This window comes from Pan paniscus, chromosome 6 (genome assembly GCF_029289425.2).
Source record: "Pan paniscus chromosome 6, NHGRI_mPanPan1-v2.0_pri, whole genome shotgun sequence".
NCBI classification, from domain to species: Eukaryota; Metazoa; Chordata; class Mammalia; order Primates; family Hominidae; genus Pan; species Pan paniscus.
In genome coordinates, this window is record NC_073255.2 from 61,908,354 (window position 1) to 61,980,442 (window position 72,089).

Sequence of the window (72,089 nt, forward strand, 5' to 3'; positions counted from 1 at the left end):
ATCCGGTGTGTCAGTTGAAGTTTGAGGCTTTGGGAGCTGGAGACCCAGGGAGGAGCTGATGATGCCATTCTATTTTGAGGGTCGTGGATCTGGAGACCTTGGGAGAGGCTGGTACTGCTGTTGTAGTTTGAAGGTTGTGGAACCGGAGACAGGGGAAGGAGCCGGTGCTGCTGCTGTTCATGTCTGAGGGTTGTAGAGCTGGAGACCCAGGGAGAAGTCCATACTACGGCTTTTTAAGTCTGAGGGTCGTGGAGCCTGAGACCTGGGGAGGGGCCAGTGCTGCTGTTCAAATGACTCCTTCCTGGGTCTCCAGCTCCATGACCTTCAAACTAGGGCAGCAGCAGCAGATCCTTCCGGGGTCTTCTAGCTCCATGACCTTCACACAAGAACAGCAGCACCGGCTCCACCCTGGGTCTCCAGATCCACGACCCTCAAACTAGAACAGCAGCACTGACTCCTCCCTGGGTCTCCAGCTCTACAACCCTCAGACTCGAGGAGCTGGAGACCTGGGGAAGAGCCAGGGCTGCTTTTCTACTTTGAGGGTTGTGGAGCTGGAGACCCAGGGTGCAGCAGCTGCTGCTATTATAGTTTGAGGGCCTTGGAGCCAGAAACTTTGTGAGGAGCCGGTGCTGCGTTTCAAATCTGAGAGTCATTGAGCTGGAGACTCAGGGAGGAACCGGTGTTGCTGTTCTATCCTGAGGGTAGTGAAGCTGGAGACCCAAGGAGGAGCCGATGCTGCTGTTCTAGTTTGAGGTTAGTGGAGCTGGAGGTCACAGGAAGAGCCGGTGCTGCTGTTTAAATCTGTGGGTCCTCGAGCTGGAGCCCTGTGGGGGAGCTGGTGTTGCTGTTGTTCAAGTCTGAGCATAATGGGGCTTTAGGTACAGGGAGGAGCCGCTGCTGTTCAAGTCTGAGGGTCACGTAGCTGGAGAGTGGGGAGGAGGTAGTCTTGGTGTCTAGTGTGAGGGTGGTGGAGCTGTAGACCTGGGGAGGAGCCGGTGCTGCTGTGTAGTTTGAGGGTCATGGAACTGCAGACCTAGGGAGGAGCCGGTGCTACCGCCATTTAAGTCAGAGGGTCATGGATCTGGAGCTTTGGGGAACAGCCTGTGCTGCTGTTTAACTGTGGGGAGGATCCGGTGTGTCAACTGAAGTTTGAGGGTTTGGGAGCTGGAGACCCAGGGAGGAGCCGGTGATGCCATTCTATTTTGAGGGTCATGGATCTGGAGACCTGGGGAGAGGCCGGTACTGTTGTTGTAGTTTGAGGGTCGTGGAACTGGAGACAGGGGGAGGAGCCGGTGCTGCTGCTGTTCGTGTCTGAGGGTTGTAGAGCTGGAGCCCCAGGGAGAAGTCCATACTATGGCTTTTTAAGTCTGAGGGTCATGGAGCCTGAGACCTGGGGAGGAGCTGGTGCTGGTGTATAGTTTGAGGGTCGTGGAACTGGAGACCTAGGGAGGAGCCGGTGCTACTGCCACTTAAGTCAGAGGTTCGTGGATCTGGAGCTTTGGGGAAGAGCCCGTGCTGCTATTTAGCTGTGGAGAGGATCTGGTGTGTCAATTGAAGTTTGAGGGTTTGGGAGCTGGAGATCCAGGAGGGAGCCTATGATGCCATTCTATTTTGAGGGTCATGTATGTGGAGACCTGGGGAGAGGCTGGTACTGCTGTTGTAGTTTGAGGGTTATGGAAGTGGAGACAAGGGTAGGAGGTGGTGCTGCTGCTGTTCATTTCTGAGGATTGTAGAGCTGGAGATCCACGGAGGAACCAGTGTTGCTGTTCTAGTCTGAGGGTAGTGAAGCTGGAGACCCAAGGAGGAGCTGGTACTATTGTTCATGTGTGAGGATTGTGGAGCTGGAGAACCAGAGAGGAGCCGGTGCTGCTGATCTAGTTTGAGGGCCGTGGAGCTGGAGATCCCGGGAAGAGCCAGTGCTGCCATTCAAATCTGTGGGTCTTGGAGTTAGAGTGCTGGGGTGACCCGGTTCTTTCATTCATGTCTTAGGGTCATGGAGCTGGAAACCCAGGGAGGCGGCGGTGCTGCTGTTCTAGTTTAAGGATAGTGAAGCTGGAGACCTGGACAGGAGCTGGTGCTACCACTGTTCAAATCTGAGGGTCATGGAGCTGGAGCCTTGGGGAGGTGCCGGTGCTGCCTCTCAAGTCTGTGAGTTGTTGAGCTGGAGATTCAGGGAGGAGCCAGTGTTGCTGTTGTTGTTGGAGGATTGTGGAGCTAGAGGCTGAAGAGGAGCTGGTGTTGCAGTTCAAGTTTGATGGTCATGGAGCTGGAGACCTGGGGAGGAGCTGGTGCTACCACCGTGTAAGTTGAGGGTTGTGGAGCTGGTGGCCCCGGGGAAGAGCCAGTGCTATAGTTGAAGTTTGAGGGAGCTGGAGACCCAGGGAGTAGCTGGTGCTGCTGTTCTAGTTTGAGGTTTGTGGAGCCGGAGCCTTGGTTGGGAGCCAGTGCCACCTCCCAAGTCTGAGAGTCATTGAGCTGGAGATCCACAGGGGAGCTGGTGCTGCTGTTGTAGTTTGAGGATCATGGAACTGGAGACCCAGGTGGAGCTGGTGCTGCAGTTGGAGTTTGAGGGTCAGGGAGCTGGAGATCTGGGGAGGAGCCAGTGCTGCTGTTTAAGTCTGAGGGTCGTGGAGCTAAACATGGAGCCAAAGTTGGGGAAGTAGAGAGAGTTACAGGATGACCCTGGAAACGGTGATGTAGCTGTAGCCCAAGCAAGCTAAGCTTGGGAACTTCTCAATGCTAGTGATGAGTGCATTCTTTTTCCTCTTATACAGTTTGGATTTCTTTTCTGTCTCATAAGACAGAAAGTTCCTGATTAATACCCTTAGGAATTGAAAAGCTTAAAAAAACTAAAGGATGTTGGTAATAATAATAATAGGAATTAAACCATGATTATCCTGGCTGACAGAGACAAAATCACACACACACAATAGATATCTTTCAATCAGTTAGTAAAATAAAAAATAAATGGAAAAATAGACCCAAGCAAAGCTATAAAAAGTTGTTTCATGGAGAAGCAATGGAGGACGGAGATTAATCTGAGAGTTGCTATTAATGGAGAAACTGAGAACTTACCATTTTTCCCGTGAGGTTTTGGTGTAGAATGATATTGTGTGAGTTCTGGCAGCTGAGTCACTTCACACAGCCCGGTGATGCAGTAGGTGTCACAGAATGACCCTCTCCCAGTTGGTCCTGCCTCTCTGCTACGATGAGTGCGGCCTCTGATCCCCAACAGCTGAATGTGTCTTTAAACCAGGCCCATGAGCACAAGGGTTTCCATGGTGAAGGTTCCTGGATGGAACACTGTGGATGTTCCTAATGTTCTTTCCTGATGTTCATCTGCCATCTTGCTATTTAATGCAATGTCTTCTAAATATTGAATAGAAAAAAAGCATTTGTACAGTATAGGCAAAGTATAAAGAATATCCACACACTGGACACACAGACAGGGAGGGGCACCCACAGCAAACTCCTTTTGCCTGGGAGCAGGTGTTGTCCTGGAGTCCTGTGTCGCCTGTTTCTTCCTCCGCCTTGGCCTACAGGCCCGATGTGATCTAACCTCTGCCTGACTCTCCGACTCCATCTCCCCTCCCACTCCTGTTCTTTCTAACAATTATGTTACAGCCTCAGTGAACGTGACAAGGACCCTGAACTTAGTAAAGACAGTGGCTTTACTAAGACAGAGGTTCATTCCTTTCACATGAAAGTCCAAGCCAGTCGGGTGATTCTTCTTTGTGCATTTTTCAGGGTCTTAGGCTACTTCCATCTTGCTGCTCTGACTTTCTTAGGGTGTAGCTTCCCCCACAGTGTCCATCCTATCTACTGCCAGTGAGCAGGGAGGGGAGAAGAGAATATGAGGACACAAAACTTCCTTCCTCTAAAGGCAGTTGCTGTGCACTGGCCTCATGTGCATTGGCCACTGCCTGGTCACGTGGCCACTACTTGCTGCAAAGGGTGCTGGGAAGTTTTCATCCTGGATGCCAGTGCCCACCTGGGTGACTTCTGAAGTTGAGGGGAGAGGGGACATGAAAGAGAGTCACTGGCTCTTCCCACTGTCATGCATATTGCTCCAGTCTAGGGCGACCCACTGCCTCAGCTTGCTCAGGACTGAGGGGGCTGGTGGGGCACAGACCTTTCAGTTTTATAACAGGGGCAGTTCCAGGCAAATCATCCCAGCTTGGCTGAGACTCAGAAGTTTCCTGGGACGTGGGATTTCTAGTGTTAAAACTGGGAAAGTTCTGGGCAAACCTGGACAAGTTGGTGCCTGCCATGGGGCCTTTGCATCTACTGTTACCCCTGTCTGGGATTCCCTTTCTGCAACTCTGTGCGGTGCTCACTCCTCTTCTGTTGAGGAAAGGCTGCTCTCTGGGTGCCCCCCGGGTGCCTGGTCTGCTGTACTCAGCACTACATGCTTTGTGAAAATCCCTCCATGCTCTTCATAGAATGAGATCTGTTCTTTCCACCCTTCCCTGACCACTTCAGTTTCAAAGTCTCTAAGGATTATTAATTTTTATTCTCTTCACCATTGAAAGATACATCTCTTTCCCTAAGGCTGTGGCTGTGTTCATGCATAGTCAGATAAATCTGATATTAATAATAACCTGAGCGAAAAACATGTATTAAATCCCAAGATTATGACGTAGGAAGCAGGGATTCTGAAGAGATATGTAAGCCTAATAAAGGCCAAAGGGTGTGGATTAAAAGGAAATGTGGGGTGGAGAAACATTTCATGAAATAGAACCCCACCTCTTGGGTGAGTTCATTGGTACAACGTTTCTAGAGGGCAATTTGGCAACTGGCCAATGAAAGTGGGTAACTTTTGGTCCCAAATTTCATTAATAGGCATTTATCCCTAGGAAATAGTCAGAAAAATATGCAAAGATGAATCTCTAAGGATTTTTATAAGAAGAAAGGAGTAGGAAGCATAAATGCCCGCTGGTGGTCCTGCACCCTGGAACCAGTGCTCCCCTCTCCTAGTGGGTGGACACACCCTACATTTTCCCAGGCTTCCTTGCAGCGAGTTGTGGCCAGGTGACCAGGTTCTGGCCAATGGGAGGTAATAAAATTGTTGGGTGGTATTTTTGGAGACCCCCTTCGGTAACTTCTGTCTTGATATGGTTTGGATGTTGGTCCCCTCCACATTTCATGTTGAAATGTGATCCCTGATGTTGGAGGTGGGGCGTGGTGGGAGGTGTTTTGGTGATGTGGGCAGATCCCTCTCACAATGGCTTGGTGCTGTCCCGATGGCAATGACTGAGTTCTTGCTCTGAGTTTATGGGAGATCTGGTTGTTTAAAGGGCCTGACACATCCTCCTCCTTCTCTTGCTCTTTCTCTCGCCATATGATGTATCTGCTTCCCTTTCACCTTCTGCCATGATTGGAAGCTTCCTGAGGCCTCCCCAGGAGCAGATGCTGGTGCCATGCCTGTACAGCCTGCAGAACTGTGAGCCAATTAAACCTCTTTTCTATAAATAACCCAGCCTCAGGAATTCCTTTATAGCAACGCAGATGGACTGACACATATCTTTAGTGTCATTTCTTAGTTGTTCCATCTTTTGACATGCTTCCTGGAATAAACATATGATGGTTGGAGCTATTCTTGTCATCTTGAACCTTGAGGATTAGGCTTCTACCCTGCAGATAGCAGAATGTCCTCTGGAAGGAAATGAAAGTCCCTAATGCCACCCCAGACTGACAACCTCCAGTTTTGTTTTTACTTTTTTATTTTTTGAGACAGAGTCTTGCCCTGTTGCCCAGGCTGGAGTGCAATGGCATGATCTCAGCTCATTGCAACTTCTGCTTCCTGGGTTCAAGTGATTCTCATGCCTCAGCCTCCCGAGTAGCTGGGATTACTGATGCGTGCCACCATATTCAGTTATTTTTTTTATTTTTAGTAGAGATAGGGTTTAACCACATTGAGCAGGCTAGTCTCAAACTCATGACCTCAAGTGAAACACTCGCCTTAGCCTCCCAAAGTGCTGGGATTACAGGCGTGAGCCACTGTGCCCGGCCCAGTCTTGGTTTTTATGATAAACTTCTGTCTTGGCTGAAGTTACATCACTGATAGGTGATATAACTGTAATTGAATAAAAAGTAGGAAATTCATGTAATACTTATATCTACATATGCACATACCAAAAATAATAGTGATCTGTTGTTATCTATATGTAAATATGGACACAAAATATTGTTTAGTGTAAACAAAGCTCTTTTTTTTTTTTTTTTGAGACAGAGTCTCACTCTGTTGCCCAGGCTGGAGTGCAATGGTGAGATCTCAGCTCACTTCAACCTCCGCCTCCTGGGTTCAAACAATTCTCCTGCCTCAGCCTTCCAAGTAGCTGAGATTACAGGTGCATGCACCACACCCAGCTAATTTTCATATTTTTAGTAGAGTTGGGGTTTCCCCATGTTGTCCAAGCTGGTCTCAAACTCCTGACCTTCAGTGATCCTCCTGTCTTGGACTGCCAAAGTGCTGTGATTACAGGCATGAGCCACTGCACCTGGCCCATAAAGCTTTATTCTATTTTAATGAAGCAAAAATGCATAAGTGTGTAAGTGTGATCATATGTGTGTGTATTGTCTAATAGGAGCACTACATAGCAAAATGCGAATGCTACTTATCTTTGGTGTTGGAATCACTTGTGATTTAAAATCTTGTTTTCTTCTATTTTTAAAAACTTTCAAAATGAGTTGTGACTTTGATTATTAGAAAAAAAATCTATAATAATTGAGAGGAAAGAAAACCCCACCTGCTGTTGAAACTGACTGGAGCTGGGAGAAATGAGAGATTCCTTTGAAAGTGTCACCTCCCTACCAGAAAAGTGGCCTTGCAGGACTGTCCTACAAGCCAGATGTGCCTCTTTCCCTTGGTCCCTGTACCTGGTGTGAGGTCACACAGACAGTGAGCATCCTTCACAGAGTCTGACCTGCCAAGGTCGGGGGGATTTGGGGGTCTAGTGACATTCAGAACCCGGGGGAGCCGAACAGGTGTGACTGTGCATTTGCAGGATGACCTCTCCCCTCAAAGAGCAAGAAATAAATCTAGTGCAATTTCCAAACATTTACAAGAGAGGATTTTTAAACTTTTCACTTCTTTATTCCAACTAGCACATTTGGAAGCATAAAATGCACAAAGAAGACCTGCTATTTACAATCGCTTTCACTAAGCCAGCGTTATATTAAAAAACGGCAGATAAAGCTCATGGCTTTGATGAAAGGGGCAGTCTTTTCATTGGCAACAATTAATACTGCTCCCCATTCTGGGGAGAATTTAAAGAAAATAATTTGGAAGGAGATATGGGTTGGCATGACACAAACAAATGATTTCAGATCACAAATGTAATCATTTGATCTTGCTTTACCAAACATTTCAGAACAATTTGGCATCACATTCTCTTCTGAGTCTGTGAAACTGAATTCTGGGAGAGTCTGAATTCCCAAGGCAGGACTGAGGATAGAAAAGATTTGATGGCAGAACCCTGGTACTGTGGTTATCACATGGGTTAAAGACGTAGGCTTGGTTAACCCACCGAACCTGCTTATGTATGAGGCTCACCTGAGAAGGTGATATTGACAAGCCCATCCTATGGGTCTGAGGGCTCTTCACCAGGAGTGGAGCAAGGAGGATGGCCCCAGTGTCCCCATCTCTGAACACATTTAGGGGGAGGGCTGTAGAGCCTGGACAGATCACCACTGGCTCCATGGGGAAATTTCAGCAGCACTCATTGCCTGTGTCTGTTCTGTGCCAGGTGCTGTGCTCAGGGCGGGGATTTGGGATTCATCGGGGCACAAAGCGACATGCCTCTCTCCTCATGGAGCCTAAGCGCTGGTGGACAATGCAGATGTCAACCGCAAATGATGAGGCACTTGCAGGTAGGGTTCAGCACCAAGAAGGAAATGAAGGGTGCGTGTCGCTGACTGTGACTCTGGTGGGGGCAACTTAAATAGGGCCATGGGGGAGGGCCTCTCTGAGGAGGTGACATTTGAGCTGAGGCCTCACCAGTCAGAAGGAAAAAGCTGTAAAGGGTCTGGGATAAACTCAACCTGCAGACTTTTAAAATAATATAAGGTGTTACAGCTCTTTCAGAATTTGTCTAGTATGTTTTCCGGTTTTCACTCCCAGGTAGGCTCGGGAAGAGGCATCTGTGCCCAGCTCATGGCCTGTTCTTTGCATTTGCAGTGGAGGGGTCCTCTTCTCCCACAGCTGTCCCCCTGGGGCCTGCTCCCAGGTGGGGTCTGGTTTTCACCAGAAAGCCCTCCATGAAAAACAAAAAAAAAAAACACAATTGAATTTGAATTAGTTGCCAACATTTACAGTTTAATTCTAAAAATATGTATTTTCAACTTCGTTGGAAAGTCACACTATCTGACCAGGCCGGGCTGCGATCTGGTGGATTTCAGCATTTCGGTTTCTGGTTAGGGAGGGTATTTGGGGTTTGCCCCTGCAGCATCTGTCCCAGTGTGGAGCGGGAGTGGGGGCCCAGGCTTAGTGGGGAGAACTGCAGTGGCCGAGGGTCTTGGCTGTCTCCAGACAGCCGGATGGACCCTGCCATCTCCTGCTCGGGGTGGGCTGGGGTTCTTTGCTGCCCTCCTCACAGCCCACAGCCTCCTGAATTCCACTGAGACCACCGCCATGTGAGGCTGGGAAGGGAAACCTGTCTTTGTAAGTGAAAGCAGTTGAAGCCGGGCTGGAATGTGTCAGAAACTAAAAGGCCCTATCACAAGCATGGCCAGGAAGACTGTCACCATTGTGGCATGCAAATGACAGAGATGTGTGGGACAACGTCTACCAAGAGACGAGCCAGGTGAGGGCAGGTTGTCGTGAAGGAAGGAGGGGTCCTCCCCACAGCAGCAGCGCCATCCTGCAGAGAAACGGCCCCTGGGGATGGATGCATTCCAAGGAGGCCCTGTGCTGTGCCTAGTGGGTGGCTCGAGGCCTGAATGCCAGGCACTCAGAGCGGTCAGTGTCCCCATGGGAGCAGGGGTGCTCTCAGCTAGGTGATTGGGGTCCTTGGATGGTCAGCCCCTGTGTGTACGCGAGGGGGTGGCCCTCTGCTATGTCCCTTCTGAAGGCAGCCATAAGGGCTGGGATCTGGTGGATTTTGGTATTTCAGTTTCTGGTTAGGGAGGGTATTTGGGGTTTGCCCCTCCAGCATCTGTCCCAGTGTGGAGTGGGGAGCAGCCATAAGGGAAGGAGGCCAAAGCGCTCAGCATCAGATAAGCCTGGATGCAGTTCCTACTTCCTGCCAGGCCAGTGCCTCTGAGCCTCAGTTTCCTCATCTGTATAGTGGGGTTAATCCCAACCATGTATACTGCCTGCCTGCCATGTGCCAGGCCCTTCTTACACATCTTTGATTGCTTGAGGGCAGGGACTTTATTATCCTCCTTTAGAGTTGAGAAAGAAGAGGCACAGAAAGCTTAAACCACTTACCTGGGGTCACACAGCTACTATTGCAGAGTAAAGTCTCCAGACTCAAATGGAGCACTAAGCCCCGCCCTGGGCACCAACAGGTGTTCCAGGAATGTCCGGTGCCATTTATCACCTTCATCACCTGCTGGGAGTGCTCATCCCATCATGCAAACCCCGTGAGCCTGAAGTGAAGGGACACGTGCAGGATCGAGTGTACTGGCGGGTAACGTCAGTAAAGTAATAACCACAGGATGATATTCATAACCCATATTAGTGCTACCAACAGCCACATCTGCCTGCTTCTCTGGGCCCAGGATTGTCTGCAAGCTCCCAGGAGCTGGTCCTGACTGGGTCAGAAGAAAGGTCTGAGGTTATGGAAGGAGCAGCTTGCCCAGCTTGTGGCCTGTTTTGTACATTGGGAGTCCCTGTCCCCCACAGCTGTCCCCCAGGGCCTGCTCCCAGGTGGGCTTGGGAGACCCCAGAGCTGCATGGCTTTAGGCCAGGGTTCTGCTGGGTGCTGTGTGTCTGTGGGAGTGATGCACCCCCCCCAAACCTCTCGCCCTGCCAGCTGCTGGACACACAGCAGCTACAGGGCATGAACTCTGAGACCAGGACCACTGCAGGTCCTGGGAGGCAGAAGTTGCAGTGAACCAAGATTGCACCACTGCACTCCAGCCTGGTGACAAAGTGAGATTCTGTCTCAAAAAAGAGAAACAGATATTTATATGAGACAGTCTGTAGAGGTTTGAAATGCAACATGATCCATCATGCAGATTTTCATAGAGAATTAATTGTTTCAGTTCAGTATGAAGGGAATTAAACTCCTCTCTTCACTAGAATTTTCCAAACTGTTAAGGGGACATATGTAATTGTCACCTGCATCACATGTAATCAGGGGCCCATATGAAGAAGTGAAACGTTCTTTTCTTACATGATTGCTTTTGGTGAATTGAGCAGTTTTGTATTCATCATTCAAAATGCACAGGCCAGGGGAATGCCCAATAGTTCCAGCTGCCTACCCTCCCACTCCAACTAACGCAAGCCGGCAAGCAATGGCTGTTGATAAAGACACAATGGTCATCATCACATTTCAGGGTTTGTGTGTGTGTGTGTGTGTGTGTGTGTGTGTGTGTGTGTGTGTGTATTTGTTTGTTTTGAGACGAAGTCTCACTCTGTTGCCCAGGCTGGAGCGCAGTGGCATGATCTCAGCTCACTGCAACCTCAGCCTCCCAGGTTCAAGCAATTATCATGCCTCAGTCTCCCCGAGTAGCTGGGATTACAGGCACCCGCCACCACACCCAGCTAATTTTTGTAATTTTAGTAGTGATGGGGTTTTGCTATGTTGGCCAGGCTGGTCTTCAACTCCTGGCCTCAAGTGATCTGCCCACCTCGGCCTCTCAAAGTGCTGGGATTGCAGGTGTGAGCCACCACATCCAGCCAACATTTCAGGGTTGTTTGTTTGTTTGTCTTTAAGACAGGGTCTCTCTCTGTTGCCCAGGCTGAATGCAGTGGTGTGATCATGGCCCACTGCAGCCTCAACCTCCCGGGCTCAAGCGATCCTCTTGCCTCGCTCTCCTGAGTAGCTGTGAATACAGGTGCATGCCACCATGCCCGGCTAGTTTTTGTATTTTTTGTAGAGATAGGGCCTTGCCATATTGCCCGGGCTGGTCTCAAACTCCTGGGCTCAAGCAATCCGCCCACCTCAGCCTCCCAAAGTGTTGGAATTACAGACATTTCAGTTTTTTAAAAAATAAAAAAAAATGACTAGATACAATCAGGATTTCAGTAGAAGTAGAAAATACGGGAATGTCAGAGAGCAAATAAGTGCAGAGAGAACAGGGGATGAGAAGAGGAATGTGGGAAGACGGGAAGCGCTGGGCGGAGATGAGGATAGGGACGGGCTGGGGATGAGGTCTGGAGTGCAGGCTACAGTCAGGAAACTGAAAGCTGCCCAAAGCATTAAGATTGCCCAAGCCAGAAGCACATGAAGCAGTTTTCAAGAGAATAAGGAGCAACAGATCATTAAACTCACTTACCAGGAGAGACAAGAGATGGTGGCAGTAATTTAATGAGAGAGGCCTTGACACTACAAAAAAATCTAAATTCATTCTTTGCCCAACTGTTCATAAGGGAACAGGGGGAAGCGGTTGCCTTCAGAAACCATAATACATTTTTCTTACTGAGGCAAAATTTACAGAGAGGAAGAGATGGGAAAAAGCAGCAACCGAGGTGATGGGAAATGGAGCTGATTTATTCTTGATGTTGGAGCGGCAGTTTCTCTAACACAGATAAACTTTAAAAACCAGCTCAGACCCGTCCCTTGAGCCCTCACTGGTCCCTCTCCACAGGTCCCAGCCCATTCAGAGTTTTCAAGGAAGCAGCTCCCAGGCTACTGTCACCTTCATGGGACCTGTGAGCCCCTCATCACCCAAGCTGGCAGAATCCCTCCAACTCATGGCTCCGTGAAACCTGAGTGCCTGCCTCCGCTGACCGATTCCCTGGGTGGATTTTCTTCTGGTGGTCAGAAAAATACATCAGTCTTTTCCAGATGTCTGGCATTACATTCTGTCATTTGGAATACAGTTGATTCTTGAACAATGTGGGAGTTAGGGGCACCAAATCCCATGCAGTCGAAAATCCACATGTAATTTTGACTCTGCAAAAACTTAACCACTGATAGCCTACTGTTGACCAGAAGCCTTACTGGTCAACATAAACAGTTCTTGTATGTTAAATGTATCATATGCTGTATTCCTATAATAAAGTCGGCTAGAGCAAAGAAAATGTTATTAAGAAAATCATACGGAAGGGAATATACATTTACTCTTCATTAAGTGGAAGTGGGTCATCATAAAGGTCTTCATCCTTGTCTTCTTCACATTGAGTAGGCTGAGGAGTAGGAGGAGGAAGAGAAGGGGTTGGTCTTACTGTCTCGGGGTGGCGGAGGCAGAAGAACATCTGCGTATATGTGGTCTCTGGTAGTTCTAACCTGTGTTGTTCAGGGTCCACTGTATTTGTTACCCACTGGGTTGAAATCAAGATAAATTAAACACAGGTAAGTCCCATCTCAAGAAGTCCAATACATAAAAATCTGCCCATAGAATACTCAAATGAAACAACTGAAAGAGACCCAAGTCTCTTTTGGATCCAATTTCCTCAACACTGAAGAGGAGAATGTGGCCCTCTGAGAGGCATTCAGTTGGACTCTGTGTAGTGAGATTGCTGTTTCTTTATTTAGGGTCTGGACAGAGGGTCTGGGCAGAGGTGCGTGTACCTGGTGAGGATTAATTGAAATGTACTCTTATGATCTGGACACGTTTCTTTTCTTCCTCTTCCTCCTCTCCTCCTCCTCCTCCTCCTTTTTTTTTTTAATAGAGATGAGGTCTCACTATGTTGCCCAGGCTGGTCTCAAACTCCTGACTTCAAGTAATCGACCCAACTCGGCCCCCCAAAGTGCTGGGATTACAGGTGTGAGCCACCGCTCCTGGCCTGGGCACTTTTCTTATGCATGCTGTCATTCAATATTTTTACTCCCAGTGGGATGTTGATTGAGGAAGAGCAAGGCATTTTTTGTTCTGTTTTGTTTTTGAGATGGAGTCTCGCTCTGTTGCCCAGGCTGGAGTGCAATGGCACGATCTCGGCTCACTGCAACCAACCTCATCTCACTTGTCCTCCCAAAGTTCTGCCATTACAGGCCTGAGACACCGTGCCCAGCCTGAGCAAGGCATTCTTTAAAGGTGAGCCACCCCACTGCGAGGCTGTTTGAGCCACTCCCTCAGGAACCACCCATTCCTGGTTCTTTCTCATGGGATTTGCTCCAGCCTCTGCTGCTCTGGCTTCCCCAGCTTCCCATTCCTGGCTCCCCTCCTACCCTCCTGCTTTGTCATGTCCCCTCCAGATCCCCCAAGGACCCTGGCTGGGCTGGCCCTCCCATCCCAGAGTCCCCTGTGGCCCCCACTGTCTTGGCTCAGGGAAGCCTCTTTTCCAGACAGGCCCATCCTGGCCACCACCCCACCCTCCATCCCCCAGATGGCACAAGTACAAGTCCATCACAGACCCCATCAGAGCCCAGATTTCTTTGGTGAAGATGTGACTTGGCACATATCAACCCACTCTCTTGAAATTGCATTTCTGGGCTGCATAATCCAGAGGCAGGGCACAGCTGGTATCCAGACCCCCTGTAATGATTTAGAGAAGGAAAAGAAATCTTGGCTGGGCATAGTGGCTCACACCTGTAATCCTAGCACTTTGGGAGGCTGAGGCAAGCGGATCACATGAGGTCAGAAGTTCAAGACCAGCCTGGCCAATATGGCAAAACCCTGTCTCTACTAAAGATACAAAAATTAGCCGGAAGTAGTGGCATGTGCCTGTAGTCCAAGCTACATGGGAGGCTGAGATGGGAGAATTGCTTGAACCCAGGAGGTGGAGGTTGCAGTGAGCTGAGATCACGCCATTGCACTCCAGCCTGGGTGACAGAGGGAGGGTCCATCAAAAAAAGAAAGAAAGAAAGAAAGAGAGAGAGAGAGGGAGAGAGGGAGAGAGGGAGAGAGAGGGAGAGAGGGAGAGAGGGAGAGGGAGAGAGAGAGGGAGAGAGAGAGGGAGAGAGAGAGGGAGAGAGAGAGGGAGAGAGAGAGGGAGAGAGAGGGAGAAAGGGTGGGGGGGGGAGAGAGAGAGAGAGAGAGAGAGAGAGAGAGAGATCTTAGAGCCCAGGAAGAGAACAAGAACAGGCCAGGCAGACAGTGACTATCGGTCTTCCCCAGTCATCTTTCCACCCTGCACCCTCCATGGTCTTTCTCCATCCAGCTCCACGCACAGTCACTCTACTGCGTAAAAACCCTCCAGCTCCTGAAATGGAAAAATACACTTCCAAAGTGTCGTGCTTCCATCACTAACTCCCCGAAAAACTCACCGTCCACACCCTGTGCATATTCGATGTTGGCTCTTATCTTTAATTTCCTCTCCCCATTTTATCTTGGATTATTTTGTTTTTTTTTTTTGTTTTGTTTTGTTTTGTTTTTTTCCTATTTTTTAAGAACTCAGTACTTTTACCATTGCCCTTTTGAAACTCTGGAGCAATACAAGCATTTAAGACTATAAATTTTCTTCTGAGTATAGCGCTAGCCGAGTCCCTCAGATGCTGGTGTAAACTATTCTTGTTGTTTTCTAGAAACCATCATTCTAGTTTTGGTTTCTGCTTTGATCTGGGAGTTATCTAGGAGAGAACCCCTTCCCCAGTAAAAGGCACTGTTCTCTGTGTCCCATTCAATGCATTTTGACAAATGTGTCTACTCAAGTAAACATCATCCCAATCAAGACACAGAGCATTCCTAGCAGGGCCATGTTTTATTTTATTTATTTATGTATTTATTGAGACAGAGTCTTACTCTGTCACCCAGGCTGGAGTGCAGTGGCATGTGATCTCAGCTTACTACCTTTGTTTCTTGGGCTCAGATGAGAGCTCCCATCTCAGCCTCCCGAGTAGCTGGGACCACAGGTGCACACCCCCACATCTGGCTAATTTTTTGTGTTTTTGGTAGAGATGGGGTTTCTCCATGTTGGCCAGGCTCATCTGGAACTCCTGAGCTCAAGTGATCCACCTGCATCGGCCTCCCAAAGTCCTGGGATTACAGGTATGAGCCACCACATATGGCCAGGGCTATTTCTTTACCATTTATTTTAATGTCATTTGTAATGATCAGAGTGTGGCCTATAATAATATTTATTTTTAAAACTTTGTAAAGGTTTCTTTTGTATTCAAAGAAACAAAAGAAATAATTTATTAAAAATTCTTAAGCATCAAATATCCTCACCCTTGTGTACATTTCCAGCTCTGTTTCTGTATCCCTTCCATGAATTTCCTCTTCACCGCACTCCTAACCTGGTCTATCCATCCTTAAACTATAGCTCTAATCATGCCCCAAACACTCCCCCTCTTTCAATAGACTGTTTTTAGCTGAAGGGTCCGAGGCCGCATGGTTTCCATCTCTGTGTCCCTGCAGCTAGACCAGTGCTTGATGTGGCAGAGGTGCTCCACCAACTTTCACTGACTACAGGTGAATTAAATACACCTGTGCCCTGGGGGGGACGCAGGCAGGAGGGCAGGTGGTTCAGAGAACCCTTCCAGTGGCTGCAGCCTCATCTCTACCTTGGCTCCATTCACAGCAAGATATTCCAGATTCTTCTTCAGACAGCCTGAATAATTAAGGGAAAACATTCTAACATTCACCTATTGGTTTCTCTGCCAAGCCCCAGTGTCTTGAAATAAGTAAATCATTTTAACCATCCCATCCTTGTGTCTCAGGGAAGGTGGTGATAGACAGGGAATCGATAGATTCAATCAGGGGAGTGAGAGGCATGTGGATAAAGGTCCCTGGCCAGGGCCTCTCTGCGGCCCTCAGGGCTGGAGACGCCTTAGAAATCCAATCAGGGCTCTTCACAGGGGACATCACCGCTGACCGTTGCTGCATTCTTACCCCTGAGCTGGCCGAGGGTCCCTGCCTAGAGATAGGGGGGCATGTGGGCTCAGGAAATAGAGACTCAAAGCCTCCACTTACCCCACACCTCAGCCTCTGAGGGATGCGGGGTCACCTGCTGGGAGGGAGGGGCAGAGGCCACAATGGGGGTGGCACATGGGTGGGACCTGGTCCTGCCTGGCTGAATGTTCCCCATGCTTTATCTTTTCCTCAGGCCACCTGGACTTTAAGAGCACTCACCTGACGCCCTCATGCCCCAGCTTTCGAGCCTGGCAGCACCCTTGACAGTGGCTGCCAGGCTCTGTGCCATCTGGCCCCTGCCTGCTCTCCTCTTTCACCTCCTCTGCCTTCCTGTTTCACTGGTTTCTCTCTGCTTTTTTTTTTTTTGAGACAGTCTCATTGTGTCACCCAGGATGGAGTGCAGTGGCGCGATCTCGGCTCACTGCAACCTCTGCCTCCCTGGTTCAAGCCATTCTCCTGCCTCAGCCTCCCTCCCGAGTAGCCCGGCTAATTTTTGTATTTTTAGTAAAGACGGAGTTTCACTATGTTGGCCAGGCTGGTCTTGAACTCCTTACCTCAAGTGATCCACCCGCCTCAGCCTCCCAAAGTGCTGGGATTACAGGCGTGAGCCACCAGGCCCGGCTTCTTCCATTAATTTTTCTTTTTTTTTTTTGAGACGAACTTTCACTCTGTTGCCCAGGCTGGAGTGCAGTGGCTCCACCTTGGCTCACTGTGATACAGTTCCGATGAGGGGAGGAACACCAGGGCTCTTGTCTCATGTCGAATTAGATAAGATGACACGGACACACATGGAGTGGTTTTAAGGAGTGGAGTTTAATAGGCAAGAAGGAAGGGAGAAGGAAGAAGCTCCCCTGTACAGAGACAGAGGAATGGGGGCTCCAAAGCCTAAAAAGGAGGTCCCCACCTGCCACGGATACCAGCCAGGTATATGTACAGAGGCTGGAGGAGGCGGTGTCTGATTTGCATAGGGCTCAGGGGATTGGTTTGACCAGGCATGTCATTCATGGTAGCCCATGAAAAAGCTGGCCCTCCCACCCTAGTCTTTTAATATGCAAATACAGGGCGCCATGATGGGATATGTGGGGATATGTGGGGGCGGCCATGTTGCCAGGAACAGGTCAGGAAAGGGCAAGAAGGCTCCGGAATCTCCATGTTTGGGTGTACCCAGTTTCTAATGGCTGGCATTTGCATATCAAAGGTTGCCAGCCTGGCTCTAAGAGCCCAGGCTTTATGAGAAACTTTTCCGGAGATGCTTTAAAAAATGAAAACTTCCCAAGGACCCCTTTTCCTTTCTATCTGCCTAAAATAATTTCTTAATAACGCCTACCACAAGTGCAACCTCCGATTCCCAGGTTCAAGCAAATCTCATGCCTCAGCCTCCCAAGTATCTGGGACTATGGGCGTGTGCCACCACACCCAGCTAATTTTTGTATTTTTTTAGTAGAGACAGGGTTTCACCATGTTGGCCAGGCTGGTCTCGAACTCTTGACCTCAAGTGATCCACCCACCTCGGCCTCCCAAAGTGCTGGGATTACAGGTGTGAGCCACTGCACCCAGTCCCATTCATTCTTTCCCTGCAGGGGCTGCCCATCCTTTCTAGATATGCACCCCCACCCTTAGAATAGAATCCAGGTGGAGTCTTTAAAAGAGAAACCAATACTGCCCTGGGCAACTTTACGTTAGGGAAGAATGTTTTGGATTTAAATCAAAGGTTAGTGTTTAGGGTCCCTTCTGCAGGTGGGCAGGGGCCCTAGAGACTAAGGGTGAAGACACTGCTTGGCCCCAGGGTCACCTTTGGGCATCAGGGTCACACAGTGCACACTCCTGCAGGTTTCTGATGCCCCTTGTCTTCCCTCCAAGCCGGTCACTCCCATTAAAAAAAAAAAGGTGCCTACAACCTTCTGGCGATTAGGCCAAATCTTAGAGTCAGCATAACCCTCCTCTTTCTCTTATTCCTCTATATCCCAACCATCTACCAAACCTGCTGGCTTTAGCTTCCGATGATGGCCACCATGTGATCGCCTGACCACACCACTCTGAATATGGAGGCCTGGGTGTCCATCATCCCTTCTTCACTGTGGCAAATCGCCTCCTTGCTGATCTCCCTACATCGACTCCCTGCATTGATCCTGCACCATCCATGCTCACAGGCAGCCAGAGGGATCCTTTTAAAATATTAAGGCAAAATACATCAAGTCCTCTGTGCCAAACCCCACCTCATCTATCTCAGAATATGACCCAGATGTCTTTGCCATGACCCACGAGGCTCTCCATAACCTCAGCTCCAGCTCTCCTCCTTGTTCCCTCCATGCTGACCCTCCTAGAACACACCCAGCACACTCCGCCACAGGGCCTTTGCACATGTGGGTCCGTCTGCCTGGAAACTTCCTCCCCCAGATGTGCACACGGAAGACTCATTTAATTCCTTCAGGCCTCTGCTCAAAGGGGGCGCATCTCAGAGAGGACTTCCACATCCCCCAGTCTAAAGCAAACCCTCCAGCCACTTGATATTTCAAGTATATGTGCACACAAACACACATATGTCTATGTGACTGTACTTGCGGGGGCAGGCTGTACTTGTTGTTCACTGCCCCTCCCACCCCGCCAGCTCCCCGAGAACAGCGCCTTGGTCTTTTTCATCCACAGTTGCAATGCTGGTGCCTAGAGCATGCCTGGCACGTAGAAGCTGCTCTGAAAAGAGCTGGAGTATGAATGAAAGGTGGACTCTTCTGAGAGTGCTCCCTCTGCGGAGAACTTGGGGAGACAGACAGAAGCTGCCTGGCCCAGGGCGTCTGATTCCTGGGGCTGGACTTCTTATCTGGTGTCCCTCCAGGAAGGTGTCCCTAAGAGAATAAGTTGTACTTTATCTTCTCAGTACAAAGGATCTTTTTGTAATTCTCTGGCATGGGAACCATTCCAGAAGCCCCAGAGTCACCAAGCTTGGCCGCACTGAACACACTTCCTAGAACGAGCCTCAAATGGTCGAGTCTGCCCGTCTCCAGACAACCAGTTCCTGGCTGTCCATCAGAACAGAGCCGGACAATCAGGGTGTGGGGCTTGGTACATCTGAGGGTTCATCTCGGGCCACCCCCGCTCCAGTGAGGAACCTGCAGGTCAAGGAGGGGACGTGACTGGCCACTGAGGGCATTGCAGGCAGAGCCAGCCAGGACCGGCTTTCTCCCAGGCTAGGGAGCTTTCCTGATGGAAGTTTCTGGAAGCCTTCGTCCAATTCCATTCTCTCACTCTTCTTGCAAGTCAGCAGGGCAGAGGCAGGGGCAGCAGAGCCCCACTTGGCAAATGAAGAAACTGAGGCACAGCCAAGGTCAGAGACTCGCCTTTCTTCAAATAGCTCATTACTGTGGGGCCCCCAGTTAGTGGTTACAGAGTGGGTCCCGAGCCATGGCCTGGGCTGGGTCCTGGCTCTGCCACTTTCAAGCTGAGCAAATTGCTCACCCCTGTGTGACTCCATTTTCCCACCTGCAGAACAGTTAATAAGCATAATTGACCCGTGGCTTTTACGAGCACAATGAAACCCAGGCATCACCAATGGGAGAAGCCCAGCCCTGGAGGCAGATGCCAGTTCCACCCCACCCGGCCCTCCACCCGCCAGCTCTCGGGCTCCCCTACCCCTCTGCAGATGGAGGGAGTGGCAGTGCCTCCCACACAGGGCAGTTGTGAGAATTCATGATGGTGTTTTGTTGATTCAATGTGTTTTCGATGCTTCTTGTTTCGTTTTGTAAATCAACTAGAGCAGTGCCTCCACACAGCAAGCGCAATGTAAGTATTTGTTAAATAAAAATATAGAGAATGCATGTAAGGTGCTTAGACCAGTGTCTGATGTGAGTGATGCTTGGTGAGTTTCAGCTGCTCTGACTTTTAGTGACAAGGACCAGAGCATGAGTCGTCCTGACCCTCCTGCTTCCCTCCCGTCCATGGTAGCCCCTAGGCCACATCTCAGGCTCTCGGGGTCGCCCAGACACCATTTCTCCTTGGAGGTCACCTTGCTCTCCCTGCTCCCATATCCCACTGCCTGCCTCCTCCAGACACTCTGTCTCCCACACATGCGCACACTCTCACGCCCTTACAAACACACTCTCACGCACACATACACACACATACATACATTCTCACACACAGGCTCACACACTCATACAGTCTCACACATACACACACAGACTCGTACACACACACACAGGCTCACACTCACATATACAGGCTCACACACACGCAGGTTCACATACATCTACACTCACACACATTCACACACACATACACACAGGCCCCAACACACCTACACTCACACATACACACATTCACACACACATGCATACATACATACACACACACAGGCTCATACACTCACATACACACATTCACACATGTACAGACTCACATAAACACACCGGCTCATACACTCACATACACACATTCACACATGTACAGACTCACATACACACACCCTCACTCTCACAGTCACAAACACATTCATAGGCGCACATATACACACACTGTCACCCTCTCACATGCACACGCGTCCCCTGAGGCATATGCTACCCACCGCATCCTCCCTGAAGCCCCCCCCCCAACCCGCTGCCCAGATGCCCAGCTTGGGGGCTGCCTGCACTCCCAGGACTCGGCTGACGCCCTGGCCCGGGGAAGCTGCTGGGACTCACCCCTCTGCTGAGACAAAACGGGCTGCACAGGCTCCTCATGGTCTCCCTGCCCCACCCACTCCTGGCTTTGTGCCCTGCCCAGCAGGCATAACCAACCCAGCCATCTGCTCAGGCCTCTGGTGCCTCCCCAAACCCAACCCAGAGACCCTGGAAGTGCTGTCACCCTGTAACCAGGCACTCAAGGTAGTGTAGAACTGCCCCCAGGCAGTTCTACCTGGTCTCAGTCAGAACCCGGAGAAAAGGCTAATGCCACAGACTCCACGGGGCAATGGCAAGAAATGGATGGACTGGTGCAGCAGCTAAAAGGGGACAAGCTCCCACAGTGCAGCCTGAGCCATGGAAGGAAAAGGGCCACAGTCACACCCATAATCATCCTTCTCTCTGCTGGAACCCCTGGTTGGCTGGAGTCACCTGAGGGGCATCGGGAGTGCCATGGAGGAGGAAGCTGCGGTCCACTCTGCTCTTGCACTGGCTCAGCGCAGACCATGGGCTCTTCTGAGACAGCACCAGGCCAGGCTCAGAGAGGGCCAGGACTCTGTTCCCACAAAGCACTGGGGCTGGTGGGGGACCCACCTGTCAACAGTCAATAGCACAGCACCAGGATGAAATAATCCTGGAGTGGGGGTGGCCCCAGCAGGAAGCCCTCAGCTCCCACTGGGAGTGTGTGTGGGGGGGTGGTCGGGGACTCAGGTGGGGTGGGGAGGTGGTGTTGGAGTCAGGCCTCCAAGCATAAGTAGGACATTGAAAAGAAAGGAGGGAGGAGGGGTGGGGTGGGAACAAAGCCAGAGCCAAGAACGTACTTAGTGGGAGCGAGAAGGCAGCTTTGGTGGATGGAGTGGACAGGGAAAAGTGAGAACCAGGTTAGAGAGGGGCTGGAACCCAGAGGGCAGAGGCCTGAGATGACCATGGCAGAGCGTGCACTGTGTCCCCTTGATTTAGGCATTGCCTGCCACCTGTCACATGGAGGGCAGCCTGGGATGGCACCGAACACTTTAAAGATCAATTTACTTTTTAAGTATATAAATTTATTTCAATAGCAAACTTTATATGCTTAAGTTTATTGGAAAAAATTAAGTAGAAGCCAAAGCAACATCGTCAATTGCAGGTAGGTACATACGATGGCCTACCAAAGACGCTAGGCCAAAGGCTGGCTCTTTCTTGGTTCCAGATGGAGATGAACAGTGTTGGAAAGGTGTTAAGAATATTGGCACCAAACTGGGACTCTTCTCCTTCAGACAATGGACTGGCTTTCTAACCACGTGTCTCCATGTTATGTCAGGAAGATCTGAGTCACCCAGTGTCACCTGTCATCATCCCCAGGGGAGCAGGTGCTGTTCGTGCCCTGCACATAGCCCTGGAACACTCCAGCAGGCACAGAGCCACTTCTAACTGCCAATATCTTCTTCTTTTTGCCTGCAGGCTTTTGTCCATGACCTCAGCAGGCCACTCTACCCACACCTGCGGCAGATGGGCGGTGCCAGGGGATTAACACTCACCTCCAACAACCCCCAAATAATAACTCATAGGAGTTGGTGTATAAATACCCACGCTCCCTTGCTCCTGGGATTCCTCTGTTGTGTGTGATTTCTCCATGGGACTGAACTCCAGCTGTCCTCTGCACCACCTGGCTGAATACTACGCCCTGAATTGGCCTCCTTCCTTTCCTGTTGCACTTCCTAAAGCTCTGCCAGAGCTTCCTAAGGTCACCTCTCAAATAAACTACTTGCTCTCAGATTCTTGTCTCAGAGTCTGCACGTGGGACAACCCAAACTAAGGCATCAACCATCAGTGATATTTGTCCCACCCACCCTCAAGGTCAGACCCCAAACCTGAGAGACTCAGTCCAAAGAGACCCAGAAGACAGCTTGGCTCTTATAACTAGATAAGAAATCAACCCAGGAGAAGCCTGTATGGCAATTTATAATGGGAGGGGCTGGATTTTTCTGTGAAATATTTTCATATGGCATTGATTACTGAGAGTGAAACTAGAATGAAATCAATCAGATCTGCAGTTGGAAAAGCTCACTCTGGCTCCTGTCGTAAAACGTGAATGTGGGCGGTGCCCTGGTCTGCACAGGGAGCTGGGTCGGGTACCACTGCAGTTGTCAGAGGTGACACTGGAGGAGATTGGCAGGGGTGGCCGCCCTTGCTTCAAAACATCCAGGTGGAGATGTCAAGATGTCTGTTGGATAAATGAGACCAGAACTCAGAGGAGCGGCAAGAACAACAGTGACCATCGCCCTGTAGACATAAATGAAGGAAAGGGTGTGGATTTTAAGAGTTGTGTATGTATGTTTCTTTTTTCTTTTTTTATTTATTTATTTTTTGAGACAGGGTCTCGCTCTGTCACCCAGCCTGGAGCACAGTGGCACAATCATGGCTCACTGCAGCCTTGACCTCCTGGGCTCAAGCGATCCTCCCACCTCAGCCTCCCAAGTGGCGGGAACCACACTTGCACGTGCACCCATACCCAGCTAACTTTTGGTTTTGTTTTGCTTTTGGCAGAGACAGGGTTTTGCCATGTTGCCCAGGCTCAAACTCCTGAGCTCAAGTGATCCACCAGCCTTGGCCTCCTCCCAAAGTGCTGAGATTACAGGTGTGAGCCACCAGGCTCAGCCATGTTTCTTAAAAAAAAAAAAAGTTTAATTTTAATAAAGTTTATTATTTCATTTCTATGGACATGGGAAAAAATGTTGAATTATGATAAAATACACAAACATAAAATTTACCATCTTAAACATTCATTTATAGACACTTGAGTTGCTTTCACCTGTTGGCTATTGTGAATAATGCTGCTATGAGCATGGGGGACAAATCTGTCTTCAAGTCCCTGTTTTCAGTTCTTCAGGGTATATACCTAGAAGTGGGATGGCTGGATCCTATGGTGATTCTATGTTCAATTTTTTGAGGAACTGCCATATTGTTTTCCACGGTGGCTGCACTCAAACGTTTTACATTCCCACCAACAGTGTATAAGAGTTCTAATTTCTCCATATCCTCACCAACACTGGTGATTTTCTGGGTTTTGACAGTAGCCATCGTAAAGGGTCTAAGTTGGTCTGGCCAAGGTTTTTGAACTACAGATGTCACAAGGGTACACAGCAAGAAAAGGACTTATGCAACATCATAATAAGCCAGGGAGGTGTTCTGGTCATACCTACATCATTATCAACCTCATGAACCTGGATCAGTTGGGGGTGCTCTTGGCTACAAGTAGCAATGTTATGAACGCATTTGCTGTCTTGTTAATAAGAACTCCCTGGGCTGGTCTTTTCTGCTCAGTCAGGCTCAGCTGATTGGTAACAGTGACATTGCCCTTCCTGGCCATACGTTGACTCTTCAATGCCATGCACATGTGCGCTCAGGACCACACACAGAGCAGCAGGAAGTGGGCATGAGGCAAGGCCTCCTCCTTCCAAGACTCTGGCCTTTTTAACAGGAAGAAAACGACTTCTCCAAAACCCAGCAAATACTGCCTGACATCTCACTGGCAAGAACCAGTCAAGTGCCCATGCATATGACTGGTGCAGGGTAAGTGGTGCTAGTTAAAGGAGAGTTGGCTGGGCCCCACCCACAGAGTTTCTGATGCAGTGGGACTGGGATGGGGCCCAAGATTTGGCATTTCTAACAAGTTCTCTGGTGATGCAGATGCTGCCAGTCCAGGGACGACATTTCGAGGACCACTGGCTTCAGTGATCTTGAGCTGGGTACATGACCACCCAAACCAATCAAAGGGAAAAAGCAGGTAGATGGTGGTAAAATACAAGACTTTCTGTCACAAACTCTGAGGAGCTCACTTGTAGCTTTTTTGCCCACTAGACTCTAGGCCCCCTGGGAGCAGGGGGTCATGAAAGTCACCTTTTTGGGCCTTGGGTTCTTGATACAGTTACTGTGACTTGGTGGCAACTTTAAACGGATTTTTCAAATGAGTGAATACAAGAACATGTCACCAAACATGTCCAAGGCTGCTGCACCCTCAGGTCACCTTGATCAAAACACCTTCCTGGAGCCCATGCAGGCAGCCTCCAAAACACAAAGCAGGCTGGGCACGGTGGCTCATACCTGTAATCCCAGCACTTTGGGAGGCCGAGGTGGGTGAATCATGAGCTCAGGAGTTTGAGACCAGCCTGGCCAACAGGGTGAAACCCCGTCTCTACTAAAAATAAAAAAAATTAGCTGGGCGTGGTGGCAGGCACCTGTAATCCCAGCTACTCAGGAGGCTGAGGCAGGAGAATCACTTGAACCCAGGAGGCGGAGATTGCAGTCAGCCGAGATCACACCACTGCACTCCAGCTCAGGCGACAAAGCAAGACTCAAACAAACAAACAAACAAACAAAAAACCCCAAAGCAGCCCCTTCTCTACCAGGACGGCAGCTCCCCTATAAAGCAGCTCAGGTGTCTTCCCTGTCGGCCTGTCCTCCTGGGGAGGCTGGCTCCCTGCTCTGCAGTGACACTGCAGGGTCAGAACTCAGCCTGTGGGTAACCCAAGAACAATGCCTGTTTGGGGGTCTTCACCGCTGACACAGAGAGCCTGTGGCCATCCATCCCAAATAGCGTCTGTTAATTGCCCACTGGGATGTGGTCCCTTGTTGAAGTCAAAGAAACAAGCCCTTAATTCACTAATTGTCTAAACAGACACCACCAGCTGAGAACTCCTATAGCCCGGCGTGTGATGCCTTATGACCCTGAGCGAATGCAGCTGCAAACAGGCAGTACCTGTTACATATTCCTTAGCCACAGGGGAAACTTCTGGAAAGTTGCTAGCATGGAATATGGTTAATGAAGAAGAAAACGCCTTATCCTTCTGTTCTACATTCACACTCACGTGTGATCTACGCAGTGGTCCTGAAAGGATCCAAGGCTGGGGGAGATCTGGGAGTCCATTTACCGATGAGGATCTGCTATTCAGAGCTGATGTCCCGTATGTGTGCAGTGAATATTCAATCAGCAGTAGCTGTGATACTCATAAATCACTCGCTCTGAGGTGAAGGGGAACCGATAGGATAAGCCAGGCTCACCGCAGAGGCCTCTGCTGCAACCCTGGTTGGCAGCCCAGCCCTTGTGGGTACCAGGACCTGCCAGAGCCACAGACGACCGGATATAAGCACAAATTGATGAGTCACCCAAGAGCCATCGCAGGGTGAGGACAGACCTGGGTGCCAAGTGGGCAGAGATTCCACCAAGTCCTGGCAGAGGACCAGGCTGTGATGGACAGGAGACACTTCTCAGGTCAGACTCACATGGCAAGGCAAGGTCTTGCTGGAAGGCAGGCAAGGAAATGCTCCAGCGGGAGCCCAGCAGGAACCGGCCCTGGGTGCTGATCAGGAACAAGCTGGCCCCAGACTCTCTCCAGGATTGCACAGGGCTCAGGGAGCTGCACCAAGGTGGAACAAGAGTAGAGGCTGGGGGCGGTGGCTCACACCTGTAATCCCAGTACTTTGGGAGGCTGAGGTGGGCAGATCACTTGAGGTCAGGAGTTCGAGACCAGCCTGGCCAACATGGGGAAACCCCGTCTCTACTAAAAATACAAAAATTAGCTGGGCATGGTGGTGTGTGCCTGTAATCCCAGCTACTTGGGAGGCTGAGGCAGGAGAATTGGTTGAACCAGGAAGTTGGAGGTTGCAGGGAGCCAAGATCACACCCCTGCACTCCACCCTGGGTGACAGAGCAAGACTCCATCTCAAAAATAAATAAATAAATAAAAGAGTCGAAGCCCTGGGTCCTCTTCTCCCCTGTGTTAGCCTTGCTATGTGCTCTTGGGGTGGTGCTTCACCCCTCTGGGACAGTGAGCTTCACGTACCTGACTCTGGGCCATGCAGGGGCCAGGCTGGGCCTCCTGACACCCACTGGACTCCCTGCTAGCAACCCCAGTTCCCAGCTCCCATCCCCCACCCTAACTTCCAGGGCAGACACAATGTGTGCACTGGGGAGTGGACACAGGGCTCTCTCCAGCTGGGTGGAAATGGGACCAGCCCCTCCTTCCTCACCCCCTCCCCAGACACTATCCACAGCCCGGATGGGCTTTCATCCACCTCAGCAGCCAGCCTCCCACCCTCTCCCCACCACCGCAACCAAAACTGCTTCTGTGGATGCCTACTGGCATGTTTTGAAGTTACCTACACATTTATTTCAGGGTCAACTAGTCCTGAGCACCTCTGGGGAAACCTTATATCACTCTCCTTTTCCCCCAGGACTCCCCAGGGAGCAGGAGTTCTCAGCCCTGGTGCAGGCTGGAGCCACCTAGGGAGCTTTGAAAACTACCCATGCCCACGAGGGACAGAATCGGGATGATGAAGATGTTCTAAAACCGGATTACGGTAACGGTTGCACAACCTGGGAAACTTAAAAATCATTCAATGGTACACTTAAAATGGGTGAATTTTATGGTATGTAAATTATATCTCAATAAACTTGTTTAAAAAAAAATACCCAGGCCTGGATCTATCACTGAACCATTAAATCAGAATCTTTGATTTGGAGCCTGGGCTGAGATTCCTGCTCTGGTGTCACCGTGGGGACATCTCTTTCCACTGCCACCATCACTCATTCACCCTGGGAGAAGAGGAGTGACCCCCCCCAGCTCATTGATGGGCATATCCATTTCCTAGAGCAGTTATAACAATAACCACCAACTGGGAGACTCAAAACAGCAGTAATTGACTCTCTCATAGTTCCGGAGGCCAGAAGTCCAAAATCAAGGTGCCAGCAGGGCCACACTCCTCCAAAGGCCCCAGGGAGGGTCTTTCCAGCTGCTGGTGGCTGCCAGAATCCCTGAGGTCCTTGGCTGGCAGCAGCATCACTCTGATCTCTGTCTCCTCCTTCACATGAACTTCTTCCCTGTATCTCTGTGTCCCCACTCTCTCTGTCTCTTTTTTTGTGTGTGTGAGACAGTCCCGTTCTGTCACCCAGGCTGGAGTGCAATGGCGCAATCTTGGCTCACTGCAACCTCTGCCTCCTGGATTCAAGTGATTCTTCTGCCTCAGCCTCCCTCGTAGCTGGGATTACAGGTGCATACCACCAAGCCCAGCTAATTTTTGTATTTTTAATAGAGGTGGGATTTCACCATGTTGGCCAGGCTGGTCTCAAACTCCGGACCTCAAGTGATCCACCCATCTTGGTCTCCCAAAGTGTTGGGTTTACAGGCATGAGCAACCACGCCTGGCCCCCACTTTCTCTTCTTAGAAGGATACCAATCATTGGATTAGGGTCCACCCTAATCTAAGTATAATCTCATCTTAACTATCTGCATCTGCAAGGTCCCCAATTCCACAGAAGGTCACATTCTGAGGTTCTGGATTGGCATGAAGTGGGGTGGGGGGACACTGCTCCACCCAGCACAGTGGAAATGCTAGCCGAGTCAACTGCATTAAAGCCGGTCATCCCATTACCTATATTACATACACACTTTCTTGGGTAGACTACCTTATTTATTTCCAGTTAAATGCAATTTTTATTGTCCAAATTTCCAACACTTCTCTTAGTTTCCTAACTGGAGTGCAGTGGTGCGATCTCAGCTCACTGCAACCTCCGACTCCCGGGTTCAAGCAATTCTTGTGCCTCAACTTCCCAAGTACCTGTGACCACAGGCGTGTGCCACCACGCCCAGCTAATTTTCTATTTTTAGTAGAGATGGGGTTTCGTCATGTTGGCCATGTTGTCTAAGCTGGTCTTGAACTCCTGACCCCAGACAATCTGCCCACCTCAGCCTCCCAAAGTGCTGGGATTATAGGCGTGAGCCACCACGCCCAGTCCTAACTCATTTTTTTTTATTGCAGCTTTAGCTCAAAAGCATCTTCACCTACATGCCCCTGCATGTGGACATCCAGTACCAAATATTCTCTTTTTAAAAATGTACAGGCTGCTGGGTATGGTGGCCCATGCCTATAATCCCAGTACTTTGGGAGGCCAAGGCAGAAGGACTGCTTGAGCCCAGGAGTTCGAGACCAGCCTGGGCAATGTAGTGAGACCTCATCTCTACAAAAAAATAAAAAAAACAGCCAGGTGTGTTGGCATGCACCTGTGGTCCCAGAAACTCAGGAGGCTGAGGTGAGAGGATCATTTGAGCCCAGAAGATCAGGCTGCAGTGAGCCATGATTGCACTATACTCCAGCCCAGGCAACAGAGCAAGACCTTATCTAAAAAAAAAAAAAGTACAGGCCAGTAATAAGGTAAAATGCATAACAAAGTCTACCTACCAGAGTGGAGTGGGAGGGAATCCACAGAGTCAGACCCTTGCCAGTGGGTTCACTCTCATTTAGCAGAGAGAAATCTCTGTTTGTCCTCTTCTCTCCAGGTTCCCTGCCTCGGCTCCTGCGTGAGCTTCCAAGGGCTGGTCTCAGGGGTGGGAATCAAAATGTTTAACCACAGGCCCTGACCCATCAGCCCAGATGCCTGCTGTAAACAACCAGAGCTTTTTCCAGGCACATGTTGACCTAGCTGGTCTCACACAGGGCAGCATCAGCACTTCCAAGAAGTTCTCCTGGGGCACTATGCTTGGAGACAGTTTCTGTGTGAGCCTGTGAACAGCCAGTGGTGCTTAAAATCATGGGCCTCTGGCCAGCCTATTCAACATTAATCGTAAGTGCTTAAGAAAGGTTGGTGTTAGATGCCAGACACTGTTCTAAGCTCTTGGTGTATAAGCTCATTAATAACTCACAACAGTCCTAGAAGGTGGAGAGAAGATTGCCATTGTCCCTATTTGGCAGGTGAGTTTAAGGGACAGAGGCCTTACCACAGTAACACACAGTTGGTACGTGGTAGCACTGGGATTGAAGCTGTGTGGATTTATCTCTAAAAAATGGGGTCCAATCCCTCCATTTTACTACCTCTTCTGTTTGAAAACATCACATACAGGACATTCATTCATTCGTTTAACCAATATCTATTGAATATCTACTCCATGCAAGACAATGTTCTGGGCACTGCAGCTACAACAGTAAACAAATGGACATGGCCCCTGCTCTTCTGCAGGTAGTGTGGGGTGGGGAGTGGGGAGGGGGACATAGACCGCAGTCACAGACAGAAAATAAAAACAGAATTTCAGATAGTGGTATGTCATAGGAAGACGCTAAAATGGGGAGGGAGGATAGAGTGATCGGGAAGCATTTTTAGGTGAAACAGACAGGGACAAACTCTCCCAGGGGGTGACATTATGCTGAAACCCAAGCAGTGAGAAAGAGTTTTTGGAGCACAATCTGGGGAGAGAGATGCCAGGGAGAGGCCACAGAAAGTGCAAAGGCCCTGAGGCAGGAAAAGGCTTGGGGAACAAGGTGAAAGATACCTTTGTGTCTCTGTGAGCAAGGGAGTGATTATGGAATTACTGTTCATTTCCTTTGGTGTGATAATAACAGGGAGGTCACCTGGGTCACTACGAAGGAAGAATATGGAATCCTTAGTACGGAATAAAATTTGTATATTAAAGTTATCCTCACCCAGGTAGACCAGGTTTCTGTAGGTCTCTAACATCATGTCCCTATGCAAATTCCACTGAGCAGAGTCCAAGTATTCCCAATCCTCCAGAGAGAATACTATGGCCACATCCCTGAATGTCAACAGTCACTGAAAAAAAAAAAACAAAAAAAAAAAAACAGAAAAACCCACACCATATTTACCAAGTTGCCATGGGTGAAGTTCTTAATTTGACTCCAGGTGAAATGAGAAGGTGAAGAGAAGAGATTCTAAATGTGGACAGATGGGAGGGATACAGAAAGAAAGCATGAAGTAGGATTAAGGATTAAGTTCAGAGGGATTTTTCATTGTTGTTTATATGAACGTTTTTGTGAATTGTGGAGCAACTACTGGATCTGCAAATGGAAAACAGGTTGTCGGGGAGATGTCTCTAGAAGTAATGGTTTTAAAAGACAGAAATTAAGCATATAGTATTTTACTCCCATTTACCTGCTTTAGGGTTTGGAAAAATTGGGAGTACCAACTCTGAAGAGATGGCAGGAGCACGAAACTCTCATCTCCTCTACCAGGTTCTGTGAGGGGAGATTCCAGAGTTGGGCCAGACCTAGGCAAGGCTCAGAAGACAGTGGATCTGAGCAGAGCTGGGCCAGGGAGCAAGCCCTAGGCTTCTGATCACTTTGCAGCTAGAGTATGTCCAATTCTATCTTTCCTAAGACTGCACAGGAGAAACTTGACCCCCAGAGTTTGTATACTTGAAACCTATATTAGCCACTTACCTATTTATAACATACGGTAACAAGCAATTTAACCAAAACCCTTAGGTTTTCTAGGACAATTTCATTAGAAGCTGAATATTTATTCTTAGCAAGATAAAATCAATAGAAGTAATAATAACAACAAGAATAACTCAGACAGATGTGGTGGCTCATACCTGTAATCCCAGTACTTTGGGAGGCTGAGGTGGGCTGATTGCTTAAGCCCAGGAGTTTCAGGCCAGCCTGGGCAACACGGTGGAAACCCCATCTCTACTAAAAAACACAAAAATTAGCCAGGCGTGGTGGTGCACACTTACAGTCCCAGCTTCTTGGGAGGCTGAGGCTAGAGGAGTGCTTGAGTCCAGGAGGTTGAGAATGCAGCGAGCAGCGATCATGCCACTGCACTCCAGCCTGGGTGACAGAGCAAGACTCTGTCTCAAAACAAAACCCCAAAAACATAACAACAATTCCAACAATTCTGCCCATGAATGGCTTTTCAGGCAGCAAAACTGGAACTAATAACGACACGAGAAGGTGGCCCAGATGAAGGCCAACTCCTCTGTACACCTCCTTTCTTTGTACTAAGTACATGATGCTAGTTTATCTGGTTGCTCTAGACTGAAAGTTTCCAGAAAATAGGTACCATGTCATGGCTGCTTCGTGTTTTTCTAATAGCCATATGAAATGGAAGCAACTGGTTTATCTATCAGTTTGCATCTACAAACCTCCTCCCCGTTCTTCACCCAAGTACCAGGAAGCTGCAGCAACTCCCATCTGGGTACCAACCAAGGAGATTTCTTCCGTGAGAGGAGGAACAAACCCTAGATAATGCATTCCTCTTCCTCTGAAATAAAAGCAGAATTAGACTCTGTGTTTACCCTGACCCCAGTCTGCATAGGACATCACCAAATGTCTCAAAGACACCCTGGTTCTGGTGAGAGGGTCCCCAGTGACCCTGGGTTGATGGCCCATGGTGATCCAGGCAGGAGAGACTTGGGCTGTCCCTGTGGGTTCAGAAGACAGAATGAAGTCACTCTGGTAGGGCTGTAGATCCTGGATCCAGATGTGGTATTACTTGTCCCTGATCAGCTAAGAGGAAGGGCAAGAATATCTTACTCCAGTATCACAGTGTGCAGCTAACTGTTGTGATCATGGCTCTAGAGATTCTGTGGCTCTGACCTCCCATGGTCAAGGTGCTTACACTTACAGATTCTACCACCAGACTCTTTTCACACCAGGAACCTCTCATGCAACTGCAGCAGGTCACTGGACAAAATCTGAACAACTCAAAGGACCCCACTCTGAAAAGGGGGCTTCACAAAGTCTATGTTGACCTCTCACGAGGCAGAAGATGTCTCCGCTGGGTTTTCTGTCCATCCTCAATTCAAAGTCTGGCCCTGTCTTGTGAATCCCAGGTGGAAGCCAGCTCTTATGTGCAGATTCTAGGTGGGGTCAACCTGGCTTTGTATTCGTGGATATAACAGCAAGCAGAGTAAAACCAGAGGAGACCACCCCCCATGGAGGCTGCTCTAACACATTCTATAGGACACACTGATCAAAAGGAAGAAGGTGAGGCAAAACATAAGCAGAGAGTCTGGGCCAGGCTAGAGGATTGCCACCCAGGAACATACATTCAGCTTGCCCTGAATACACATTTCAATTAGTAGCAATTACAACTGGATTTTTAAAATTTTTTTTTTGAAGACAGAATCTTGCTCTGTCGCCCAGGCTGGAGCGCAGTGGCACGATCTCGACTCACTGCAACCTCCGCCTCCTGAGTTCAAGTGATTCTGTCACCTCAGCGTCCTAAGAACCTGGGACTACAGGCATGTGCCACCACACCCGGCTAATTTCTGTATGTTTAGTAGAGATGGGGTTTCACCACGTTGGCCAAGCTGGTCTCGAACTCCTCACCTCAGATGATCTGCCCACCTCAGGCTCCTAAGGTGCTGGCATTATAGGTGATTCATGCCTGTAATCCAAGCACATGCATGAGCCACTGCACTTGGCCACAACTGGATTTTTAAAGACAAAAATGGGGGCAGGGAGTGGGTTCATATAAAGTTGTCAGAAATTCTCACTGATTTACAGAAATAACACTTATTAGTGACTGGCTATATAGTATGTGGGTTATTAGTGATTGGCTATATAGTGTGTGGGTATAGGTATTGTTAGTTTGTGGTAACAGCAAGAAGTTTTAAGAGATGAATATATAGCTCAAAGTGGGGAGTAAAACCTGTGATTGCCATCTCAATTTAATGTCTCTCTGGGCCTGATAATTAAAAGGACTTGCAGTTTTATGATAAAAGTTCTTTTCTTTTCTCAAATCCCAGGACCTAAATTCAGAATTTGGAGCTGCAGATTTAAGTTTTGCAGGGGTGGGAAACTAGCGGGTGCCCTCTGCAATTTGTGGGCATTGGGGCAAGAGGAGGAGGGGGAAGCTTGATATTCTCTGGCATACTCAATGCACATATGTGATCTGATTGGGATCCTGGGCTCCACTGCCTCCTAATCAGTTTCAGATCTGAAGATGCCAGAGTGCTGAAGGACAGAGGTGGTATGGCTGGTCGCTGCCCTGTGCAGTTATTTTGCTGCAAACTGGTCAAACTGCTCTAGAAGGGAATGCAGATCTCAAATACACAGGAAGAGTATTCTGCTAGCTGATTTTTAGGACAGCATGCACTTTGCCGCACAATTGTGGTTGTGGCTGGAAGCCCCCTCTACAGTGAAGCCTGGTGTGCATCTTATATGTTTTTATTACACCTGGCAATTCTGGACAGTGTTTAGAAAATATAATTAAAAATAAAAACATTTCTGACCCTAAAAGAATTCTTCAGAATGGTAGAACACAAATTTTGTGTGTGTGTGTGTGTGTGTGTGTGTGTGTGTGTTTTTAGATGGAGTCTCGCTCTTGTTGCCCAGGCTGCTGGAGTGCAGTGGTGCAATCTCGGCTCACTGCAACCTCTGCCTCCTGGGCTCAAGTTATTCTCCTGCCTCAGCCTCCCAGGTAGCTGGGATTACAGGCGCCTGCTACCATGCCCAGCTAATTTTTTTGTAATTTTAGTAGAGCCGGAGTTTCACCATGTTGGCCAGGCTGGTTTCAAACTCCTGACCTCAGGTGATCAGCTGAAAACTGTTTTATTACATCATTAAACCAGACCATGACATAAGTGACATAAAACCTGCTAAGAGATTACAAAGACAGAAAGAAGATAATCATAATTAGTCCTCAAGTAGAAGACCTGGCAGCACCATTTGTTCATCCTAAATTCACATGGCCAGTGAGGGCATCTTGGGTCACTCCCAGACAGTTGTGGCAAAGGACACATAACCCATCAAGTTTCCAGAGCAAAAACCTCAACCCAAGGACATTCTGATAAACTGTCAGTTCCCTTTACCTAGGGAAGATCAAAGGAGAGGGACAAAGATTATTTACCATGGAGTGTCAAGGAACAATTCCCTGATTTCCTCTCCTATGAAATGTTTACAAACAAAAGCCAAGTCTTTAAAAGAGTGCCATCCACACAAGACAGGGATGCCCTCTCTCACCACTCCTATTCAACATAGTGTTGGAAGTTCTGGCCAGGGCAATTAGGCAGGAGAAGGAAATAAAGGGCATTCAATTAGGAAAAGAGGAAGTCAAATTGTCCCTGTTTGCAGACGACATGATTGTATATCTAGAAAACTCCATCATCTCAGCCCAAAATCTCCTTAAGCTGATAAGCAACTTCAGCAAAGTCTCGGGATACAAAATCAATGTGCAAAAATCACAAGCATTCTTATACACCAATAACAGACAAGCAGAGAGCCAAATCATGAGTGAACTCCCATTCACAATTGCTTCAAAGAGAATAAAATACCTAGGAATCCAACTTACAAGGGATGTGAAGGACCTCTTCAAGGAGAACTACAAACCACTGCTCAAGGAAATAAAAGAGGATACAAACAAATGGAAGAACATTCCATGCTCATGGGTAGGAAGAATCAATATCGTGAAAATGGCCATACTACCCAAGGTAATTTATAGATTCAATGCCATCCTCATCAAGCTACCAATGACTTTCTTCACAGAATTAGAAAAAACTACTTTAAAGTTCATATGGAACAAAAAAAGAGCCTGCATTGCCAAGTCAATCCTAAGCCAAAAGAACAAAGCTGGAGGCATCACACTACCTGACTTCAAACTATACTACAAGGCTACAGTAACCAAAACAGCATGGTACTGGTACCAAAACAGAGATATAGACCAATGGAACAGAACAGAGCCCTCAGAAATAATGCCACATATCCACAACTATCTGATCTTTGACAAACCTGACAAAAACAAGCAATGGGGAAAGGATTCCCTATTTAATAAATGGTGCTGGGAAAACTGGCTAGCCATATGTAGAAAGCTGAAACTGGATCCCTTCCTTACACCTTATACAAAAATTAATTCAAGATGGATTAAAGACTTACATGTTAGACCTAAAACCATAAAAACCCTAGAAGAAAACCTAGGCAATACCATTCAGGACATAGGCATGGGCAAGGGCTTCATGTCTAAAACACCATAAGCAATGGCAACAAAAGCCAAAATTGACAAATGGGATCTAATTAAACTAAAGAGCTTCTGCACAGCAAAAGAAACCACCATCAGAGTCAACAGGCAACCTATAGAATGGGAGAAAATTTTTGCAACCTACTCATCTGACAAAGGGCTAATATCCAGAATCTACAATGAACTCAAGCAAATTTACAAGAAAAAAACAAACAACCCCATCAAAAAGTGGGCAAAGGATATGAACAGACACTTCTCAAGAGAAGACATTTATGCAGCCAAAAAACACATGAAAAAATGCTCATCATCACTGGCCATCAGAGAAATGCAAATAAAAACCACAATGAGGTACCATCTCGCATCAGTTAGAATAGTGATCATTAAAAAGTCAGGAAACAACAGGTGCTTGAGAGGATGTGGAGAAATAGGAACACTTTTACACTGTTGGTGGGACTGTAAACTAGTTCAACCATTGTGGAAGTCGGTGTGGTGATTCCTCAGGGATCTAGAAATAGAAATACCATTTGACCCAGCCATCCCATTACTGGGTATTACCCAAAGGATTATAAATCATGCTGCTATAAAGACACATGCACGCGTATGTTTATTGCAGCACTATTCACAATATTAAAGACTTGGAACCAACCCAAATGTCCAACAATGACAGACTGGATTAAGAAAATGTGGCACATATACACCATGGAATTCTATGCAGCCATAAAAAATGATGAGTTCATGTCCTTTGTAGGGACATGGATGAAGCTGGAAACCATCATTCTCAGCAAACTATCACAAGGACAAAAAACCAAACACTGCATGTTCTCACTCATAGGTGGGAATTGAACAATGAGAACACATGGACACAGAAAGGGGAACATCACACACTGGGGACTGTTGTGGGGTGGCGGAAGGGGGGAGGGATAGCATTAGGAGATATACCTAATGCTAAATGACGAGTTAATGGGTGCAGCACACCAACATGACACATGTATACTTATGTAACGAACCTGCACATTGTGCACATGTACCCTAAAACTTAAAGTATAATAAAAAAAAAGAGTGCCATCCAGTGCTCTGTGAAAAAAAGACTAACAATTAAAATACTGTGTCTAAAGTGTACAACAAGCCAGGCATGGTGGTTCACGCCTGTAATCCCAACACCTTGGGAGGCTGAGGCAGGCAGATCACTTGAGGTCAGGAGTTCGAGACCAGCCAGGCCAATGTGGGGAAACCCTGTCTCTACTAAAAATACAAAAAAAAAAAAAAATAGCTGGGCGGGGTGGCAGGAGCCTGTAATCTCAGCTACCCAGCTACTTGGGAGGCTGAGGCAGGAGAATCACTTGAAACCGGGTGGCGGAGGTTGCAGATTGAGTGGAGTTCACACCACTGCACTCCTGCCTGGGCAACAAGAGCAAAACTCCATCCAAAAAAAAAAAAAGTGTACAATAAAGGACTAGTTTTTACTGCGAGCCTGAATTAGGCTGGGGGAGCAGAGTGGTGGATTTAAAAAAAAATCAGAGTGGGCGATTTGAGACATGATGTGTCAAACACACATACAAACAACACACAAAATGCAGGGGAAAACCAGTCCCCCAGTAGAGTATTAAAATAATTAAAAAGCAGAGAATTTGATGGAAGTGGCTCTAATGCCCTTGGATCTTACAACATACAAACAAAATAAAATCGAACTAAATGCATTTCTTGTAAATTACTGCCTTAGGGAAAGCAAAATTCAGGCTTAACCAAACCTCCTGTCAATCTCCAGGAAATCTCCACCTGGAGAGTTGAAATAAGGCGACTACCTCAGTATCGTCAGTTTTGAATTTGGATTTGGTCGGCTTCCTCATGCACTTGATGAAAGCCTTTCCTCCCAGCCCCTCCAGTAGCCCTAAAAACACAAACCATGGCTGGGTTCTCTCCAATTCGTGAATCACTCTTTGCTCAACTAAGCTTTTTAACAGTTTTAATGGAGCCTATTTTTTTGTTGTTGTTTTTTGAGACGGAGTCCTGCTCTGTCACCCAGGCTGGAGTGTAATGGCGCAATCTTTGCTCACTGCCCTCAGCCTCCCGGGTTCAAGCGATTCTCCTGCCTCAGCCTCCTGAGTAGCTGGGACTACAGGCGCGTGCCACCACACCTGGCTAATTTTGTATTTTTAGTAGAGACGGGGTTTCTCCTTGTTGGTCAGCCTGATCTCGAACTCCCGACCTCAGGTGATCCGCCCACCTCGGCCTACCAAAGTGCTGGGATTACAGGCGTGAGCCACCATGCCCAATTATGGTTTTGTTTGTTTGTTTGTTTTTTGTTTTTTAACAGGAAAAAGGAGGGACTGAAACCCCACAGACCACAGCTCCTCCCACCCAGGAATGCGGCACCTGGAGTTGGGATTCTCCCCTGAAGATTCCCCAGAGGTCCCCGCACAACTTGGGGAAATGCGGGGCTGTGGGCGTGGAGCTGTCCCGGGAGGGCTGGAGCGAGCCAAAGTCACCGACCAGGGACCAGGCGAGACTGGACGCCCGGGCTCCCGGCGGCCGCCTTGCTACCATCTTGCACCTTAGCAGACTGAGGGCGGAGCTGCGCCGAAGAGGACTCGAATCCTGGTCCCTGCACCGACCAGGAGGAGGCCCGGGTTCCCCCTACAGCCGGTTCCGACCAGGTGCCTCCGGCACACTCACCCGTGGTTGTCTTCTGTGCTGTCCCGACATCTTCCCAAGGGACCTTCCAGTACCTGCAGGTCCCAGGTCCACGGAGGCAATGGCGGAGTCACGTGGAGCCTCGCGGAGAAAACCGGACGGAGCAACGGACACCAAACGCGGAGCTCCACGGGTCCGAAAACTAAAGACCCCGCCATACAGTGGAAGGCTGCCCTGTCCTCCTAGTGGACAGTTCCCACACAAGCGCCTCTGATTGGATAGGGCTCCGGGCGCGGCGCGCAGGGCCCTGATTGACAGAAGCTGTGTTCTGGCCTGGGACTGGAGGCCCGAAGGACCGGTATTTGGCTGGCTCCACTCTTTGCTCCAGGGCTTCCTTCCAGTGCTGGCACGTGGCTCCTCCAGGGGAACACGTACATTTAAGCAGAACTTGGTTGTGCCTTTCTGGGTTCCACTGTTGGCCTCCTGCACTTCCTGAGTTCTTCCTGACGTTTGTTTGGTCTTTTGAGGTGGCAGCCTGAGCTTTGAAAAGAGGCAATTCTTTAAGGCAGCAATTTCCATTAGAAAAAAAAATGTGAGCCATGTGTGTCTTTTAACTTTTCTAGTCACTGCTTAAAGGAAAAGGAAACAGGCTGGGCATAGTGGTTCACACTTGTAATCCCAGCACTTTGGGAGGCCAAGGCAGAAGGATCACCTGAGGTCAGGAGTTCGAGACCAGGGGCCATACAGTTATTAATAAAGTTTTCTTTGGTAGGAAATCTTAGAAACTCACTCTATATTTTAAGTTTCCAGCACATCTCACTTAAAACCAGCCACATTCCAGATGCCCTACGTGGTCAGTGGCTGCCACGTTGAAGCACAGCTCTGAGAGCACTGGCTCCCCTGACTTAAGGGGAGGTGAAGGCCTGAACTCTCTCCTTTTCTGCCAGAGGCAAGGGAACACCCCCTTCCTACCAGCATCTCCCCTCAGGCTGATAGGTGGGAGAGGTGGTGCCCTGAAAGAGAGCATGGGGCTCACAAGCAGAAAGTGTCCACAGGTAGACAACTGCTACCCATCTGCTGCTTGAGGAGGGGCCATCCTCCTTCCAGAAACCAGACAGTGAAAAAAGAATGATGAGGCCCCAGGAGGATGAAATCCCATGTCTTCAGATGTGTCCACAGCCCTGACCTCCAGAGTTTCGATGTGGAGGTAATAGATTAAAGGAAAATTTCTTTCTTTCTTTTCTTCCTTTTTTTTGCGGGGGTGGTGGGGGGGGGGGAAGACAGGTCTCCCTCTGTCACCCAGGCTGGAGTGCAGTGGCACAATCATGGCTCATTGCAGCCTCGACTTTCCAGGTTCAAACGATCCTCCCAACTCAGCCTCCCAAGTAGCTGGGACCACAGGTGCACACCACCACATAAATAAGTGATATAGAAAATCAGTACCTGTAATGTGCTGTTTGTCAGGGAACTTGTAATCAACCTGTTCTTGAATCCTGGCATCCTATCTGTAATGAGGGTATGTATTAGTTAACTATGCCTGCATTAAAAAACAAAACAAAACAAAACAAAACAAAAACCAAGGCTGGGCGTGGTGGCTCATGCCTATAATCTCAGCACTTTGGGAGGCTGAGGTGGATCACCTGAGGTCAGGAGTTCGAGACCAGCCTGGCCAACATGGTGAAACCTCGTCTCTACTAAAAATACACACACACACACACAAAAATTAGCTGGGCATGGTGGTGGGTGCCTGTAATCCTGACTACTTGGGAGGCTAAGGCAGGAGAATCTCTGGAACCCGGGAGGCAGAGGTTGCAGTGAGCCGAGACTGCACCATTGCACTCCAGCCTGGGCAAAAAGAACGAAACTCCATCTCGAAAAAAAATAATAAAAAACCCAAAATTTGTTTTAGCTTACATTTGAGCTGCTAAGCTATTTAGGCTGAACTCAGCTGGGCCATTCTTCTGGTCTCACCTGGGATCCTTCAGGCATATGTGGTCAGCTGCTGGTTGAGGAGGCAGCTCTGTTTCTGAGAGTGAGCTGGCTGTCAATGGAGACACCTTGATTCTCCCCCTTCCCATCATGGTATCTCATCCTCCATCGTGGGCTTCTTCTCATGGGAATGGCAGGATTCCAAAAGAAAAGGCAGAAGTATTTAAGATCTTTTCAGCCTAAGCCCAAAGCTGGCATACTGTCATATTCACAGCTTTCTATTGGCCAGAACAAATAAGGCTGGACAGATTTAAGTTTTGAGAAACACACTCTACCTATTGATGGGAGTAGCTGAAAAAGCACATTCCAAAGGGCATAGATATAGAGAAGGATGAAGAATAGCTGTCATTTTTGCAATCAGTATCACTTTGCCTTTTCTTGCAGACAAGGTTTATATACATGTTCCAAGTCAAGAGACTTGTCCAAAACTGTGCAACTACTAAACTGCTGGGCTGGGACTCAGGATCACCCTCACCTGATTTCAAAGCCCGTGAACCTCCATAGGCCATGCTACTTATGCAGCATCCCTGGGCTCTCAAGTTTCTAGAGAATGACACTTCTGCAGAAGAAGCAGGATTCCACTGAGATTCTCATCCATCTAGCCCCCTTCACTGCTCTTGGAATAATCCCTCCACAAAATGCTTCTGAAGACCCTTGAAAGGACATGAAATAATTTGGGGGAATGGCTGAGTTTAGGAAATCAAGGCCCAATATTTTATTTTTCATTTCTCACCATAGAAGAAATGTAAAAGCATGTATAATGCACTCCATGTGTCTGCAAATTCTTTTCATCCCTTTTTGGTATCTAGGCTGTTTCCTTTCAACACAGACTAAATCAAAATACCGCACCTGGGCCGGGCATGGTGGCTCAGGCCTGTAATCCCAGCACTTTTGGAGGCTGGGGCGGGCAAATCATGAGGTCAGGAGATCAAGACCATCCTGGGCAACATGGTGAAACCCCATCTCTACTAAAAATACAAGAATTAGCTGGGCATGGTGGCGCGTGCCTGTAATCCCAGCTATTCTGGAGGCTGAGGCAGGAGAATCGCTTGAACCAGGGGAGTCAGTGGTTGCAGTGAGCCAAGATTGCACCACTGCACTCCAGTCTGGTGACAGAGTGAGACTCCATCTCAGAAAAAAAAAAAATACTGCACCTGAAACAACCTGTTACTCTGAAAACAAGTGACATAAAAATAGAGGTGCCAAGAAGACATTTTCCCTTGCTGCAATTTAGCCCAGAAAACTGAGTACATCTTTAAGTCATCTTTTGTTTTTTGTTTTCAGATGGAGTCTCACTCTGTTGCCCAGGCTGGAGTTCAGTGGCACCATCTTGGCTCTCTGCAACCTCTGCTTCCCGGGTTCAAGCGATTCTCCTGCCTCAGCCTATGGAGTAGCTGGTATTACAGGTGCGTGCCACCACACCCAACTAATTTTTGTAGTTTTAGTAGAGACAGTGTTTCACCATGTTGGCCAGGCTCTTCTTGAACTCCTGATCTCAGGTAGTCCACCTGCCTTGGCCTCCCAAAGTGCTGGGATTACAGGCGTGAGCCACCGTGCATGGCCCATCTTTTGATTTTACAGGCCAGAACTGTTTTCCAAAAGCCCAAACTCAGGAGCATCCATGAGGGAAAATACCAGCAGTCCACATGGAAATCATGTACATTTAATCCATCCTTCACACTGAACCAATGAACATTACCCTTTGCTTCACATCAGAATCACTGGAGGTGACAGGTGGGCCAAAAATCTCCCAAAGCCAAGTTGCAAAAGACCAATAAATCAGAATCCCTGAGTGAGTCCCAGGCAACAATTTTTTTCTTTCTTTCTTTTCTTTGTGTGTGTGTGTGTGTGTGTGTGTCGCCCAGGCTGGAGTGCAATGGTGCGATTGAGGCTGACTGCAGCCTCTGCTTCCCAGGTTCAAGCGATTCTCCTGCCTCAGCCTCCCGAGTAGCTGGGATTACAGGTGCCCACCACCACCAGGCAACAATGTTTTTAAAGTTCTCCAGATGATTATAGTGTGCAGCCAAGTCCCCAAAACTTGCCTTACACCAACATCTTCTGGTGAACTAGTTGTAAATGTTTTCTCCAATGAATGCAAAAATATTGGCTGCTGGATTTTGGTCTTCCAGACCTACCTGCGTTACCTATTTAGCATCCTTTGTAGGAATTGACTTCTACTACTCATTTTGTTTCTGATTCAACCCAGTTCCACAAGCGCCCTACTGTATGCACAGGGCCCTGTGCTAGATTCCCTAAACTTGCTGAGCATCATTATTGGGAGAGGACTTTGCTGGGGAGAAATGCATCCCCCAAAATGCACACCATACCACTCACCAAATGCAGGCAAAAATGGAAAGACCTAGGAGGTCACTCGAATGTTGGAACATGAATAGATACTTCAAAACATTAAAATCCATCTCATGGTGACCTGAGCAAATGTGTTCCACTTTAAAACAAAACAAACAAGCAAATAAACAAAATGCTGCCATTATTCTCAGGCGCCGTGTTAGGGTTTTTCTGCAAATATGTAATATTTAAAATTTTTATTGGTGGGGCAGATGTGGAGTCTCATGCCTGTGATCTCAGCACTTTGGGAGGCAGAAGCGGGTGGATCCCTTGAGCCCAGGAGTTCAAACAAGCCTGAGCAACATGGCGAAACCCTGTCTCTACAAGAAATACAAAAAAGTGGGGTGTGGTGGCACGTGCCTGTAGTCCCAGCCACTTGGGAAGCTGAGGTGGGAGGATCCACTGAGCCCAGGAGGTGGAGGCTGCAGTGAGCTGAGCTCTTGCTGCTGCACTCCAGCTTGGTCAACAGAGTGAGATCCTGTCTCAAAAAAATATATTTACTGATGTATAACATGCATACAGAAATGCATGCACAAAGCATTCATGTAAACCTCAATGAATTATTACAAAGCGAATGTATTTTTATAACCAGCCTCATGTATGCCTCAACCATCATTTTCCCCCTCCTTTCGTTCCCCAACAAAGGTCACCAAGATCTTAAACATTAGCCTTGTAGATAGATTTTGCCTTTTTATACAATTGTTTTGCTACAAAACGTTTCATTTTTATTTATTTATTTTTGAGAATGAATATCACTCTGCCAACCAGGCTGAAGTGCAGTGGCACAATCTCGGCTCACTGAAACCTCTGCCCCCTGGGTTCCAGCGATTCTCCTGACTTAGCCTCCTTAGTAGCTGGGATTACAGGCACCTGCCACCATGCCTGGCTAACTTTTGTATTTTTAGTAGACATGGGGTTTTACCACGTTGGCCAGGCTAGTCTTGAACTCCTGACCTCAAGCAATTTGCCCACCTCGGCCTTCCAAAGTGCTGGGTTTACAAACGTGAGTCACTGTGCCTGGCCACAGAACACTTTAAGCATATGCAAAATAGACCTATATAATAGACCTGTCACTTAGTTTTGATAACTACTAATCAGGTGTTATTTTTGTTTCATCTATACTTCAACCCATTCCCCACACCCATATTATTACTTTGTAGGGTTTTTTTTCTGTAAGATTGGACTTACATATGTTAAAAGGCACAAATCTTAACTTCACCGTTTTAAGAAATAAATACACCCCCCATGTAACCTTCACCTGTTTTAAGAATAGAATGTTTTCAGCCAGGCACAGTGGCTCATGTGGATCACCTGACGTCAGAAGTTTGAGACCAGCCTGGCCAACATGGTGAAACTCCATCTCTACTAAAAATACAAAAATTAGCTAGGCATGGTGGCAGATGCCTGAAATCCCAACTGCTCAGGAGGCTGAGGCAGAATTGCTCGAACCCAGGAGTGGGAGGTTGCAGTGAGCTGAGATCGTGGCATTGCACACCACCCTGGGTGATAAGAGTGAGACTCTGTCTCAAAAAAAAAAAAAAAAAAAAAAGAATAGAATGTTTTCATTATCCTCAGAAATTCCCTTTTGTTTTTCCCAGGCATTTTTTTTCTCCCCAGAGGCTATCTCTGGACTAATTTTTTTTCAACATACGTTACTTTTGCCTGGAATCATATGGTCTGTATTACTTTCTGTCCACCCTGTCAAATTTAGCAGGTTTAGGAGAGTCATCCCGGTGCATGCTTCAGTAGTTGGTTCCTTTGTACTGCTGAAGAGTATCTTGTTGTATAATTGTCCTGTAATTTGTTCATCCATGTGTCTTTCTGCTTTAGGTTATTATGACTAAAACGTCTATGAACAACCTTGTATAATTTTTAATATTTAATTTCTTTATTAGCCTTTAAGTGACACCTCTTTGCATTTTTTCTTGGTTGCTCCAGGGTTTGGAATATGCACCTTTAACATACCACAATCTATGTAGAGTTAATACTGTGCGATTTTAATCAATGTACATTATAAAAACTTTGCTCTGGAACAATTTTATTGAACTCATTCTATTTATTGTGCTATCATTACAAATTTTACATCTGCTTGATATGAATTACACATTACAATGTTACCATTTTTGCTATAAATAGTCATAAGTCAGCTGGGCACAGTGGCTCACGCCTGTAATCCCAGCACTTTGGAAGGCTGAGGCAGGCGGATCACCTGAGGTCGGGAGTTCGAGACCAGCCTGGCCAACATGGTGAAACCCCATCCCTACTAAAAACACAAAAATTATCCAGGCGTGGTTGTGGGCACCTGTATTCGCAGCTACTTGGGAAGCTGAGGTGGGAGAATCGCTGGAACCTTGGTGGTGGAGGTTGCAGTGAGCCTAGATACTCTGGGAGGCTGAGGCAGGCAGATCGCTTGAGGTCAGTTCGAGACCAGCCTGGCCAACGTGGTGAAACTCCATCTCTACTAAAAATACAAAAATTAGCCGGGCATGGTGGCACTGTAATCTCAGCTACTTGGGAGGCTGAAGCAGGAGAATCACTTGAACCTGGGATGTGGAGGTTGCAGTGAGCCGAGATCATGCTACTGCACTCCAGCCTGAGTGACAGAGTGAGACTCTGTCTCCAAAAAAAAAAAAGTTGTAAGTCTTTTCACAAAATTAAAAGAAAAATTAAGTATCTGCCTGATATTTGGAGGCCGATGCTTTGGCACTATACAAATTCACACCGTTCCTAGAATTTTCAGTCACCATTTTTGAATTGTTCAGTGAATCTTGCTTATAATAATTATTACTGTGGTGTTCTAGTGGTAATTTTATATCTGAATTATCTATCTATAATGTTTAGTATTCTGGAATTCTGCAAGGAAAATTTTAAACTTCCTTCCTTCCTTCCATTCTTCATTCTTTCCTTCCTTATTTACCTAATCTTTTTTATATCATATGAACTCATGGATATTTATTTTATTCTGTGAGTTGTAGTTCAATGCTATCATCATTTCATTGTTCATATTATTCCAGCTTGGGCTATTGGGATGTCTGCCAGGTAAGCTCGTTTTGACATCTCTCTTTTTTGAAAACCACTTTTCAACTTTCTGGCTCTACAAGAAACTCTACTCAGCTTTTCTGTTTTCCATTTTCAGCCCTAGAATTATCCATTTTTACAAGCTTTGTTTCCTTTTATTAAAGAATGGTATTTAGAAATCAAGATCTAGAGAGCTAGTTGTGGTCATTGATACTGGGATATAACTGCTTCTGGACCTCTCAGGAGACTGACTTTGAAATTGTGTATATAAATATAAACTCAAATATGCCCACGTCTATCTATCTATCGATCGATCAATCAATTGATCTATCTATCCATCCATCCATCCACCCATCCATCCATCCTGAATGTATGTTTACAGTAGACATGGCTTCATTCTGACATTTCCAACTTCAGTCCAGAACCATGGGTTTTTTCTAACATTCTTCCTTTGTTTATGTGCAGCTGTTTTACAACTATATTGAGAAATGGGCAGTAATTGTCTCCAAAATATATTCTAACATATAAAGTAGTTTCAGAATTACTAACCCATATTCTTGCAGGAAACGAATTTACCAACTAGATTCCAGTGTTTGTATACAAACTTGAGTCTTACAGCCTTCAATCAAAACACTGCTTTCCAAAGTTACTTAGGTCAGGACTCTATCTCCACACTTTTAGGGGTGATTATACATTTGTAGTACAGTTAGACTCATTTGTCACTCTCTGCATTCTATCTGAATCCCCCAAAAATCCTAGTAAATTTTTAAAAATTTGCATAGTATAAGATTCACTCTTTTTTTTCCTTATTTTGAGATGAAGTCTTGCTCTGTCCCCCATGCTGGAATACAATGGCGTGATCTCGGCTCACTGCAGTCTCTGCCTCCCAGGTTCAAGTGATTCTTCTGCCTCAGCCTCCTGTGTAGCTGGGATTACAGACACTCACTACCACACCTGGCTAATTTTTATATTTTTAGTAGAGACGGGGTTTCACCATGTTGGCTAAGCTGGTCTTGAACTCCTGGCCTCAGCTGATCCACCCACCTTGGCCTCCCAAAGTTCTGAGATTACAGGCATAAGCCATCATGCCCAGTCTCTGAGTTGTATATTTTATAACAAACTGGTAAACTTAAGTAAAATGTTTCCCTGAGTACTACGAGAAGTTCTATCAAATTATTGGAAGTGAGGGCTTATGGGAGCCCCTGATTTATAGACAGTTGCTCAGTATAGATGGGCCCCAGAGCTTGTGACTGGCATCTGCAGTGGGGGCAGTTGGTGGGACTGAGCCCTGAACTTGTGAGATCTGTGCTAACTCGGTGGTGACAGAATTGAATTGGTGGACAACCAGTTTGTTTTGGAGAATTGGTTTGTATTCAGCAAGCTGCACACATTTGCTGTCAGAAGTGTTGTCAGAAAAAAGACATCACGGGCTGGGTGTGGTGGCTCACCCTTGTAATCCCAGCACTTTGGGAGGCAAAGACAAGCAGATCGCTTGAGCTCAGGAGTCTTAGATCAGCCTGGGCAATACGGGAAACCTCATCTCTATTAAAATTAGAGTAGCTGTGGTCCCAGCTACTCCAGAGGCTGAGGTGAGAGGATCACTTGAGCCCGGGAAGCAGAGGGTGCAGTGAGCCGAGATTGCACCACTATACTCCAGCCTGGGTGACACAGGGAGACCCTGTCTCAAAAAAAAAGAAAGAGAGAAAGAAAGAAAGAAAGAAAGTAACAAAGAAAGGAAGGAAGGAACGAAGGAACGAAGGAAGGAAGGAAAAAGAAAGAAAAAGAAAAAAGACATTACAGGTGAGAACCTTAAACTGACTCCAGGTGAGTGTGGCCACTGGTGAGAATCATTTCCCTGGAGGAGAGAGGTTTTCAATCTGGAACAGGAGGGAGTGTGGAGCTCCCAGAAATAAGTTTCCCAGCTGCTTAGGTTTCTCTCACTCACCACCTAGAAGTGAGCTACCCTGGGCTCCATCTCCATGGTCAGAGTGGTTACTAAGCTTGGGCCTGTGTTTAGTCCAGAGTATGAGCTTCCTTATGAACGGTGGATGAAACAGGCTGTTTGCCTTTTTGTTTTGTTTTGTTTGCTTTTTATTTTTCTTTTCTTTTCTTTTTTTTTTTTTTTGAGACAGAGTCTCACTCTGTCACCCAGGCTGGAGTGCAGTGGCTCGATCTCGGCTCACTGCAATCTCCGCCTCCCAGGTTGAAGTGATTCTCCTGCCTCAGCCTCCCGAGTAGCTTGGATTACAGGTGTATGCCACCACACCCGGCTGATTTTTGTATTTTTAGTAGAGATGGGGTTTCACCATGTTGGCCAAGCTGGTCTTGAACTCCTGACCTCAGGTGATCCAGCTGCCTTGGCCTCCCACAGTGGTGGGATTATACGTGTGAGTGACCGTGCCCAGCCTGGCCACCCTTTTCTGTGTTCTTCAAGGGGCTCCCAGGCTGCTAGAAGTTTCCTTTAGGTCCCCTCACATGGTGTGAAAGGTGGCAAGAGGGAAGTGAGACAGATAGAAGTAAATGGAAGAATTAGTCCTAGAGGAGGCAGTTTGAGAAGATCTTGTTTTCCAAAAGGCCAATGAAGTTTTTACATTATCCTTGGCAAAAGTCATATCAACAAGAGGAAGAACAGACAGGGGAAGCACATATAGTAGCAGGGGTTTGAGAAGAGAGGAATTCAGTTGACTGCCAAGCAACTGATATTTAAAACTGATATTTAAGTTATACGTACATTGATTTGAGGTCAGTTAGAGAAAACACCTCAAATCAATGTATTTATACATATATAACTTAAATATCAGTTTTATTGAAGTGAACTTTTTCCTGTAGAGCTCTTAATTTTTGTAAAATCAGGTTTTAACCAGGTAAATAGCAAACATTACTGTTTATTGGCTTTTCCAGTCTGAAATTTACATCAAGAGGGAGTTTTGGAGATGGGGCATATTTGTTTACTAAAGAGGTCTAGGGTAACCACTATTTAAAGTTGTTTGTCTCTGAAATGTTTTAATAAACAGTTTCCTTTCTTTCTGAGTATATGTTTTTATTTAGCTTAGGAGAGAAGGCTAACAGGACAGAGCAAAGAGGTGCTATTACACTATAAATCTAAACCCTAAATTTAAATCAAAAGTATACCTGAATAAGTGACTGAAAACCAACACAAATAAACACACATGAGACCAAAACTAAAAAGTCTTTTATGGCTTTAACCAGGGTCTCCAAAGAGAGCAGAAAGTTTTAGCTCATTCATAATCAAATGGGGTGCAATCATGTCTGCAGGCCCTATCTTCTAGGGTCTTTGCTTCTCAGCTGACCATCTACCCACAAAGGCAAGACAGAAGACTAAAAGAGACAGTCAGTAAAATGGGAAAACAAACACTGTTTATGGGGTTAGAAAAGATTACAAATGAGTACTCCAAAGACATGGTAAGTCTCCAAGTGATCTATTATAAATTTTGCTGCAAAGTCCAACAGGCTGTTTGAGCTTAAGGATTTCCTTGAGGGAGTGAAAGAAGAGCAGTCTTAAAAAAAAATCAGCTGGGCTCGGTGGCTCACGCCTGTAATCCCAGCACTCTAGGAGGCCATGGTGGGTGGATCACCTAAGGTCAGGAGTTTGAGACCAGCATGGCCAACGTGGTGAAACCCCGTCTCTACTAAAAATACAAAAATAAGCTAGATGTGGTGGCACATGCTTGTAATCCCAGCTACTCGGGAGGCTGAGGCAGGAGAATCGCTTGAACCTGGGAGGCAGAGGTTGTGGTGAGACAATACCATGCCATGGCACTCCAGCCTGGGTGACAGAGTGAGACTCTATCACAAAAAAAAAAAAAGTGAAACCATCAGTGTTAGACTGCCAGCATCATACCCCAGACCTCCTATCCTGAGACAGAGAAAGAAGTTTTCTTTTCTTTCTTTCTTTCTTTTAAATTCTGAAACCTGAATCTCCTGCCTGTGGCTGGAGATGGAAACATCTTTTCTAGAAAGGGAGGGTTGAAAAGAATAACTCAAAGTCTAGGCCTCACCAACCAGTAAGGAGGTCTAAATTCAGGAGGACTTGCCCGTTACACTCAACAGTGTACTTGGAGCCAGAGGAACGCAAGAGGTTCTGGTCAGCCAGGCACCGAGTCCAGGAGTGTTGGTTGGTTGAGGGGTGGGAAGAGAGTCTCTGAAACCTGCAGTCCTGCTCACCACACTAGAAATATTGACCTAACGAAAAAAGCTAAGGCACAAAATATAATTTTTTTTGAGAGAGAGGTTCACTCTTGTTGCCCAGGCTGGAGTGCAGTGGCATGATCTCAGCTCACTGCAATCTCCACCTTCTGGGTTCAAGCAATTATCCCGCCTCAGCCTCTTGAGTAGCTGGGATTACAGGCACCCACCACCATGCCTAGCTAGTTTTTGTATTTTTAGTAGAGAAGGGGTTTCATCATGTTGGCCAGGCTTGTCTTGAACTCCTGACCTCAGGAGATCTGCACACCTAGGCCTCCCAAAGTGCTGGGATTAGAAGCGTGAGCCAACCGCACCCAGCCACAAAATATAATTTTAAAGAATTTATTTGAGGCCATGGTGAGGACGGCTGCTTGGGAGACTCAGACTGAAATAACCTCAAATAGGAACCACATTTGCCCTTTGTTACAAGGTTTATAAAGACAAAAGAATAGAAAGTGGGCTGATACAATATTGTCAGGAATTCACACTGGTTTACATATGCACTGGTACACAAAAGGGTTGGCCCATGATTCACAGCTCTTGGGTGACACTTTGAGGAATGATGCTCATAAACTGCACAAGAAATAACACTGATAGTGATTGAATATACATCGTTGAACTATAGGGTGTGGGTTTTGTTGTCCAGCATGTGGAATTTTAGGTTAATTTCTAGCCACTTGCTGCATCAGTCAGTCCAGATTCCGCAGAGCAGGCAGCTTCACAAAATGATTACATAGCTCAAGGGGGGAAGTGAGACATAACTGCTGCCTAATTTCTGTGCCTGCGTGGGCTTAATAACTTAGAGGTAGTTCACATTCCTCAGATTAAAAAATTTCTGCCAGGTGCAGTGGCTCACACGTGTAATCCCAGCAATTTGGGAAGCTTAGGCAAGTGGATTACTTGAGCCCAGGAGTTAGAGGCAAACCTGGACAATGTATTGAAACCCAGTCTCTACTAAAAGTACAAAAATTAGCTGTATGTGGTGGTGCATGCCTGCAGTCCCTGCTACTCAGGAGGCTGAGGCAGGAGGATCACTTGAACCTGGGAGGTCAAGGCTGCAGTAAGCAGTGATCATGCCACATAAAGATGGGAGCAGCAGACACTGGAGACCATGGGGAGGGGAGAGGGAGTGGGCCAAGGGTTGAAAATCTACCTGCTGGGTACTATGCTCACCTACCCAAAACCTCAACATCACACTATACACCCATGTAAAAACCCTGCACATGTAACCCTTGAACCTAAAAGATGACATTTTAATGAAATCAAATATTTCCTCTTTTTGGATGCCCAGTCATAGTTGAAAATTTTAGGTATCTAGAAGGATTCAGTAGTGAACTATGTTTATTCAAGACTTTTTAAATTTTTGTTTTGCAATTTTATATGTCGATATCTCATGGTTTAGAATAGGCTACCTCATTTTACTTAATTGTGTTTTTGTTTTGATTTATATATTATAATTCTGTATGACAATATTCAACTTCATACACTTTAAGCCAGTGTACAGCAAAAGTCAAATATGAACCAGCCATACGTCTATTGCCACCATAATTATTTTTATGTTTGTTTGCCTGTATAAATATTACCCACATTTAAAAAATAATTTGTATATAATTGTTATTTTGGTTGGTGATAGATGGTTATTTTCTCTGCATCAGTGAGTAGTCATGGAAATTGTCTTACTTTCCACACCTGTTTATTGGTGAATATGTATGATCTTGTGTGAGAAACATTTTGTGATTTGGAGGTAAGTTTTGAAAAGCTTCATAACTCTATCTATTGTAACTTTATTTTTGTTGTCAAAATACACATCAAAATGTACAATCTTAACACTTCAAATTATGTAGTTTAGTTTATGTTACATATATTGACACCGTTAGCAATATATCTGTAGAAAGTTTTCTATTTTTATGTTATTTCATTGAGACAGAGTCTCATTCTGTCACCCAGGCTGGAGTGCAGTGGTGCAATCTTGGCTCACTGCAATCTCCCCGGTTCTTATTTTCCTTATTACACTTAGTTGTCTGTGTTCCCATGTTACACATTGAGCATAATTGCAGTGGTTATTTTGATTTTTTTCAGATAATTCTCCTGGCTCATCCTCCTGAGTAGTTGGGATTACAGGAATGTGCCACCATGCCTGGCTAATTTTTGTATTTTTCGTAGAGACGGGATTTTACCACGTTGGTCAGGCTGGTATTGAATTCCCAACCTCATGTGATCTGCCTGCCTTGGCCTCCCAAAGTGCTGGGATTACAGGCGTGAGCCACCGTGCCCAGCCTAGAATGTTTTTATCTTGTGAAACTAATACACAATCCATGTGAATCCTACTTCCCATTGTCTGCCTTTCTCCAAACATTATTCTATTTTCTCTTTTTAGTAGTGTAACTACTTTAGATATCCCATATAAGTGGATTCATACAGTATTTTTCTTTTTTCGACTGGCTCGTTAAATTTAACATAAAGTCATCAAGATTTATGTTTATGGTAGATGTTAGAAGATGTCTTTTTTTTTTAAAACTGAGTTACATTCCATTATTTTTATATTCCAAATTATATTTATTCATTCATTTGGTAAGGGAAGTTTGGGTTGCTTTTACCTATTGGCTTTTGTGAATAATGCCACAATAAATGATGTTAATAACTCATTTAACCATACATGTGAGAGTTTTTATCTGTGCTGTATTCTGTTTTGTTGGTGTAGGGTTTTACTTTTATGCCAGTACCAAAGTGCTTTGATTACCCTACCCTCATTTTGTATTCTGAAATCATTAAGCACGATGTCTCCAATATTGTTTTCCTTTTTTAAATGGTCAGTCTCTTTGTGGTTTCTTGATATTCCATATGATTTGGGAGTTGTTTTCCTATTTTTGGAAAAGTGAAATTTGGAATTTGAAAGGGATCGTATTGAATGTGTAGGTAGATCAATTCGGTCAGTTTGGCCCTCTTCACAGTATGAAGTCTTCCAGCCTTTGAACAAGAGCATGCTTAAGAGTGTATTGTTTAATTTTCATATTTTGTGATTTTTTTTTGGTTTTCTTTCTGTAAGTGATTTTCATTCAATTTGGCCAAAAATAATAGTGTGTAAGATTCAAGTTTAAAAAACAGATTAAGACTTGTTTTGTGAGATAACGGGTGTTGTATCCAGAATTTTCTTATGAGCTATTGAAAAGATTGTGGATTCTGCTGTTGTGTGGCATGTCCTGTATATGTGTTTTAGGTGTAATTGCTTTACATTGTTTTCAAGTTCTTTGTTCCCTTATTAATGTTCTGTCATGCTTTATTATTCATTACTGAAAGTATTGAAGTACTCTCCCCTTGTTATATTACTTCATTTGTGTCAATGCTTGCTTTATATATTTGGGAACCCTGATAGGAGATATAAATAGGTTCCCAGTGAATGAACCATTTTATTATAATATAATGTCCTTGGTTGTCTCTTGTGAGTTTTGACTTAAACTATATTTTATAAAATATGACAGCTTTTGACTTAATATAATTAGTTCTGCATCTCTCATTTGGTTAACACTTGCATGGAATGTCTTTTTCCATCCTGTAGCTTTCAGTCTATTTTCATCATTAGATCTGAGGTGAGGAGACATGGAGACATGACATAGGTGAATTTTGTTCTCTAAATTTAAAAAAATCCCTTTATTTAATATTTGCCTTTTGATTGGGAAGTTTACTTCATGAATATTTTAATACTTTTCTAAAAGGAAATGACTTGCAATTACCATTTTATTGTTTTATTTGACTGTTGTAGCTATTTTGTCCCTATTTACTTTTTATTCCTTTGTGTCTTGTTGATATTTGCAGTGACATGCTTTGCTTTTTTATTTTCTATTGTGTATCTGCATTTTCTTTATGGTTCCCATGTAAATTACATAAAATCTCTTAAAGCTACAACTGTATATTTTAAACTGGTAACAACTTGCACTCAGTTGCATATAAACATTCTTGCTCATTACATCTGCCCTCAAATTATAATGTCACTAAGTATATCATATATTAATGGGTGTTTTAATTTTCATGATGTCTTTCAAATTTTAAAGCACAATTGTTTTATGCCTAATTTTTATCATACTACAAAGTATTATTTTTGTGTATGTGCATATCGTTCCCAGTGAGTTGTGTATTTTTATCTGATTTGGTTTTTTTCTATCACTCTAAATTTTCAATAGGAAAGACTTCTTTTTGCATTTCTGGTAGGACAGTTATACTGGTGAGGTACTTTCTCAGCATTTAGTTATCTTGGGAAATCTTTATTTTTAAAAATTTTGTAGGACAATTTTGCTAAAAGGTTTTGTTCCTTCAGCACATGGACTATATAACCCAACTCCCCTCTTGTCTGCAGGGTTTTTGTTCAAAAATTCACTGGTAATCTTGCAGGAGCATGCATACAGATGATACATCTCTTGACTTTCTGCATTCAAGATTATCTTCTTTTCTGTGACTTTCAAAACTTTGCTTATATTGTGTCTTGTTATGGGTCTCTTTATCCAAGTTGAAGTTTGTTGAGCTTCAGTTTTTAGTATTTTTTTTTCTTACACTGGATAATTTGTCAGTCCTTTTTTTGTATACTTCTGCTCTAAAATTTGTTTCTTTTTGTCATTTTATTGATATTCTTATTTTCCTGATTACAGTTAGTTTTCTTGGTTCCCATTTTACACATTGAGCATAATTGAGATGGTTCTTTTGATTTTTCTAAGGCAATTTATACATCCTTATTTCTTTAGGGTTGATTTCTGCACACTTGTTTCTTTGATTGGACCATGTTAGTCTGACACTTTATATATATTGTAACATTTGGTTGAGATATGTACATTTAAAAAAGTCAGCTGTCACAGTCTGTATAAAGGGGCTTTCTTCCCTGCAGTGTCTGACATCACTTTACCGAGCTAGATATTGAGAATTTCTCAAACCTGTTCTTAAGATGTCTCTTCCCTAGATTTTTGTTCCCTTTATTGAGTTATGTGGATTTGCCCATGTTTCTGCTGAAGAGCCTGTAATTAGTTGGTACACCTGCTGTTTCTCTATGGTCCTACAGTCTCTCTGCTGCTGTAACAATCATTTACCTTGTGTCTCACAGACACTCACCTGTCATTCAAAGTATAGCACCATTTCTTTCAGCACTCTGTGTCACAGTAGACAGAAACCAGTCTTTAGAAAGATCCCTCAAAGCCAGAAGTATGGACACATGTGCCACTTTTTTTCACTTTTGAGAGAGAAGCCAGGAGTTGAGAGCTTACACTTAGAGGCATTATTTTATATTAGGGAGGAGGTGTGGCTGTGGTGGGTAAATGTAACAAATGTTCTTTTGTCTTCTATGTGGCTTTTCACATTGTTCTCATCTGTGGCACTGCAATCTCTTAACCGGTTTTTAGAGATTTTACAAAGGCATTTTGTCCAATATATTTTTATTAAGTTTACATGTCTATGAAGGAGTTTGGACTTGTGGTATTATGCCATCTTATTGTGCTTGGTATAATTTTATATTTTGTATTTGTAAAGTATATTCACATGAGTCTAATAAGTTTATTTTTCTTTATTTATTTTTCTTTATTTATTTTTATTTCTTTTAGCTGTGTCCTCTCATCTTACTCCAGACCTTTTGCCTGAGCAAAGCATAAAACATTTAATCCCAAAAGTGATAATGAGAAGATATGAAAGTTTGGCACTGAAAATTTAAACATAAGAAAAGACTGGAAAAGTGTGGGTGAGTGTAAGGGACAGAAAAAAAGTTGTAATGGACTTAACCAATGTTTATCAACTACTCTTAGCAAAATCATTCAATGTCATGAATGTGGGAAAGCTTTTAACTGGTGCTTAATCCTTACTCAACATAGGGGAATTCATGCAGGAGAGAAACCATAGAAATGTGAGGAATGTGGCAAAGCCTTTAACTGGTTCTCAAACCTTATTCAAAATAAGAGAATTCATACTGTAGGGAAACCCTACAAATGTGAAGAATGTGGCAAAGCCTTTAACCAGCGCTCACATCTTATTGGACATAACAGAATTCATACTGGAGAGAAATCCTACAATGGTGAAGAGTGTGGAATAGCTTTTATGCATGGCTCTAGCCTTACTAAACATAAGAGAACTCATACTGAAGGGAAATGCTACAAATGTGAAGAATGTGGCAAAACCTTTAACCAGAGCTCACATCTTATTGGACACAAGAGAATTCATACTGGAGAGGAAACCTACAAGTGTGAAAAATGTGGCAAAGCCTTTAACTGCTTCTCAAACCTTACTAAACATAAGAGAATTCACACGGGAGAGAAACCCTAGAAATGTGAAGAATGTGGTAAGTCTTTGATCAATGCTCAATCCTTACTGAATATAAGATAATTCACATGATTGAGAACCCCTACCATTGTAGGGAATGTAGCAAAGGTTGTAATTTGTGCTCAACTTTTACTGTAAGTGAATTCATTCTGGAGAGAAATCCTACCAAGGTAAAGAATGTGGCAAAAGCATTAATGAATGCTGACATCACAATCTACATTGTTGATTTCATACTAAATAAAATTGGTATAAATATAATGACTGTTGAAAGATCTTTCACAAAATATAACCCTTAAAATGCACAAGATTATTTTACTGAAGAAAAACATTACAAATATAAAGAAAGGCCCAATACCTTACTTATATCACAGATTTTATTGTACACTGAAGAATTTATACCGAAGGGAAACTCTCCAGGAGTTCCTCAAACTTTATATTGAGGAGAAACCCTATGGATGTAATTAATGTGGAAAAACTTTTGTTCCATACATATACCTCATAAAACACTGGAGAGTTTCTACTATAACATATTATACAGATTTAAACAATGTGAAAAAGTAAAGTAGAAATCAAGCCAAAGTAAATGTCATAGATTGACAGTAGAAAGGACTAAGGCAATAACGTTTTGAGGCATTACTCTAATCATGTTGATTATAGAGAATAATTTAAAATAGGTTGCTTACTTGTATGTAAGTTTAAATGGAGAAGGATATTGATTTTCTCTTTGGACAGATATAATTACAATGATACTTTTTGGAATTGAAATAATTTTAGTTGTTTTGAAAAGCAAATATTTATGCAAATTAAACACAAATTTCTTGATGTTATATCTTCATTTCTAGTGCTTATGTGAAAGCATGTGGTCACTGGTCTCTGCATCAGAGCTCTGAGACAACTTTCTCTATTAGGTGAGCACCATTAATACACTTTTCCGTGGAACACTAAGGACATTTAAACGTAAGACTCATGAAGAAAATCTAAGTGGAGAGGACGGTTATAATAGTGTTGTGATTCTTGAGGTAGGTGTTCAGGGTAATGTTATTCTGCATTGTAGTATAAGAGAAGCATTTTGAATCTTAGAAGTAAATTATTTTACCAGTTACACGTTAAAATAATGAAATGCAGTGGAGTTTAAAGTACTTTTTGAGATAATGTTTGAACTTAATTTCTTTTAATGGAATAAAATTGTTTTTAATGTGTTAAGACTGTTTTCCATTGAATGAAATGCATCCTGCCACCAACGTTAACCTATCCCACCTTATCGCATGTTGTAGATAACTGATGGTAACAATATACTATTGGATAGCATAGTAGAGGATAACATAATACAAAGACATATTTTGTAATCCCTTTTCCCAGTGGAATGTTGTTACTAGAGGTAATACTTTCATTTTTTTTTTCTTTTTGTAACTACAGGATCATTATTATGGTTATAATACAGATTGCATGAGTATGATAAAGCATTTTCACATATTTCTGAATTCTGAATGACAATTTCAAAATTTTTATTTGACATTTTTTCTGAATATGCTCACTCTAATCTGCAAAACACAGATTTTTAGTTTTGATTTACATGGGTTTACATATACAAATATACCACTTTATAGGTAAACTTCAGGTGTAAGAGATTTGTGGTGAATGTAACTATGCTTGTGTGTGAGTGTGTGCCTATTTTTACAAAAAAGACAAACTTTAGATCAATGCAGATAATTTTTAAAAGTGTTGATAATTTACTAGGCAGATCAAAACCTCAAAGATTCTGAAAACAAATATATTTTCTCTGCTTTGTACTAAATTCATTTATCTAAAATCTTATGGCCCCTTGGCTCAGAATCTCCATGGAAGTCCTCTGTTTTTTTTTCTTTTCCATCTCTTATGCTGGACCTAGTATATAATTTTCTCATTCCAAGGTTCATGAAGTATTCTTTTTATGATGTCCTCTGTGATTATAAGAATGACTTTTATGAAATTTAATCGTGCTCAGAAAATAACTGTTAGATGTTGGTGTTTCTACAGTGAGTGTTTTAAGTTACATTCCATCCTTTCTCTTTTAATTGGAGAACTCCATTTAAGCCACTTTTTCTTTCGTGATTCTTCTTTTTGTAATGGACATAGTCAAGTTTATTGAGCCAATTTGTTTATGTAAACAATAGAAGGCTTCGTACATTATGAGGTTGTTTTGGCACATAAATGAACACACACAGGGCAGTGCTCGCTGTGTAATAGAAGTTCCATAATTAGCAGTAAACATGCAGAGGCCCAGGGACTGTCATCTTTGTTCACTGAGTTATGCCAAACATCTAGAAAACTGACTTTACACATTGTGCTGAAAATGTATGTATTGAATAAACAAACCTCAACAATAATCTCCTCAGATATCTGAGTTGGGTTGGGACTCCTCTTCAGCACCCTGGGAAGTTTGTTCATTCTGTGTCAAGGACAAAATCCAGCTAGAAGGAATCCCAAATATGGCTTACCAATGCAAAAATAGCTTTGCTTTCTAGGTGCATCTTCCAAATTTTGAGGGACACAGGCCAATGAGACAGAGAACTTCTTGGGCAAAAAGACAGAAAAAAGATATATAAGCAACCAGAGCATCCTAAGCAGCTTTTGTACAGAGACAGGCACTCGACATCTGCTTGCTGCATCTTACGCCATTTAGTCCCTACAAGAACTCTATGAAGTTCATCTTCCCACTTTTCTGAGGCATAGACAGGCTCAGAGAGCTGCGGTGATATCCTTAGCACCCACCTGGTAGCTTGCAGAGTCACCACTGTGTCTTGGAGGAGAGAGACACCTACTAAATAACTGGCCCAGGAACTGTGGATTGGTGGTGAAGTCCTGGTAGGAGCTCAGGAAGGTGGCAAAGGAGAAGGTGGTTCTACCTGGAGTACAATGTTGAGTAGTACCAGAGCCTCCTTCAGCTTCTTCCTTGTACCTGTCTGGGAGTATCTGCGTAATTCTTATCTGAAGGTTTAGGGTAGACTTATTTTTATATGGTGGGAAACAAGAAAAGACATATGGTCAGTGAGAGCACAGTGAACCACTGGCAGATTGGGGGCTGAGCCTTATACCAGGAAGCTCCTATTCTTCAGAGACTCGTGCATGTCAAGGACACAGGTGTCCACAGTGAAAAAGGTTATAGGCTTCCAAAGTTTTATGTGGGCCAGGCATGGTGGCTCATGCCTATAATCCCGGCACTTTGGGAGGCCAAGGTGGGTGGATCACCTGAGGTCAGGAGATCAAGACCAGCCTGGCTAACACAGTGAAACCCTGTCTCTACTAAAAATACAAAAAATTAGCCAGGCGTGGTGGTGGGCACCTGTAGTCCCAGCTACTTGGGAGGCTGAGGCAGGGGAATGGCGTGAACCTGGGAGGTGGAGCTTGCAGTGAGCTGAGATCGTGCCACTGCACTCCAGCCTGGATGACAGAGTGAGACACCATCTCAAAAAAAAAAAAAAAAAGAAAAGAAAAGAAAAAAAAAGAAAAATCACCTCCAGACATGTTATCGTGCCTTAGTAGAGATTGAACAACCACAGGACCTCAGAAAATCGTTTCCCATCATTAGTTAAAAATTATGAAAGACACTGGAGTCACAAGCTTGGGTAGGCACAACAATTTATTGTGGATGGAAATAGCTCATTTAGAGTTGGATCAGAACAAGGCCAGAAAGCACAAATAGGAAGCATGAACTGATGGTCTAGACTTCCATATTGAGTACCTCTCCTTGAGCTTATACTTAGGGCATGATGGATATTCCATCCGATCAGCTTACAGATAAGACAGTCAGACATGGCTCACAGATAGGTTAATATACTTAGTATTACTTAATATTAGGTAGCATATAGTGCTTGGGAAAACACCACTCTGACCCAGACAGAGTCTTGCTCTGTCGCCCAGGCTGGAGTGCAGTGGCACAATCTTGGCTCACTGCAACCTCCACCTCCTGGGTTCAAGCAATTCTCCTGCCTCAGCCTTCTGAGTAGCTGGGATTACAGTCATGCGCCACCGCGCCCAGCTAATTTTTTTGTATTTTTAGTAGAGATGAGCTTTCACCATATTGGCCAGGCTGGTCTCAAACTCCTGACCTTGTGATCTGCCTGCTTCAGCCTCCCAAAGTGCTGGGATTACGCGCGTGAGCCACTGCACCCAGTCCATGACTCATTGTAATGCTCGCTAGAGAACATCTTCCCCACAGTGGTTGGTTAGTGACCAGATGGATGGGATGACTCAGCGATGATGGGTGTTAGTCATTCTCTGTCTTAGGCTACATTGGCGCTTATACAATTGACTAAAGAGTTGGTCATGGAGCACATTACACATGGTCTGAGATTGATCTAGTTGTTGCTATTGCTGAATATTTAGCTTGCTAGCAGCAAAGATTGGCTCTGAGCATGTATTACAGTGCCATCTGTGAGAAACTCCTCTAGTTATTAGGTGGCAAGTTGATTAAACTGATCTTCCTTCAACCTAGAGATGATAGCATTTTGCGTTTATTTGAATTATTACCTATTCCCAACATGGTCTGTCTTCCCTGGCCTTGGTGCCTCTGCTGGCACTACCATACAAGGGTGAAGGAATGCCTGATTTACTGATACGGAATTACCAACCACATTGCTTCAAATCAAGAGATCCATTAGGTTGGAGCAAAGGTAATTCCCGTTTTTGCCGTTACTTTTAAAGTATTCCATGTGCCGCACTTTACATTCCCTTATTTTATCTTTTGTCCGATTTGCCAATGTATAAATTGACAGTACCTGGACTCACATGCAGTACATGGGTCACTACTTTTAATGGCAAAAACCGCAATTACTTTTGCACCAACCTAGGATTTTTTTTTTTTTTTTGGAATTGTGACAAAGCATGCATGACCATGGGATCCACTGCTTCTATCATAAATGACATCACCCTGAAGCAACCACTCCAGTACAATATGTAAATGATCTGCTAAAGTCTTGGTGAAGGTGCCAGCTCAAGGGAAGAAAATCCTGTTGTGTTGGAGACTTGTCCTCCAGGATGCAGTATATGCAGTGAAGCCAATCTATGGTGTCCCCAAGAAACTCCAATGCCTGGGGCCAGGAACCAAGCAGTGAAAGTGGGTTTGGATCCTCTCACTATCACTCTTCATGACGCATTTAAAATATTTATGACTCTTCTTCCCAAAACTTTAGTCCCTGATGGAAAAGAAGTTCTGGTTTCTAAGGAGGAAATTCTTCCACTAGGGGTCACAGTAAGAATTCCACTAATCTTGAAACCACAGCTATCACCTGGGCATGTTGGATTCTTCATTTGTGTGGATCAAGAGGCAAAAAAAAATCAGTTTTAGAAGAAATATTGTATTAATACTTTCCTGATTACCATGAGAAAATGAGGCTATGGCTACACATTAGTGAGCAGAAAATGAGCAATAAGATTCTTCTTGGTGCTTCTATGCTCAGAGATAGCTGGAGATGGCAAGTGCAGCAAACCCGGTTCAGGAAGAGCAAAGCAAAGAAGGTTTCAGACCCCTTGCACAAAAAGATCTTGTAGTAAGTACTCCGGACTTACTAAGGTGCTGGCCGAAGTGAAGAGGGTTTAAAAGAATGGTCGATTGAAGAGATAGATCTATTGCACTCTCAAGACCAGTTGCAATAGCAGGAATTGTAGCTTAGTCCATTAACCCACTATATTAAAGATTGCTGCCAGCTGTCTGCCACCTTGAAAAGGTCTGAGACAGACTGAAGTTAGTGGTGAGCTTGAGCAGTTTGTAGTCATGCAACTATACTGGGAATACACTGTGCCCCAGTTTACATACCCTTAGTTCATCTTCTGTCTCATTTGTCCGTATATAAACTGACAGTACCTTGAGTCAGGTGCACTGCAGGGGTCTTGCTTTTGCATCAAGAGCTTCTTTGATGTTGCAGCATGGGACCCATAGAGGAATCCTGTGGACACTTATGTGTGCATATTCTGGAGGTATGAAAACATTAACACCCCATGGGGCAATCCTTAACCAACTAAGAAGTGGACCAGTGAATTAATGCTTTTCTGACTCTCAGGTTACCAGTCCTAAAGTTCATAGCCCAGCCCCAATTTCCCTTAGCAGTGACTAGCTTGATAAATCACCCTTGTATTGATTTTGCTTCTGTATTAGATAGCTTTTGTTGTATAACAAACCATTCCAGATCTTAGTTGCTTAAGATAACAACCATTTATTTGGCTCATAAATGTGTGGATCAGATGGGCGTTCTGCGTATCTATTCCAGAATTAGCTGATCTCAGCTGGGCTGGCTCATGCATTCTGTGGGCAGGTGCTGAGTCAGATGGGTACAGGATAGGCTAGGGCAGCCCCTGCTGGGATGTCATTGTGGTTTCTTGTTCTTCATCAGGCTAGCCTGGGCTTCTTCACATTGTAGGTTGCAGCAAAAGGAAGTGTGCAAATCCTGTTGATGTCTAGGCTGAAACTGAACAATGTCACTCCTGATCCATTCTATTTGTCCCAGAAAATCACAAGGTTAGCCCAGATTCAAATATACTCTATCTCTGGATGAAAGGAGCCACAAGGCTGCATTGCAGAAGAACTTATACACAGTGAAGTGAATAATGGCAACCATTTTTGCAAATATTTGGCTACACTTTCTATGTCTGTGAGTTTGATGTGTCAACTTGGGTAGGCTGTTGCACCCAGCTATTTAATCAAAGAGGAATCTAGGTGTTGCTGTGAAGGTATTTTTAAGACGTGGTTAACATCCATAACCACTTCTCTTTAAGTAAGGGGGATTACCCTTAGTAATGTGGCTGTGTCAGAGGTGTTTAAACCAGAGCAACTGCGTCTTAAATAGGAGCTGGGTGAAATGAGGCTGAGACCTACTGGGCTGCATTCCCAGATGGTTAAGGCCTTCGAAGTCACAGGATGAGACAGGAGGTCAGCACAAGATACAGGCCTTGCTGATAAAACAGGTTGCAGTAAAGAAGCCAGCCAAAACTCACCAAAACCAAGATGGCCACAAGAGTGACCTCTGGTCACCCTCCCTACTACACTCCCACCAGCACCATGATGGTTTACAAATGCCATGGTAACATCACGAAGTTACCCTATATGGTATAAAAGGGGAAGCATGAATAATCCACCCCTTGTTTAGCATATCATCAAGAAATAACCATAAAAATGGGCAACCCATGGCCCTCGGGGCTGCTCTGTTTATGAAGTAGCCATTCTTTACTATTTTCCTTTCCTAATAAACTTGCCTTCACTTTACTCTATGCACTCACCCTGAATTCTTTCTTGTGTGAGATCCAAGAACCCTCTCTTGGGGTCTGGATCGAGACCCCTTTCCTGTAACAGCAGGGCCTCATCCCATCATTTGAAAGACCTTAAGAGTTAGAACTGAGATTTCTCAAAGAAGAAGAAATTCTGTCTCGAGGCTGCAGCATCAGTTCACCCTTGAGTGTCCAGGCTGCTGGCCTGTCCTGTGGATTTCAGACTTACCAGTTCCTATCATTGCATGAGCCTATCCTTAAAATAAATCTCTTAATATTTTATAGATAGATGTAGACAGATCTAATGTTTTATGGATAGATAGATAGATTGATTGATTGATTGACTAATTTTCTTTTTCTGGAATGCACTGGCTGACATAACTTCCTTCTCCATGTCCCTTTTCCAAGATCTCCTTTCCTGTTCCCTGGGATGACTTCCCAAAATAAACTGCCCAGAATAAGCCCTTGTCTGAGTTTCTGCTTTTTGAGAGAACTCAGCCTAAGCTGGTAGGTATTTGGAAAAAAAAAGTCACTTTTGCATTGTTTCAGGAAAAGCCTGTGATACGCCATTTTTTGTCTGACCATAAGGACTTGTTATTCAGAGAGAAGTTCACAAATACTGCAACTGAACCCGAGTAATATATATGTACTTGAAGCTTTATTGGAAAATTAAAAATGCAAATGGAAGATGTCAGAGCCATGAGCTGGGAACAGTGTCACCAACATGTGTTACGATGGAAGATTATATTTGTCTTTGAGGTCATCGGGATTCTCAGTTATATGAAAGGCTGGTAGGGAGGATTAGCAGCACCACATTCTGCTGAATGTCCCCTACAACCTTCCCCCACAAATCCAAAATTTGACAATTTATCATCACCTCCAGAGCTCTTATTCTGGTAACCAGCCACTGTCATTTCTTACCTGGATTATCATAGCCACCTAACCGATCTCTGTGATTCTACCCTCAGTCCCTTTCAGTGTATTCTTACCCCACAGATCAGAGGGAACCCCGGTAAAATGCTAAGTCAGATCACACAATTCCTCAACTCACAATCCCACCAAACTTCCATTGTTCTCAGGGTAAAAACCGACACACAGCAGTTTTCAAGGCTCAACATGATCAGGCCCCCATTTAACTCTAGTCTCATGTCCTGTTCTTTCCTTCTCTCACTTCAGCAACCCTGGCCTCATTGCTGCTCCCCAAACACCCTAGACATGCTTATGTTCTAAAACCATGCTGCCTACTCCCCACAAGGTGCTGTTCCCCCAAGTGTCTACATGGCCTCCACATTCACATCTCCAAGGGACACCATGTGCATTGTAGCACAGACACACAACATGTTGGAGATTTGTTAGCCAATCCCATAACTTTCTTTTTCTTTTCTTTGATTGAGACAGGGGCTCACTGTGTTGCACAGGCTGGAGTGCAGTGACAGGATTATAGCTGATTGCAGCGACAGGATCATAGCTGATTGCAGCCTCAAACTCCTGGGCTCAAATGATCCTCCCACCTCAGCCTCCCACATAGCTGGGACTATAGGTGTACACCACCACACCTGGCTAATTTTAGAAATTTATTTGTAGCAATGGGGTCTCACTATGTTGCCCAGGCTGATCTCAAACTCCTGGCCTCAAACTCCTGGACTCAAGTGATCCTCCTGCCTTGGCCTCCTAAAGTACTGGTATTACAGGCATGAGACACCACGCCCAGCCTCCCTAACCTTCAAGTTGGGGAAATAGAGGAACAGATAGGTTGAATGGCTTCCCCAGGGTCTCACATCTGGTAGGAAAACTGGCAAAAGAAATCCTGTTTCACAGACCCCATGTTGCAAGAGATGTTTTACAGAATAATTTCATTTAGAGAAAGAGAGCTTGGCAACTGATCATCCAGAGAACATTTTCATCCATGTACCTAGGTATTGCCTGGTTCTATTAGAGAATTGTGATGTAGAGGGTGATTAATGCATATTTAATCCCATACTGTGTGGGACACAGAGCTGGAAACCTCGCCCCCCACCCCCTAACCTCCACATCAACCTCTTCAAATACAAGCTCAGTAGCACGAATCCCCATGTGAAATGACTAGGGAGAGAAGCCGATCCCAGACTTGTACTTTGTCTCTGTCTCATATTCACTATTCCCTGGCAGGTGCTGAGAACGACTCATTCCCCCTACTCCTCTGAAAATGTCCCTTTCATGTTTCATAAACAACAGCTTTGCTGTGCCATTGTCTCTGTTAGTTATTTTCATAATTCGTAATTATCTTCCTTCTTAAAATGTAGACATACATTGAAAAGCGTGATCCAATCCAGTTTGATTGCCGCCACATTGTGTTCAAAGTCAATACCATTCATTTGGCTTTTGAGGCTGTTGAATGAATTTTCCACATGAGATTCTTTAATTTGTACATATTTTATTGCTATAAAACAGGTATTGGCAAGCTGCCTAAACTGCAGTGAAGGCCTTTGATTCCTGTGACTCTGTGATAAAACAAACTGAGTGTGAACTGAGAGGCTTAAGATAGAACACTTGAAACGGATTCGACTCCTTTTGCTAACCTAAGTTTCCCCAGGTGTGAGACACAGGTAAGATTAAGGTAGCTTAGTTCAGGCTGAGAGCTCAGAAGTGTTTTAGCATTTGTATAAAAATGATAATGTCCCTCCATGACAGCAAACCTTTCTCTTTCCTTGATCTATTATTCCTTGGAGAAAGGATGTTTGGAGAGAAAATGTTATTAACATTTTTCATCCATGGTGACGAAAAATCCAGTTAGGTGCAAAACAGAACCAGGGAATTCTTGGGCACAGTAGAGACCTGGGCCAGGTGTTATGTGACCTGGCAGGGAGTTGGGAGGCAGAGTGTCCAGTAAGGAGCTCTGGCAAGCTGTGTGACCTTTGGAAAGCCTTCTACCTGTCTGAATCCAATTTGCTGCCTTGTAAAATTAAGAGGTTGGGAGATGTGATTCCTATATTTAATTTGTAATTTGCTTTTCTGAGGTTATCAGTACCTTGGGTTTACTCCAGGTCTTTTGACTGAGACTTTCTCTAGGGTTTTTTGTTTTTGTTTCTGTGATTTTGGTATACAATGAAGGGGTCCAAGTGCAATTTTGTTACATGCATATATTGCATAGTAATAAAGCCTTGGCTTTTAGTGTGTCCATCACCCAAGTAATGTACATTGTACCTATTAAGCAATTTCTCATCCCTCAGCCCCCACTCACCCTCCCACCTTTCAGAGTTTCCAATATCTATAATTCCACACTCCTTTTACATGTATATACATTTATTTAGCTCCCACTTATAAGTGAGGACATGTGACATTTGTCTTTGTGTTTCTGAGTTGTTTTGCATGAAATAGTGGCCTCTAGTTCTATCTATCTTGCTGCAAAAGACATAATTTTGTTGTGTTTTATGGATGAATAGTATTCCATTATGTATATATATAAAAAACACAGGTTCTTTATCCAATCATCCATTGACGGACACAAATTTTTGTTTCTTATGCATAGGAAACAGGAAGTGAGATGGCAGGAGGCTAAGCTGTAGAAAGGATTCAAGTGTTTGGTAGATGACCTTCAAGGTTTTTTCTAATCCAGAAATTCTTTGATTCCATGTGATCAATGGACATTTTTCCTGGCTTCATCAGTGGAATTTTCACCACCTTCCAGCCCAAATCCTTCTGGCCATTTCAGGTTTTCATGGGCATGGGCACAAGCTTAGGCATTTATTGTCTGTGTTAGTCCAGACACACTTTGCATTGCTATAAAGGAATACCTGAGACTGGATAATTGATCAAGGAAAGAGGTGTATTTGGGTCCCAGTTCTGCAGGCTGTATAAGCATGGCGCCAGCTTCTGCTTGGCTTCTGGCAAGACTTCAGGAGGCTTTCACTCATGGGGAAAGGTGAAAGGGGAGCAGGTGTGTCGCATGGCTGGAGAGGAAGCAGGAGAGAGATGGGAGTGGTCCCAAACACTTTTTAACAATCAGATTTCATGGTAACTTATTACCATAGTGAGGGCACACAACCATTCATGAAGGATCTGCCTCCTGGACCCAAACACCTCCCACCAGGCCCCAACTCCAACACTGGGGATCACATTTCAACATGAGATTTGGAGGGGCAAACATCCAAACTATGGCATTCTCTTTGAAATCTGTCCCAGCTTTTCTCTGCTTTCCAAGAGCTACCCATTGTAGCCTGGTTTAGGGTAACTGGCATGACTTCCATGGAGCCATTTCCAGTGAATTCCACCCAGCAATAAACGTCTCTACAAAGCACTTAGTTCCATAGTAGTCTATCCTGCTTTCTGGTGTTTAATAGATATTTCTCTTCTTTGTGCAACTAATTGTATATTCTTTAAGAAAAGATTTAATGTCTTATACTCCTATGCTCATCACAGCAATATTCACAATAGCTAAGTCATCAAAGCAACATAAGTGTCCATCAGTGGTTGATTGAATAAAGAAAATGTGGTGCATATACACTGTGGAATACTATGCAGCCATAAAAAGAATGAAATCACGTACTTTGATGCAAAATGAGTGGAGCTAGAGACCATTATCCTAAGTGAACTAACTCAGAAACAAAAACCATATGCTGAATGTTCTCACTTATACCTGGGAACTAAACAGTGGGTACACATGGATATAAAGATGGAAATAACAGACTCTGGGGACTCCAAAAGTAGAGAGGGTGCAGAAGGGCAAGGGATTAAAAAGTGTCCATTGGGTACCATGTTCACTCTTAGTAATGAGCACACTGGAAGCCCAGTCCCACCAGTGTGCAATCCACCTATGCACATATACCCCCTGAATCTATAATAAATTTTTTTTTGAGATGGAGTCTCACTCTGTTGCCAGTCTGGAGTGCAGTGGTGCAATCTCAGCTCACTGCAATCTCTGCCTCCCAGGTTCAACCGATTCTCCTGCCTCAGCCGCCCAAGTAGCTGGAACTACGGGTGCGCACCACCACTCCCAGCTAATTTTTTATATTTTAGTAGAGATGGGGTTTCACCATGTTGGCCAGGATGGTCTCAATCTCCTGACCTTGTGATCCATCCGCCTTGGCCTCCCAAAGTGCTGGGATTACAGGTGTGAGCCACTGCACCCAGCTGAATCTATAATAAAATTAAACTCAATTAAAAAGGAAAAAAAAGTGGTGTCATCTTCCTTTTTTTAGTTTCATCATAGTAAGGCTCATAGCTGGTATTTAATAGATAATCATTGATCAATGGATCCAACAAGAATGTTTTTCACTCATTTATTTATCAAACATTTAATTGGCTTATTTATTTACTCTCTCTGGATCCTAGGGATTGACTAGTCTGTTCTCTTCCATTGAAAACACCCATTTCCCACCTGTAATCCCAGCACTTTTGGAGGCCGAGGCAGGTGCTTTGTGGGACTTAAAATGTGTTACTTAACTTTCTTGCAGGGGAAAGAGCACCTGCCAAGTCTATTGTCTCACGGAGAGTCACCTCCCTAACCTTGGTCTCTGCACCTGTAAAATGACCTTATCAATATCTACCCTCCCTACAACAGAGGACTTTGGAGAGAATAAAGTATGACAAAGTGTTGGAAGTCTTGTGAAATTTATCTGGAAGGGATATTGTGATTGGTCGGCTCAGGCCCTGAGAGTCCCAGGGCTCTGCTTCTGGTCCAGATTTTGTTACTAACGAGGAGAGTGTCTGGACAGGTAACTCAAGAGGGAGGCAATTTATGTTTCTGGTCTCTTTCTCATCTGTCCAATGAGGTACCTGGAAGAGTCAACCCCCACTGTCCCTTCCTTTTCTAACACTGAATGATGCTATAAACCAAAAATTACAAAGGACTATTGTTTACTTGCAGTACTATATTCTCTCCTAATTTGCTACTCCTTTTTTTCCCCTCTAAAGTAAAAAAGTGCTAAACATAGTTCCTTTTTGTACATATTATCACAGCTCCACTCAGCTAATGTCTCCACTAGGGACAATTTTTACATGGAGGTCAGCAGTAGCCTATTTGCAACCAAATTGCCAATTGTCCAAGTGGATCAGAATCCTGGAGCTGGGGAATTTGGAGGAGCAACTACAAATGGATAGGAATGTGCACGATTAAAAAAAAAATCAAGCTTTTTTTTGGGAAATAATTTTAGACACACAGGAAGTTGCAAAGATAGTACAGTGAACTCCCATGTAGGTGCCCTTGATGGTTTTATCTTAATAATTATTAAACAATTGTTTAAGTAATTGAAATAATTATTGAATAAATAATGATAGTACAATGTCAAAACCTAATATGTGACATTGGTACAATGTATGAGTATAGTTCTGTGTCATTTTCCCACATATCTAGATGTGTGTGACCACTACCACAACCAAGATACATGGGATGTTAATTTTATGTGTCAACTTGGCTGGCAACAGTATCTGGATATGTGGCCAGATATTATTCTGGATGTTCCTATGAGGTTGTTTTTGAATTAGATTGACATTTAAATTGGTGGACTTTGAGTAAAGCAAATCGCCCCACCTTGTGCGGGTAGACCTCATCCAATCAGTAGAAGATGTGAATAGAACAAAAGGCTGATCTCCCCTAAGCAAGGGGACATTCTGACAGCAGATGGCTGGCCTTGACTTATACTGCAGCATCAGCTGTTCCCCAGGTCTCGCCTGACAGTCTAACCTGCAGAGTCTAGACTTGTCAGCCTCCATAATGTTATGAGCCTTCTCCTTAAAATCTATCTATCTATCTATCTATCTATCTATCTATCTATCTATCTATCTATCTATCTACCTACCTATCTCTATCCATCATCATCTGTCTCTACGTATCTTTGTATCTATCATCTATGTATCTATCAATCATCTATCTGTATGTATCTATGTCTCTATATATCACCTATCTATGTCTCTAACTCTATTTATTTATGTATCTATATATCATCTATGTATCTATCATCTACCTATCTGGATCTATGTATCTACATGTCATTTATCTATGTGTCTATCTATGTATCTATCTATGTACCTATCTATGTATCTGCATATGTACCTATTTATGTATCTATCTGTGTATATACAGATGTATGTATGTATCTATCATGTATCTATGTATCTATTTGTAATCTATGTATGTATATGTGTATTTGTCTGTGTATACGTATGTATGTATGTATCTATCTATCTATGTATTTATCTATGTATCTCTCTCTCCAAGTTCTTTTTGTCTGGAGAACTATCACTATGACAGCACAGAATTAAGGAAACTGTCCTTTGACCATCAATAGAGGCGATTGTCAGACACTGAAGTTTGGGCAGCCCTGTCCCCAATACCACTACCTCCAGCTGGATGACTAATGAATGAATTGAAAGTTCTGGTGGTCACTGCTACATAACATAGCAGTCCCTCTGGACAGTAAAGAGAGGAGCATGACCTAATGGCCCCAAGTGTTAGGAAACTTTCCATCCCCTGCCAGCTTCATGGCTTGGAGTCTAAGGCATGCTTCTCACCCTTTCACAGGCTCAGCAAGGCAGGGATCTGAGAGTTTGCATCTCTATTGAGCTCCTAGGTTAGATCAGTGCTTTTGGCCTGCAGAACACACTCCTAGGCATCAGATGCCCCTGCACTGGACCCCTGGCCCTGACCCCCACTGGATCTGGGGTTCTGGGAATTTTGCTCAAGTTAGCTGAGCCTAAATTGCACTATTTACAAATTGGGGGTGATGAGGCCTGGTTTACACACGTGCTGTGAGAGTCGGTGACATCGTGCCATGGAGTGCCTAGCAAAGGTCTGGTACACAGTTATCACTCACGAAGTATTTCTCTTCTTCTCCTCCTTCCTATCCCCAAATGGGGATGACCTTCCCATGGGAGAATAACCAAAGGTTAGTTTGAACACACACAAAAAGAACAGGACATTCAGGACTGCCTGCCCAGTTTTGAGTTCATATTCTCCCAGGTTTCCCCTTCTTGAATTAGTAATAGGTTAGACCTTGTCAAGTCTACATTGATTCTGGTTGGCTCAGAGTCATTTTTGCTTTGGAAACTGTTTTATCATTTTCCACTGGTCCACACTGACCTTTGATATATAACTGCTTGAAATGCGTGTTCTTAGGGAATCATTCCCTAAAAAATGGCAGCTTCACCTTATTCCCCATTGTCTTGGAGACTGGGGTCCCAGAGCCCATCTCAGAATAATCCTTCTGACGATGCACTTTTCCCCTGGGAAGTAAGGTCTCAAAATGCAATTTATTGTAAAACACACAGTGGTTACAGAGCCACCATAATCAATTATATACCTTTTATTACCACTCAGATGAGAACAGAAAATGACATCGGGAAGCAGTGAACTCACTAGAAGGGCAGAGAAAGTCATTAAATTCAATATGCATCATATTTCATAATCAGAACCCCACAGTCAGCGCTGACACCCCCGAAGGAGTTTGTTGCAGTGATGATAATATAAAACCCACTGTGTCTCCTTCTCCTGGCTCTCTCTTTCTGGACCCTAGCTAGGGCCAGGCCATTAATCATTGCAGGCAGGGGACGGTGCAGACCACAGCACTCTGGACTGCATAAATTGAAAAGACATCAGTATTGGTGGAGAATACTGTCTTTAGTTTATCTTTGTTTGCAGTACTGGCTTCTGAAGGGCTGGGATGTTATTACAGCTAAACGATCTAATCAGAGCCCCTCATGGCTTATGTGAGAAGGATTAAGAAGAAGCCCTTTCTTCAGAGAGTGAAGCCTGCATGGAGAGGTTGTGGGGATGCTGACAGAGTCTCCTAGTTGATGTCCCAAGTGGTATATGGGAGTGACCAGGCACTCTTGCAGGCCCAGAGTGGGCCACCAGAGATACTTGGACAGACATCAGGTTTATCTTAGCATTTTATTTTGATTTTGCATTCTATGCCATAGAGTATATGTTGCTTAATTATTATTATTATTATTAAGACAGAGACTCGCTCTGTCACCCAGGCTGGAGTGCAATGGTGCGATCTTGGCTCACTGCAACCTCTGCCTCTGGGTTCAAGCGATTCTCCCTGCCTCAGCCCCCCCATGTAGCTGGGATTACAGGTGCCCGCCACTACGCCCTGCTAAGTTCTGTATTTTCA

The 72,089-nt window shown here is 45.1% G+C and overlaps 1 protein-coding gene and 1 pseudogene across 1 annotated transcript; one reads left to right on the forward strand and one right to left on the reverse strand.

Moving 5' to 3' along the window:
- Positions 1–8,066: 8,066 nt before the first annotated feature.
- On the forward strand, positions 8,067–8,132 carry LOC112440564 (U7 small nuclear RNA; annotated as a pseudogene).
- A 13,457-nt stretch (positions 8,133–21,589) lies between these two features.
- LOC129398317 (uncharacterized) lies at positions 21,590–39,989 on the reverse strand. Its single transcript, XM_055115286.1, has 5 exons — positions 39,883–39,989; positions 38,762–38,924; positions 37,954–38,451; positions 25,818–25,951; positions 21,590–22,817 (listed from the first exon to the last, which is right to left on the reverse strand). Exons 1-5 carry the CDS (start codon positions 39,987–39,989, stop codon positions 22,682–22,684), a joined length of 1,038 nt encoding a protein of 345 aa, XP_054971261.1. The 3' UTR covers positions 21,590–22,681.
- Between the last annotated feature and the right edge of the window lie 32,100 nt (positions 39,990–72,089).

Excerpts from the sequence above, each read along its gene's own strand:
- LOC129398317 (XM_055115286.1), bottom strand. The coding sequence starts at position 39,989 with ATGGGAAGGGGGAGAATCAAGGTGTCTCCATTGACAGCCAGCTCACTC. Across the intron at positions 38,925-39,882 it reads ATATGCCTGAAGGATCCCAG|GGCACCACCTCTCCCACCTA; the intron begins GTGAGACCAGAA and ends GCTCTCTTTCAG. Across the intron at positions 25,952-37,953 it reads AGCACAGAAGACAACCACGG|CTCCCTGAGCCCTGTGCAAT; the intron begins GTGAGTGTGCCG and ends ACCTTGGTGCAG.